The sequence below is a fragment of the Lytechinus pictus genome, chromosome 3 (genome assembly GCF_037042905.1).
Source record: "Lytechinus pictus isolate F3 Inbred chromosome 3, Lp3.0, whole genome shotgun sequence".
Taxonomy (NCBI): domain Eukaryota; kingdom Metazoa; phylum Echinodermata; class Echinoidea; order Temnopleuroida; family Toxopneustidae; genus Lytechinus; species Lytechinus pictus.
Genome location: NC_087247.1, coordinates 20,969,786 through 21,037,500, shown reverse-complemented (window position 1 = coordinate 21,037,500; position 67,715 = coordinate 20,969,786). Strand labels below are relative to the sequence as shown.

Here is a 67,715-nt window from a genome sequence, read left to right as displayed (position 1 = left end):
AGAAAGAATGTTGCACCAAAAACTCTTTCAAGTGGTGTGTAATTATTAAATCACGGGCTATATGTACAGGGGTATGTAATTGCGTGCATGATACTACCATCTTTTACTTGAGGGACTATCACAATGATGGTTATATTGTAATGGATTTGTTGTAACGTAAACTAATGGATTATAGTTAGTATCCAAATGCGAGCGAGCGAAGCGAGCGAGCAAATTTTCCATAGTTGGAAGAAACAGAAACAGAATGATTGTCAAATCGTCTTTCAGGGGAGTGTAATAATTGGAGAAATTGCGGCGGTGAGCGTTGTTAGCGAGCCTTAAAAAGGTTGCTTCAGTCGTTTAAAATAATATGCATTAAATACAGAGGATGATAAGGGTATATTATCAATAACGTAAACTTTAGAAGGATATGAACAAGAAATATATAAAAAGAGCAAATAGGGATTGAAATAGTCGAGTTTTGTTCAATGAACACTCATTTGCTCACTGGTCAAAGGTGATATAAGAATGAAAACGAAAATAGGATCATGATTATCAGAAATAAGGGTGCCATATGAAACGATCAAAGGTCATCACAGGCCACAATATAAACTTCCAAAAACGTGGAAATATCAAATAATGAATATGAAAATGAAAGATTTCGAATCATCTTTAATATGATATTGGGAGATGATGCAACATTCCAAATTTTGAGCAATTTCATTTATGGAATATTTATTACGCTGTTGTGTTAATTAATGTGCTTTAAAGTCCCCTTTAAATTGATAAAAATTGTGAAAATGAATGTTTCGTTAACAGCATTAATTTGATAAATGTCTTCAGTAACTCATTGTATCTTTTTGAAGAATACGGTAGGCCAAATATTTTTCGTACAAAATCCCCGCTTCCAACCAAGATACCAGATGACCCCTCCCATATTCACGAAAGTGTATTTAAAGGGTGTTTTAAATTGTTTATGATAAAGTTATAATCATATTTGGAATTCATTGGAATCAAATATTCATAAATGGACTTATTATAACTAAACTCCCAAGATGCAGTGGATATAACCTCTGCAATAATCTAAACGTAGGGATTTGTCCAGCCAAATTCTTGTAAGGATAGGTTGAACGCGGGAGCGGAGCCACAGTGCGAGAAAGTTTGCATTCCTAGAATGCAAATTAGGCCAATTTAAGCACTTTGACAGTGCATTTAAAGATGAATCCACACATTAACAGGAATATTAATCATTTGATGATTTTTTTTTCTATCTTGAATAGTGGGGAGGGGGATGATTATACATGCCATCCCCCTCTCCGAAAAGTGGGGGATGTATACCCCCGGGAATTTACGCCCGTGCCCCTTTCAATTAAATTTAATAATGCCCCCGATCGGTAAAGTAATGGATTTTTAAACAATAGTATATAGCTTAAGTTAACAGAGAGCTGACCTAAAGGTGTAGAAATTATTCCTTAATACAATACATGTTTGCTTTAAGTGTAACCACCAAGACATTATCGTTGTATAAAGGAGTTTATAACGCAATTGTACGTTGGTTTTTTGTATGATGAGTCGAGAGAACCATTACTATGAGAGAAATTTGCCGCTTTCGATAAAAAAGAAATTAACATCACGCTCGGGTTTGAACTTTATGTAGTTCGTTTGTTTGTTTTTTGTCTCAAAACGGCGCCGCTTTTCCGACGGCGGTGGTGGCGGCGCCAAAATAAAATCTTAACCGAAGGTTAGGTTTTTGAAATGTTATCATAACTTAAAGAGTATAAAGGCCGAGTTCATGAAACTTGGCTATAAGGATAATCAAATATAACTGAACATCCTGCATGAGTTTCAAATCACATGACCAAGGTCAAAGGTCAGATAGGGTCAATGAACTTTGGCCAAGTTAGGGGTATTTGTTGAATTACCATCATTACTTTGAAAGTTTATGAATCTCATTCATAAAACTTGACCATAAGAGTAATCAAGTATCACTGAACATCCTGTGCGAGTTTCAGGTCACATGACCAAGGTCAAAGGTCATTTAAGGTCAATGAACTTTGGCCATTTTGGGGGTGTTTGTTGAATTACCATCTTAACTCTGAAAACGTATTGGTCTAGTTCATAAAACTTTGACATAAGAGTAATCAAGTATCACTGGACATCCTGTGCGAGTTTCAGGTCACATGACCAAGGTCAACGGTCATTAAGGTCAATGAAATTTGGCCATGTTGGAGGTAATTATTAAATTGCTGTCGTAACTTTTAAAGTTTATGGAAATAGTTTATGAATTGTGGACATAGGGATAATCAAGTATCACTGACAATTATTGGGTCACATGATCATGATGATCAAGGTAAAATGTCTTTTAGTGTCACTGAACGTAGTATTTTATCATTATATGGATGGTGTTTTGTGAATAATCATTTTATAGTAGTTTTCAAAGTCAGCTCTGCTGCTATATAGAATCGCGTAATGTAGGTGAGACTGCCAGAGGCGCTCCACTTGTTTATATCTATACTTTCCTTCCTTCCAATGTTGGTTCAGAGAAGTGGTCTATAACGTTCTCCAGAAGTGTATTTCCTTTAAAGTTACGTTAATGAAGAGTGGAGATTCGAATTTCAATGCATTAAACAATATGCAAGCAGCGGCGTTTATTGGGTGAATCACTCCTACGAACTAACTTTACTATAGGCCTATTCTCTCATTAAAAATTTATTAATCTTGGGAAAATTCATTTTTTCCTCAGTGAAAACAAGAACAAATTAAATTCGACGCGTGTCTATTTTTAGGGGAAGATCCATCCTATCATAAGTTTATTTTGGTAAAAGCACCTACATAGGTACGAATAATTAAGATGTGATTGTAATTAGATTATGCAATAATATTGGAGTCATGATTATTCAAATTAACGTATTGGTCTATTTTTTCTTTTTAATCATGTGAGTTACATGCAGGAGATGACCGGCAAGAGTAAGAACACCTGTAATCTTACTGCACTGTGTAATCTTACGTGAATTTGTGTAAAAATGCATATAAAATTGTTTTTTTGTGTAAGTAACCTTACAAATATATTGTAATAAAACTGTTTTCCTCTTTTTTTTTAATAGACCTGTTTAGTAAAATAAAAATCGTAGAAAATCTTTCCTGTTATAACAATTTACAGAATGATTTGGTTATTTCTTTCTGTAAAATCTGTTGTTGTTTTTTTTCAATTTTTCTTCGGTAAAATCTTCTTTTTTTTAAACGGTGTAGCATGCATCAAGCATTTTAAGATTTGACTAGACTATAATCGAATCTAATGCGATTAGTAAACAAATTTAGATTTTAATCGTTAGGTGGAGATAACACACTGCTGTGCTACGTTTGATGTTCCATAAAAAAGTAATTGCACTCTAATAACACTGAGTAAAGTTTTACCCAAGATTGGGTAGAAAGGGAACATGCATGTTTGCTGGGTATCTTTTTACCCCTTATTGGGCTATTTCAACGCAACATAGTGTACAATTAACAAAATGGGTACCTTCTTACCCAACCAACCATTTACTCAATATTGGAAAAACTTTTTTTTTAGTGTGTTCATGATGATAAAATCAGCTTCCATAGTTAGAGCTGACGTTTCTCTTCATTAATGATAATGTAATGCAGTTGCAAATTTCCGAAATATCCCCCCCCCCCTATATTAATGACTTTCTACTCCAATAAAATATGCGAAGAGAAAATATCACTGTAATGATTTCAAATAGAGTCGTCTCTATCAAAACGCCTATAAGTTCATTCATTTGCTTCTCTTTACCACTTACACAACCCCTTTCTTATTACATCTATTAGTTCTCTTTAACCAAGCACGAAAGGCATGTCATGATCAATTTTATCGTCCACTCATTTTGACAACTGATATCTGACAACTTTAACTCTCCTGCATTTTTGATACAATAATTGCCTTGCAGCACGTTTTGCAATGATCAAATAGAAACGTTCAGGGTTCTTAAAGGGTTTCCTGTGATATTCATAAAATGTTTGCTCTTGCATCGGCATTGAAGTTGGGCGACTCTAATTTTCAAATTATGACATTGAATAAGCAAGATAAGTTTAAGAGTGTAAATAAACGATCTCGTAGTGTATACTTTATCGGTATTAAGCCAGGGAGAGTGGTTCGTATTGACAGGAAAGGTGTAAATATTAAATATCTGAATGAATTCGTAAGGAATTTGCCCATTGCAGATACCTTCACCTCGGTCGTTTATATTGACAGGATAGCAATATCTTTGTTGGCGGCCAAGGTTTTTTTTTAAATAAAGCTGTAATTTAGATCGCGATGACCGAAGGGGGACTCAATATTACGTCTCGCTTAACCGGAAGACACATTTTCAAGAGGTGAAAACGCTGAATTATAACCATGCACCAATATAGACTATAATCTCGAAAGAAAAAAAAAATCAATGGTCAGGACGTCCAGAATAAGAGAATTTTTTTTTCCTCATGACACTTTTCTTTTGTTTTGTCTTATTGCGATATTGATTATTATCGAAGCTGACGTTCAAACAATGTTTACGAGGTCACATTGTCTCTTGCATGCTAAATCGCTAAAATGCTTATTAATGATATTATACTCTTGGTGCTGCTGTGAATTCGAGATTAAGCGTCAAGTGATACTTCTTTTTTTCGCTAGATATTGTTCACGTTATGCTCTGTCAAATGCTCGTCTTCATTTGACAGGGATAGACCATTTCGTAGTTACTTCATGGGCAATTTTGGTCAAATGACCTTTCACTTATTTCATTATGATAGGCAGATTTCAAAGCAAGTTATTGAGTAAGCATGCCTTGCAAAGCAGAATGCAGAAATTGAATAGACCAGGTGACTAGAATAGCACACCAATGAACACTCTATGAAGGTATGTGTTGCAATTCTACTTTAAATGCATTAGCATGCTGTTATAACAATGTATACTTAGCCAAACGTGAAATACCAGTCGCTAGTGGACGTATCGTTGTTTTTTTGTGGATCTAATCAAAAACACAATTAAAAAGAATTAAGAATTATGAATAATCAAGACATCAAAGTTGATGCTTATCTCATTAAATATATAAGACCACCATATCAATCTAGTACCAATGACCTTCTTCTGATCACTCGCAGAATCTTCTTATCATGCGCAGAATGGAATTATGAACTTGCATATTAGAAGCAATTTGCTTGGCGTAAACTCGGCTTAAAAAAGGAAGTCCTTTATCTGAGCGATCGTTTTGCAGGCACGCGCTTTCCCCTTGATTGACATTTTGCCATGACAACGCAATTCGCGAGTCCAAAGGAGACGATGTACCTCGCGATTACCGGAGATGATCTCACGACCCCAATGTGCACCTCGTGTTTTGATAAGGAATTTCATGCGGTGTTCGCTCCAGACGATTGTCTAGTGTGGCACAAGAGAAACGCTGTAACGTATTTTAGGTCAGAATTATCAAAACTTTTCAGCTGCCGCTTCGGGCAAGCATCAATTTTTTAATTTCGATAGATACCCATCCTGTTCATGGTTACAAAAAGTGCTTAGATTGTCAATTTTTAGGTCGAAATATCAAAAAAAATTATAGCTCACGCTTCGCCCTCGCATTAAATGATTGGTAAGATGCCCTTCCTATTCATGATTACCAATTGTTCTTAGAATTCTAAATTTTGGGTCAGAATATTCAACTTTTCAGCTTTCGCTTCCCACTCCCATCAGATAGATACGCATCCTGCTCATGCATGCTTACAAAACTGCTCAGAATGTTCAATTTTCAGTTTTAAGCCCATAAAATACCCCCAAAATATCTCTCGCTTCGCGTTCGCATTATAATTCTTCCTTAACTTGTTTATGTTGTTTAAAGTGCTTAAAAATATGGTCGCATTTATTCTTTAAAAAAATGGTATTACATCATAATTATATTCATGGATTTTTTTTAATGAAGTGGTCTTCGATTGCCTTTTTTATGTTATTATAAAGATCATTCGACATACATTTAAGGCACCTATGTTTGCCTGGCGGAGAGGGGGTGTCATTTTTCGAAAAGTACACAGGGGCGTCAAAATTATGTCGGCCCCAAAAAATCTTGGATACGCGCCTATTATTCCATCCCTAATTCTAGAGGTACATGTGTCGCTAGGCTACAAGGATCAATACAAGTCTCGTCAAAAAGATATCTACTTAGTCTTTGCAAATAATATTGTAGCATAAATCAAGCTGAAAAAGAGAGTAAGAAATATCAAGAGGAAATTTAATTTAACTACTTACTTTGTCTCTGTATACGAACTTCCTGATGACATTGAAGATATATGCAAGAACGATTGCAAAGGTCCCAAAGCACACGAGAATGATTAGTGCTGATTGTAGACTTAACCTTGAGTGCATGCTCTGGGATGTGCTATTCCTTGGCAATAAAGTTATATAATCGGAACAAACGGCCATGGTTAACGATGGAAACACGGACAGCAATCCGCCGACCCTTGCAATGTCCCAAAAGTAATTGTGAAAGTTTTTGCGATGTGCCCAAATCACCATGACATTGATGTTTATGCACGTTTGCCTGATTTGAACGGTTTTGTTTTATTCAAGCTGTATCTTCAGTAGATCTGAACCTTTCGCAGTAACAAAATAGTTTTAATGCGGTTTAATCTTGCTTTGTTTCATGTTAAAGTCGTTTGACCAAGAGAGCAGACATAGCTTTTTCCTGTTTGCGTTCATGTGCTGGCCACAAGTATTTTGCGATAGTCTATGAAGGGGCCTGGATCTAACTTTGGAGAAGAAATTATCACTTTTCACGGCATTAGGCTAACATAATCATGACTGTATGATTATTCTGAATGGTACAAAACAGTTTTCCCCAGGCATTATAAAAACCGATGTAGATTCTCCTAAGAAATTCCGTACAAAGTGAGATCTGTGGATAAGGAGAGTTTGCAACATCCAAGAAAGTTAGAGCTGATATATGATTATTTTTGCCGTTCGCAGGTCTACTGACATGAGTAAATGTCAGCCGAATGCCCGAATAGACGGTAGTTACCCTCTAGATTCGCAGAGAAGAAGCGAAGTAACTTGGTATATGACGTATACTAATTCCGTTGTCGTAGCAACCAGTCAGCCATCTCGTCGCTCATTGGACAGGTGTGAGATTGTCAGTGCAGCAAGGCTCCTGTAGTCGAGCTACCATTGTAGCTTTCTCTCAATAATGTAATACCTTTCACACACAACCACAAACGTGTGCGTTGGGTTACGTTAAAATTAGTTATGCAATTAAAAAGTTCCCATGAGGATCAATTAATCAAGTCAATGACTATATTCATGCATAGTGATTGCCCATACCATGTTGATTATTAATGATCACTTATTAATGCATACAGGGTGAGAATAATCAAACTGTGTTCCCATTCCTGCCCCAGATCCGGTACCCCCCCCCCTCTCTCTCTCTCTCTCTCTTACCGTATGAATGGCAAGGATTTAAAATAATCGAATTCTGGATTAGTTTCAATCCTAAATAACTATTTTTCAATATCGAGAAATTTGAATTTAAATCCTCAAGTCACAGTAAATAATCTTCATTTTCACGGGTAATTATGTTTTTATGATGGGGCTCTACTTGAACTATAGTGTCATGGCAATTCTATACATGTGAGCTTAATTGCGCTTGCAGAAAACAATGTAAGTTAATTACATTCAATTCAATTTATTTCGTCCATTCCAACAGAAAATTTCCTCTTGGGAATTCAAAAGATGTTAAACATGTATAAGTTAGCTTTTGTAAGTAAAAGATACATGAGTAAAAACACACATATGTTTAAAAATGATAATACACCTAAACACCCAGTTTTACTTTTTTATAATTATATTGAAGGGCCAAAGTCACTTTTTTCTTTGGGGGGAGTATTTAAAAAATGGAAAAAAAAGACTGGAACATTGGTTTCGAGAGAAATTTGTTAAGAGTGAAAGTAAATAAACCGAGATCATTTAATTTCAAAATACTGTTACCCGTGAAATAAAAACTTAACTTATGCTTACCAATTAAAGTTGGCCAAACACACAGTGGGTATATATCAACTATCACTGAGGACAACCCCCCCCAAAAAAAAAAAAAAATAATAATAATAACTTGAAATATGTATAGCCACATAAACCCGAGGTATAAGTCAATCAAATCTACTATGGCTAATTATATACTCTGACTTTTATTATAATTATTCTTATTATGACAACATAGCTTCCACTTCTGCAACATAACATAATGTTATAACTCAAGTGCTGTTGTCCTCTCACAGTTTGGTGACTGTATGATTATTCTGAATGGTACAAAACAGTTTTCCCCAGGCATTATAAAAACCGATGTAGAGTCTCCTAAGAAATTCCGTACAAAGTGAGATCTGTGGATGAGGAGAGTTTGCAACATCCAAGAAAGTTAGAGCTGATATATGATTATTTTTGCCGTTCGCAGGTCTACTGACATGAGTAAATGTCAGCCGAATGTCCGAATAGACGGTAGTTACCCTCTAGATTCGCAGAGAAGAAGCGTAGTAACTTGGTATATGACGTATACTAATTCCGTTGTCGTAGCAACCAGTCAGCCATCTCGTCGCTCATTGGACAGGTGTGAAATTGTCAGTGCAGCTCTGACTGGTCCTTCTTACAACATGAATGAATACTTGTGTCATCGAACAAGGCTCCTGTAGTCGAGCTACCATTGTATTATTCTTCTCTCAATAATGTAATACCTTTTTCATCCTTTTTAGACACACACACACACACAAACGTGTGCGTTGGGTTACGTTAAAATGAGTTATCTTACATAAAGCTTCACAGCATGCCCATTAAATGCAATTAAAAAGTTCCCATGAGGATCAATTAATCAAGTCAATGACTATATTCATGCATAGTGATTACCCATACCATGTTGATTTTTAATGATCACTTATTAATGCATACAGGGTGAGAATAATCAAACTGTGTTCCCATTCCTGCCCCAGATCCGGTACCCCCCCCCCCCTCTCTCTCTCTCTCTCTCTCTCTCTCTCTCTTACCGTATGAATGGCAAGGATTTAAAATAATCGAATTCTGGATTAGTTTCAATCCTAAATAACTGTTTTTCAATATCGAGAAATTTGAATTTAAATCCTCAAGTCACAGTAAATAATCTTCATTTTCACGGGTAATTATGTTTTTATGATGGGGCTCTACTTGAACTATAGTGTCATGGCAATTCTATACATGTGAGCTTAATTGCACTTGCAGAAAACAATGTAAGTTAATTACATTCAATTCAATTTATTTCGTCCATTCCAACAGAAAATTTCCTCTTGGGAATTCAAAAGATGTTAAACATGTATAAGTTAGCTTTTGTAAGTAAAAGATACACGAGTAAAAACACACATATATTTAAAAATGATAATACACCTAAATACCCAGTTTTACTTTTTTATAATTATATTGAAGGGCCAAAGTCACTTTTTTCTTTCGGGGGGTATTTAAAAAATGAAAAAAAAAAGACTGGAACATTGGTTTCGAGAGGAATTTGTTAAGAGTGAAAGCAAATACCCGTGAAAAGAAACTAAAAGGGGAATGAAACCTTTGGAACAAGTGGGCTTGTGTAGAAAGAGAAAAATTAAAGAATACGATCAAAGAAAATTTGAGAAAAATCGGACAAATCATAAGAAATTTATGAGCATTTGAATATTGCGATCACTAATGCTATGGAGATCCTCCCACTGGCAATGCGACAAAGATGTGTGATGTCACATGTGAACAACTTTCCCTGTGAGGGACTATAAAATACCCCTAAAATGTCCCTTTTCCTCTTTCTTATAGTGATACAAACTCTTTATCCATAATGTATTCTTTAAAAATCCATACTACATGCCCTTTTATAGAAAGAATACATGATCTATTGATAGATGTGATAAAAGAGGCAGTTTAAGTGAAATATATAGAAAAGTAATGGGAAAGTGACATCACACATCTTTGTCGCATTGCCAACTGGAGAATGTTCATTATGATAATGATCTAAACTTCAAATGCTCATAACTTTCTTATTATTTATTCAATTTTTCTCAATTTTTTGTTGATCTGTTTTCTTGTTTCAAAGGTTTCATTTTCCTTTAATTGGAGGATAAGTGAAGACGCAAATTGTACCTTCATTTCCCGTTTTTGTTTGCCATTTTGTCATCTTTTAATCTATTTTCCTTTCTTAATATTGTCATGCTAATGTATTAGTATTTAGGAATGATTTATTCTTTCTCACATTCTTCTTTCCTTCCTTTTCCCGCTTTCCTTCCATTTTCCCTTCTTATTTTTTTAGTTTTCTTTCCCTTTTCCTTTTTTTCTCCCTTTTCTCCTTTTCCTGTTTTGTTTCTAAAGGGGAATCCAACCCAAATAAAAACTTGTTTAGAGGAAAAGGAAAAATCAGACAAGTTGATAGGTAAAAGTTTGAACAATATCGGAAAAACAATAAGAAAGTTATGAATTTTTAAAAGCTGTAAAAATTGGTAATTACTATACCCATGGGGACTTCAAATTGGCCGCATATGTGAAGTCATAGTGATGTAAGGCAAGGGCTACTCTTCCATGAACCCCAATGCATAAAATGGCTAAAATGTCATTTTTTTAAAAGTTATACTTCAAATTACATTTTTCTTTCATGAGAACATAAAAAAATATACTACCTGGGTTATATTTAGATTACTGCCCCAGGGGAATGGGTACTTAGGAGAAAACCACAAATCCCTAATAATTAGTACATGGCCTTTGGGAAAGTTGTCCTTGCCCCTTGTCATAATTTACTTACCCAGTTGCCAATTTGAAATCTACATAGTCTTAGGGATCTCAAATTTAAAGCAGTCATAACTTTCTTATCGCTTGTCCGATTTCTTTCAAATTTTCACCATTCTGTTTTCTTTATTTTTTTCCTTTTCAACACAACATTTATGACCAAGGTTGGGTTCCCCTTTAAATCTTTAATGGTGAAACCTAACGGGGGGGGGCAGCCTGCGCCCCCGGCCTGTTACGCCACTGGATATCCGGTGTCCTGAGGTTTTTTTTTTCAATTATTCTTCACTTTTCTCCCTCCTTTGATTTTTTTTTTCATTTCATTCCAATTCTTCTTCCACCTTATTTGTGTCTTTAGTTGGGTGAGTTTGAGACATAGAGATGTATACTAATTATTAGTATACATCTCTATGGTTTGAGACCACAACGCGTACGATGTACATGATGGCGCCAATCATAAAAATATACCAGTTCCATATTTGGGCTGCGGAAACCTTAGGGTTTCAACTTTCACTGAAAAAATAAATTCATTTCAAAGTAATGAGGATTTTTTTTCATTTGTTTTACACTGTGGTAAATAAAATATCAAGAGACGTTTGGAATAAATGGATATTTGGGGGTTCGTCTTTCGTGATAATAATATCATCCAATTTTCAAGGAATCTCAAAAGTAGGACTTAACAGCTCTGTTCATAAATCCTAACTTGAGGCAACGAAGATAATGTCCCTCATCTTGATCAATCAATTTCTCATTACAAGGACCAAACCTTTACCTATTTTTATAGAATTGAAAAAGCAATCTCCAAGAACCATTATCTGGTCGCGAACTATAAATAAAATCAAAATGCAGTATTTGTAATACTGAAAAAAAAAGGACAGGCAAGCATGATTATGAAAACATTAGCGCCATTAATTGTGTGTTGCTTATTTTATGTAATAGCGCCACCTTGTGGTCGCTTTGGCTTGTTGAAGTGTTTTTACTGTTTTGCGTGCTTTGTAAGCACTTCGGTAGCATCTCCTACCTGCTGCGGGTCGTGTTGAATAAAGAGTTCAAATTGTACGCCTTGTCTGTGGACTTGTTTGTTCTTTCGTGGTGGCAGCTTTGGAAACGGATCCTAGCCTTTTCACTGCCCAAACGGTCTTCGTGCTTTCCTAGCAGTCAGGCATCCAGCTCTAGCTTGTTGGGGTAAGTGTACTAACTTTCACTCACAAACACGGCTCGGCATAACGGTACGGTAGATCTATCATAGTCCCATCTATCCAGTTACGTGTCACTAAAACTATGGCTACCCCCACAGCACCCAAACAATGGTGTCTCACCAAAAACGAATCCGTTACATCTTTTGAGAATTGGAAGCAGAATTTGATTTACATCCTCACTCTCGATCCCAATTTTGCCATATTCTTAGGTGCCGATTTCACGTGGCATAAGAAAACAAAACATGACCCACTACGTGGTATGTCTAGTGACCCACTTTCCGAGCCGTCAGAGACCAGGCGGTCTGCCCAACAGAAAGCGAGCATGTTGGAGCTAATGCTTGGGCAAATTGCGAATTACTGCCCGATAATATCGCGCAATTCTATCATTCGTGATTCTAGTTCACTAGTTGACATTTGGGGCAAAATCAGGCTACATTATGGCTTTCAAAGCAGTGGTGCCCACTTCCTTGATTTTTGCAATATCAAGCTAGAGGCGGATGAACGCCCGGAGGATTTGTATCAAAGAATCCTTGCCTTCGTTGATGATAATCTCCTTAAGGTTAATGGTGGTATATCTCACCATGGTGAAGTGATTTCTGAAGATGAAGAGTTGACTCCTACACTTGAGAATTTCATAGTCCTCCAATGGTTACAATTGATCCATGCTGATCTCCCTCATCTGGTTAAGCAGAGGTATGGCACTGAGCTACGCGCTCGATCTCTCTCATCTCTCAAGCCAGAGATTTCTCAAGCTCTCAACAGCCTGCTCGATGAGATTCACTCCTCCGAAAACTCTCGTGCTATGCGTGCTAATGCCTCTTTCCCTCAGCGGAAGGGACGCATGAGCAAGTTTCCCACTCAGGCTCAACCACGCCGCACTACGAAGCCACAGTATTCCGATAAAACACGTCCTCACAAATACTGCCCTCTTTGCCGTGAGGCTCGCCGGCCCGATACTCATTACCTTAGCGAGTGTACATATTTGCCAGAACAAGATCGTCGCTTCATAGCCAAAGCCCGACAAGTCGCCAATATCTTTGAAGACGAGAACTTTGACGACAACAGTGATTCCGGGGAGCCTGAACGAGCTCCATCAGCTGTCAGCCCCACAGATGAGAATCCTCAGCATTCTCAAACTTCTGCCATGCGAGTACAGATTCGCCAGTCTCCGTATTTTGATGCCTTTTTGGGGCACCATACCACCCGTATTACGGTGGACAGTGGTGCCACAGGTAACATGATTCGTGCCGCAACTGTGCAAGCTCTTGGCGGTGAAATAAAACCTAGTTCGCAGTCTGCACATCAGGCGGATGGTGTGTCTCCCTTGGAAGTAGTAGGAGAAACATGCCTCACCTTCTCACGTGAATCTCAGCAACTTGTTTTTGAGGGTCTTGTTGTTCATGAGTTGGATGTTGAAGTTCTCGCTGGGACTCCCTTTATGGAACTCAATGATGTCTCTGTTCGGCCTGCCAAACGCCAAATATGCATCGGCGATGACTTAGTGATTACTTATGGCTCTAAGCCCTTGTCTAAAAAGAAGTCACATGCTGTTCGTCGGGCACATGTCCTTCGTGCCCCTCCGCAGTCCACCGTCCTATGGCCTGGTGATTTTGTTGAATTGACACTTCCTGTTGATTTGTTATCCCATGAGACTGTTGCCCTCGAACCCCGTGTTGTCAGTTCGAAAGTTCCTTCCAGCGCTCGCCAGTCATGGCCTGATCCCTGTATCATATCAAGTGTAGCAGGCAAAGTTCGTATCCCAAATCTCTCGGATGAGCCTCGTCTTCTCCGCAAGAACGAGCATTTTTGTCAAGTTAGGCCTGTGTATGTTAATGAGTCAACTAAATCTGGCCCACATGTACCTGAGCCGGTCAAGCCACGGCCCTCCGTGCCTAGAGTTAGTAAACACTCCGATGCTATCTCATTAGATCCGGATAGCATCCTCTCTCCTAGCTTACGACAGGACTTTGCCATGCTCCATTCTGAGTTTGATGACGTGTTCGATCCTGCGTTCAAGGGTTACAATGGTTCTGCTGGTCCATTTGAAGCGGTGGTGAACATGGGTCCGGTCCAGCCTCCTCAGCGGAAGGGCCGCTTGCCCATGTATGCCCGCCCATCCCTCGTTGAACTTCAAAACAAATTTGATGAGTTGGAACAAGTCGGTGTGTTTGCCCGCCCAGAGGATGTGGGCATTACTGTAGAGTACCTCAATCCTTCTTTCTTGGTAAAGAAACCCAATGGTGGTTTTAGACTCGTAACAGCCTTTGCCGATGTTGGACGTTACTCCAAACCACAACCATCCCTTTTACCTGACGTTGACTCAACCCTTCGCTATATTGGTCAATGGCGGTACCTTATTACCTCGGACCTTATCAGTGCCTTTTATCAGATCCCCCTTGCAAAGGCCTCAATGAAATATTGTGGCGTGGCAACTCCATTTCGCGGAGTAAGGGTATACACTAGGTCAGCAATGGGAATGCCTGGATCAGAAACAGCCCTTGAGGAGCTGATGTGCCGTGTCCTTGGTGATTTGTTACATGAAGGTGTGGTTGTCAAATTGGCCGATGACTTGTTCTGTGGGGGGAATACCCCCAATGAGCTCTTGGATAATTGGACTCGTGTCTTACATGCTCTCCGTTCTGCTGGACTTCGCCTTTCCCCTAAGAAGACAGTCGTTTGCCCCAAATCAACTGGCGTTCTTGGTTGGATCTGGTCTCAGGGCACTCTTTGCTCTAGCCCACACCGTGTCGCGGCCCTGGCCTCTTGTGACCTACCCAAGACTGTCAAGGGTTTGAGATCATTCATTGGTGCCTACAAGATGATTTCACGAGTTGTTCCTCATTGTGCTGTGTTGCTCAGCCCCTTAGATGCTGTTGTTGCTGGTCGTTCTTCTTCTGACCGCATTGACTGGTCTGATGACTTACGCGATGCCTTCCAAGCTTGTCGAGATGCCCTTTCCTCTCCTCGTACCATTACACTCCCCCATCCATCTGATCAGATTTGGATCGTCACGGATGGCGCTGTCCGGAACCATGGAATTGGCTCTACGATGTACGTTACCAGGGCTGGCAAGCCTCATCTGGCTGGATTTTACAGTGCAAAACTGCGCGGGCGGCAGATCACATGGTTACCCTGTGAAGTCGAAGCCCTGTCTATCTCGGCTGCTTGCACTCATTTCGGCCCATATATGGTTCAATCCCGTCACCGCTCATGTATTCTCACAGATAGCAAACCCTGTGTCCAAGCCTTTGAGAAGTTGTGTCGTGGTGTGTTCTCTGCAAGTCCTCGGGTGTATACCTTCCTCTCCAATGTCAGTAGGTATCAGTGTTCCATCCAGCACCTGGCTGGTGCTGTTAACATCCCATCTGACTTTGCTAGTCGTAATGCTGCTCCTTGTGCTGATCCCTCGTGTCAGATTTGCTTGTTCATCAACACAACCGAAGATTCCGTCGTCCATCGGATCACACCGAGTGAAGTCCTTGCTGGCCGAGAGAAACTCCCCTTCACGTCACGGTCTGCCTGGCACAGCATCCAGGCTGAATGTTCTGATCTTCGACGCACACATGCCCACCTCCATCAGGGGACGCGTCCATCCAAGAAGTTGACTGACATCAAGGATGTCAAGCGGTATCTTCGCGTTGCCACAATAGCACGTGATGGTCTCCTTGTGGTGCGTAGAGAAGTTCCCCTCCTTTCCCCACGTGAATGCATTATCGTGCCTCGAAACGTCCTTGCTGGTATCCTCACATCCATTCACCTCCAACTTGATCACCCAACACAGAGTCAGCTCAAATCCGTTGTCAACAGGCACTTCTTCGCCCTGGATATGGATCACGCCATCAAGCAGGTCACTGATCGATGCCACCAGTGTGCTTCTCTCCGCACTGCTCCCTCTACAATGGCTGCTCAGTCCTCTGGTGATCCCCCTGAAGTAGTCGGTGTTAACTTCGCAGCAGATGTTCTTAAGCGGGCAAAGCAGTTGATCCTTGTGCTCCGTGAATCTGTATCCGCATACACTGCTACTTGCCTCATTGCTGATGAGCGCCGGGATACTCTTCGTGAAGCTCTGATTCGTCTATGTGTTGAGCTTCATCCACTCGATGGCCCCCATGCTGTCGTTCGGACTGATCCTGCCCCTGGGTTTTCCTCCTTACGTGATGACCACCAGCTTGCTTCGCTTGGCATATCCATCGAGCTCGGCCACCCCAAGAATGCCAATAAGAACCCGGTTGCTGAGAAGGCCATACGCGAGCTTCAGGACGAGCTGCTCCGCCATGCTCCTCGCGGCGAGCCCCTCTCTCCTTTGACATTGTCTCTGGCCACGGCCCGCCTAAACAGCCGTCTTCGTTCGCGAGGCCTGTCAGCGCGTGAGATATGGACTCAACGCGACCAGTTCTCCCATGCTCAGATTCCCATTTCTGACAAAGAACTCATCGCCAGCCAGCATCACCAGCGTATGGCTAACCACCCCCACAGTGAACGTGCAAAGGCCCCGTCCGGCCTCCTTCCGGGTGATGTTGGTATTGAAGTCGGCGACCTTGTCTATCTTCGTGGTGATCGCACCAAGTCTCAGGCGCGCCCTCGCTACCTTGTCGGCTCTGTTGACGGTGCATGGTGCAATATCAGGAAGTTTGTTGGCTCCCAGCTCCGTGACTCATCTTATCGTGTGAAAACATCAGACTGTCTGAAGGTGCCTGGTTTCCCTGCCCGGCCTCAATCGGACCCCATGGATCCCCAACAGAGCGACGATGATGAGGTTATCACTGCTTCTCCACCTGATGCCACCCAGCCGGATCCCCCTCCCCCGGTCCCTCCTGTTTTGTCGACCCCTTTGTGTGACGGCGCTTTCCCCTCGCCACCCAATAGCCCCCCTGTGCTGCAACGCCCCCAGCGTCGTCGACGCATGCCAGCTCGTTTTGAGGACTTTATTTGTGACTAATCGACCCCCCTCCCCCTCCCTTTGCCCCGTTTATATGTGACGTCTACTTTTCTGGACTTACGCTCAAGATGTGACAGATGGTTGTCGCGGTATTTTCCAGTATGACGGTTATCGATGCCTTTCCGTCATTCATACTTAATTTTTGCTTGTGTTTTAGACACACATGTTGTGTGAAGCATTCCCTTCTTCACCTGCTTTATAGGTGGTGTACCTATCTGGTGGTTGTCATGGACAAACCGTTTTTCACTTGTGTCTTACAAGCTTTAATTTTTGGTTTATCTGAGTCACTGCAATCTCTGTTATATCATACCCCCCAGAGGGAGTGAAGAAGGGAAAGTGATCACGCCATTAATTGTGTGTTGCTTATTTTATGTAATAGCGCCACCTTGTGGTCGCTTTGGCTTGTTGAAGTGTTTTTACTGTTTTGCGTGCTTTAATTGTAAGCACTTCGGTATTGTGTATTCGTGTTGAATAAAGAGTTCAAATTGTACGCCTTGTCTGTCGACTTGTTTGTTCTTTCGTAGTGTAAATAACCACAAAGAGGCCCCTGCCCCGGCCTTGAGAGTCGAGACATCTCGAGTGTGGCGCAAGTGGTCTCTTGAGTGCTGGACCGCGCGGAACGCGCGGAAAAGAGAGGAGCCTTTTCAGTTACAAACTTCAGAAATCATTCCAAGACCCCTGCTATATTTGTTTTTTTTTATTTAATGTACTCGACCCTACCAATAAAAAGTGATCTTGGGACAAAAATTAGCCAAAGCTTTTGTTGAAACTTCTTTCAAGAATAACATAAGAGCACGATTTTAAACCGCAATAAGCTCATCCAAAATACAACATGTCTTCCGCGGCCATACATTCACTTGGATGAAAGAAGCTACAGTTAGCTTCTACTTGATGACCTATATTTATGTCGAACAGGCGCGGATGTAGGATTTTGTAGGGAAGGGGGCCCAAATCTTACCTGATTTTGGCGCCCCTGTGTACTTTTCGGAAAATGGCGCCCCTCCCTCCCTGCCAGGAAAACACAAGTGCCTTAAACATGTTAAATGCATGTTAAATTATCTTATTACATTGTCACACGAAAAAAAGTCAATTGAAGACCACTTTATCATGTTTATGTTTAATGATGTGTTCATGAAGAAAACTCAGTCGGTAGAGCGGGGTTTCGGATTCCGGTGACCCCGGGTTCTATTCCCACTTGGTGCGCTAATACACTTTGGTGAGGTATAAGTACTCATTACCAGGTCCCTCGGAGAGGACCTTAAACCGTCGGTCCTCTGTTTGCTTGCTTGCTTACAAGCAGTTATGCTTTCTGAGCAATCAGGTAAAAAAAATCATCATCATTATGTAATATTACTTTAAAAAAGAACAGTAAATGCGAGGGCAAAGCGCGAGCGACTTTTTGTTTTCTGTTTTAAGCATGTGGGGTTTCAATTTCGTTTAACTTCTCCTCAGAGTAGGCCCTACTACAATTATGTGAGCGAGCGGGAGCTGTAATTTCTTTACTAGTGGTCTTAGAATATCCTTTAATAATATGATAACCTCTTGGAAATAAACGCAATCTCGAAGGCAATCGACTCAATCTCCTCATCAGTTGCGTAGCTGGGATTTATTCAGCAGGGGCGCACGGGGGGGGGGGGCTTCTTGAACTTTTGTAGGGGACACCCAGATAAATTACTTTGGTTGGGGGGTACAGACTGACGTTAAAAAAAATTGAGAAAAACACAATGAGGTATCTCACAAGGTCTAAATAACTACTGCGAACGCGAAGCGCGATCTGATTTTTAAAAATATTTCATGCATTTTATCTCGAAAACTTAAGCAGTTGCTATAATGAACACGATGTATATCTAATTAAAACTAATTGCCAGCGCGAAGCGCGAGCTGAATATTGTTAGAATGAAATGAAATTGTCAGGTTAGAATATCCAAAATTTTCTGTTGACAGTAACAGTTTGCAGTGACTCATGAAGAGGATAATGCAAGCGCGAGCTGAAAATTTTAATATACTGATCTGAAAAGCGACATGTTAATGACGGTTTTCCGGTGACTCGTGAAAATTATATATACGTCACCAATCATATAACGCGAGCGTGAAGTGCGAGCAGTAATAGACTTAAGCAATTTTTGTAAAAATGTACATAATAGGTATCTAACCAAACAATATTGATGCGAGGGCGAATTTCATTTTTTCGACTATAAACTGGAATTTTTTTTCGTAATCATTATTAAGAGGATAGGTATTTCATCATATTTTTTAGGTATGAACAGAATAGATATCTAACTAAACAACTGATGCGAACGCAAACGATTAAATTGAAGCCTGAAATCATTATTTTTTTTACGACCTGAAAAGCTGACATTCTGAGCACTTTGGACAGGATTGAACACCTCCAATTCAGCGCCCCCCCCCCCCCGAGCTTGAACATTAATCAGGCGCCCCCCTAGTTTGAGCATCAATTTGGCACCCCTCCCCCTAGTTCGAACATCAATTTGGCACCCCTCCCCCTAGTTCGAACATCCAATTCGGCGCACCCTAGTTTGAACATTAATTTGGTGACCCCCCCCCCCTTCGTTCGAACATCAATTTCTGCGCTCCCTAGTTCGAACATCAATTCGGCGCCCTCTGGTCCGTACATCAATTCGGTGCTAACCTAGTTCGAACACTAGTTCGGCGCCCCCAAGTTCGAACATTAATTCCGCATCCCCCGAGTTTGAACATCAATTTGGTGCCCCCCTAGTTCAAACATCAAATCGCCCCCCCCCCCTCCGAACATCAATTTGACACCACCTAGTTTGAATATCAATTTGGCGCTCCCCCCCCCTACTTCTAGCATCTATTCGGCGTCCCCCTTCTCTTTTTTTTCCTTTTCATTCCCCTTTCTTCCTCTCTTTGTTTTTCTTCTCTTCTTTCCCCCCTCTTCCTCTCTCTTTTTCTTCTTTCTTTCCCCCTCCCTCCTTTTTTTCCTTTTCTTTCCCTCTTCCTCTCTCTTATTTTTTTTTTTTTGTTTTGGGGGGGGGCAAGGACCCCTCCGCCCCCATTGATCCGAGCCTGATGTAGAGACTTCTGACGGTTTCAAATAACTTCTCATTTACATAACAGTACAATAAAAAGAGGAGGCCAAATACACACTTCAATTCACAAGTTTCATAATTTATCTATTTTACATCATACATATAATTGTTATATCATCCACCATATACATAGCATCCAATATTAAATGTCATCTAAATAAAAATCATGGTATTGATCATGAAACCCATCAAGTACCAACATTGAATGATAAGATCTTATAATGAAGAAGAAAACAGAAAAAGCTTGAAAGATACATTGAACAAAAAATATATATGTAATGAAATCAAACAGGTACAATTATGAATTAAGGAGTATTAGGGGGCAGCAAAGGGTGCTCTCCATCTGCTTTTGAGAGAAGCTCCCCATCCCCTTTCTCTTTTCCTACAAACTGGTTCAGAGCATTTACTTCACATTACTCTGCTCTCTCTCTCTCTCTATGACGAAACACCACAGACCTTGCCCTTTGAAATGCTTTTTTTTTAGTTAAAAGAATTGTATACATGTGTATATATACACATATCTTTGTATTTTACATCAAACAGTAACTAAGAAAAAAAAAAGGAAAAGAAAGGGAAAATGGAGAAGGAAGTTTGCTTATTCAACTATTTTTTTATAATTAGTACAATTTTCCTATACTTTAAACTATAAAGAGCTTTTTCCATTTCCATTCTTTGAATAAATTTAGTTGCCATGCTAACATATTGACAGTCTGTCTTGTTTCCGTTATTGCATGTACATGTAAATACCAAGGCAGGATCACATTGAACCATGCTTGTAGTTGTAAGGACTAAACATATAAAAGGGAGGCATGATAGCTCAGTTGGTAAAGCAGAAGTTTCGGATTCAAGTGATCTAGGTTCGATTATCACTTTGTGTGCGAGTGCCCTCATTAACAGGTCCCTCAGAGAGGACTAAGCCTTTAGTGATCGAGTTGCATTCAAGCGTTCTTACCAATCAGGTAAAAAATCACAACCAAATCAATATTAATCTAATTTGATAACACAACTATGAATTTTGAGCAAAAGAAAATATGCTGCTTTAATACATAAAATCAAAGCTGTATCAAAAAGCATGGATAAACTAAAATATGATATTGTGAAGAGACTAAACACTTAATCCTTGAGAAAACAAAATTAGTACTGTATCTAGAATAAAATCAAGTTACACCAATGAACTAACACTAAAACGCACCTTCACAGTGAATCAATTTTCATGCACGTGAGTAAATGATTCAGCAAATGAAAAATAATTGGTCCAGGCAAATAGTACCTTCCCTGATTGGCCAATAATGTACATGTACATGTACAGTGTGTTGCTGTGAACAGTGTGAAGAGAACACACAATACATGTTCAGTATGTAAACAAACTAATCAAAATAAGTCAAAGGCCTGTAAAAAAAGGCTGTAACATTTACATTGCTATCATAAACAATTTCATACATGCCTACTTAGCACAAATTAAAAGCATTCCCTAAAGCAGAAAATACAAGTACAGAGTATCAATAACTTTGAAAGTTCTTACTTCAACTGACCAAAAAAGCAATAGATTAACAAGGTAAACAGTAAACCCTGGGGTGTGGGTCTTCTACATGCCCTACATGACATTCTACAAGAACATAAAGACAGTTATCATTCATGACCATTATACATTCAATAGGAATGAAATTAAAATAATTCACAGCATTTGGTTTAAAGTGGGCAAGAATGTAGGAATAGTAATTTATTCATAAATAAAAATACACATGCATGCACATTTAGTATTTGAATATAGTTAATAATAATCACACAATATTCATGAATCATCTCATTTAATTATCCATGTTCATATATTAATGAATGGTACCAGTACACCCCAATTTATGCATACAGGTACACAAATCTAGACTATGACAACACAAACATGACTAGTAGTAAAACCTAAATGATGCTGCAAGCACTTCTCAAGGCAGAGAGGCGCACTTAGCAAGGTAATTTGGCTATGTTTGCAAGTTAATTGTTTTGTTCTCTCTAGATACACAATTACAGTCAAACTAAATCACATCAATTGCATAATCATGTTTTCTATAGTCACTGTCAAACCTCTTTTTATTATGGTCTGAAATTCAAAACTACACATTTCATTTTTTTAATCAACATGTACATGTCACAGTAACAGTATTTTGTGCATAATGACTCTCAAGTCCCATTTTATAAGTTAACAAGGTAAATCTATGGAGGTATAAAGGGACCCATGGATGATAAATACATATTTAGTGTAATTACAGTACATGTAGAAATGAACATAGACACAAAATGACATACATGATTTCTAACAATTTGTTTGAAATTATAACTTTTTGAAATATTTCCAAATTGCATTAGTTTGCAATTCATAAGCAAATGAATTACTGATTTTATTAATTTCTAAATCATACATGTACTGCTTTTCAAATTCAATTCAGAATCAATATTTTGTCAATCAATACTGCTTGCATTTTCCCTCATTTTACTATACAATTCAATTTCAATTCAATTCAAAGCAATACAAAGCAATGTACAGAATAGATTGTTCGGAACTCCCAAGTACATCAAGCTTTTGAGTCAGTGAACATGACAAATTGTATCTGAAGCTCAAGAGGAGATTCCTTGAGGAGGGGGCCAAGTTGGGGTATATGAGAATAGCATAATTCATGAATTATACTTTTCTGCATACAGTATGTCAAATGGGAAATTAATCAAATACTACATTAAGGATGCAATGCATTGTCAGGGTCTGCATTCTCATCTAGGTTACGCTTCATTATTTTTATGCTTCAAATTTCTCTAAATGTAGATATCAAAGTAAAACTACATACATCATGTTGGAATGCCATAGCATTTCCATTTTCCAGTAACCATTAAAAAAAAATCCATGACAAATTCTCATAATATCCAAATTATCAACATCATTTCTTTAATAGAACAAAGTAGATTCCAAGATCAGCAACAACATATCAACATTCAATTTTTATTTTAATTGATGTAAATCCACAAAAAATGAAAGACTAAAGTTTGGACACTGAATATAAAAACAAATCTGGCAGCAACAGAGGTGTGTTTAGCTACATACCAACCCCCACCCCCCCTGCCTGTAAAGAATAAAAATATCCCAGGCTGTTAAACATCTTCCATCCATTCTTTTCTTTGGGCATTTGTTTGTTCATTTCATATATTCACATTGCTATCAAATGTTCATTTTTTTTTCATTTAAAGGACAAGTCCACCCCAACAAAAACTTGACTCAAATAAAAAGAGAAAAATTCAACAAGCATAACACTGAAAATTTCATCAAAATCAGATGTAAAATAAGAAAGTTATGATATTTTGAAGTTTTGCTTCATTTCACAAAAGAGTTATATGCACATCCGGTCGGTATGCAAATGAGGGAACTGATGACATCACTCACTCACTATTTCTTTTGTATTTTATTATATGAAATATGAAATATTTTGATTTTCTCGTCATTGTCATGTGAAATGAAGTTTCATTCCTCCTTGAATACGTGGAATTCCATTATTTTAACATTTTGTGGTTCAGGCAAGGCGGTCCTAATCATCAAATTCGTAAGAATTGAAATATTGTATAATTCAAACAATAAAAAACAAAAGAGATAGTGAGTGAGTGACATCATCGACTCTCTAAGTTGGATGTAACTGGCTCGTTCATATAACTATTTTGTTAAAAATAAGCGAAACTTTTAAATGTCATAACTTTCTTATTTTACATCCGATTTTGATGAAATTTCAGCATTGTGCTTGTCTGATTTTTCTCTATTGATTCAAATCAACATTTTGTTGGGGTGGACTTGACCTTTAACAACACACTGTACATAACCTCATTCCCGCTGTCATGCGATCCTTCACGAAAGCCACGGTGGACCTTTTGTAACTGACTGCGAACATTTTTTAACCATTCAAAATGTTTCTACCATCAATACGATTGCCACGACTGATCTGATACAATCTGATAAGATCACTACGATTACTGCACGATTATTTACGCCTTTTGACAGTGGAAATTAAGTATTAAATAAAAAATAATAAAAATCTAGAAACTTGCAACTGGCAAATATAAATACATGTAAATGCCTTGCCAAGGGATGCCAGTGCTCAAGTGAATATAAAAAACAACAAATAAAAAGAAAACAAAATGCTCAAGATGTTTCCTATTTCTAATATAAATTTCAAAATAAAAAGAAGTCAACTGCTGCTGTATTCATGAAGGGAAAAAAGGAAAACTACCCCCAGCACTGACATACAAGTAATTTGAGAAAAATTGGAAACTACTTGCATGATCAACAAGGCAAAAACAAATTAAAAACTCAACATATTACGTTTTAAATTCTACATTAAAAAAAAGATTATTGGATAGCTTATGGCAAGGAAAATATAATCTCCTGCCAAACAGTGGCATAAAATTCAACTTTTGATTTTCAACCAAAATACACCCCATGACACAACTCAGGCATGTATTAAATTTCATGACATCTGGTTTATCCTAAACATGTGAAACAAGCCAAATGTTGCCCAGGACATATACTTTAGCACAGGCTTTCTTTTCAGCTACAAAAAATATCTTACAAGTTAATGGAAAGTTATAAATAAGAAAAGATGATAAAACTTCAAGAAAAGGATTTACACAAAATGATATCTTTCTTCCCATTGTAATCCTATGAACAAAAACAAAAAAGATAGATTGCACTGACTTGACACAGATGTAATACAACTATTGGCAGTAAGCCATTAGATTTGTAAGATCAAAGTGTAGATTGAAGGCCTTATTTTCAGTCTAACACTTTTTAAAAATTGACCAACAGATCTTGATATGTACATGGGAAATAAACCTTTTCAATGGCTATTTAGCATATTGTGACCAGAAGTTTGCATTGGTACTTTATTATGTTTCATGTTATCTTCTGCGAGATTCCATTTTTTTCTGTTTCTTGTCCCTCCTTGCCTTCTCCCTGCCATGGATACTTGTTGCAAGCTTGTAGACAACAAAACCTGAAGGGCAAAACAATGGAAAAATATATTGTACATGTAAATAATTTGCACTACTGATAGTAATACTAGCTAGTAGTCCAGGAAAAGTAATATCCAGTTTTATCCACATGTAGATTGACTGATAGCCAGGTACGAGACTCTTTTCCGAAATTATTCTCAACAAGAACGTGGCCATGGACTTTACTCCCTGACAATAGGTGGTTTCAGACCGCCTCGAAGTTCGCCAGTTCCAGGTATTCTCTGATCGGGAAATTTACCCCGATCAGAAAATACCAGGTATTTTGGCGGTCTGAAAGCAAACTACGCGTAATATCCCCGAAAGAAAATACCCGATAAATAGTAGGTACTTGGCGAAATTACGAGAACTTTCGCGGGGATTTTTCCAAGGTCGTGGGTATTTTGGCGGTCTGAAAGCAAATTACGGGAACTTTTAGCCCAGCGTGTCGTTGGGTGCGGCGCCGTGCATGGGTTGCTGCTGGGCTAGTGATTTTGAATTTCGCGCCTTGCTGCTTATCAGACCATACTGCGCATGCTCGTAACTTCAGGAACTTATCCCGAAGGGTATGTTTCAGGGCGGTGTGAATGCAGGAATAATTAATGGGTATTTTTCAGCCTAAAAAAGTTCTCGTAATTTAACGGGGAATCTTGTGATCGAGGCGGTTTGAAACCACCTAATATAGGTCTATATACTATTGCATCGGGAAGTCATACATTTTTTTTAATTTTTGGTCTACATAAAGTGGCCAACTAATCTTCTCAACAATTTTCTGATATAAGAAGTGCACAACTGAAAGGTCATGTTTATCTCCCAATTGTGGTCATCATGACATCAATGATGCAGGGTTGGTTAACCCAAGTTCATCTAGAAAGATCTAACACTTGAGAACATTAAACAGTATCAGTTTTAGTCAAACCCTGTCGCCATATCTATTGATTGTATACTCAAGACTCAAAGTTGATCCCATAAAAATATCTAAATATCTTACCAATTAGTCCTATGATTATGATGGCTGGAACGATGAACACACGATTATCGAAACCTTCTTCCATTGGAGAATTTGGATCTTTAAATTCAACCATGATGATTACACTTAACTAAGGAGCAGCAGACCTCTAGTTCATGCAGTTAAAAGAAGATTCATGTGTTGTGTCAACAACTTGTGAAGTTTTAAGTTTTACAGTTTCACAGACACACTGACTCTGCCTGTGTTCTGTACTTGTTCTGTTTGATTATTCGACGAGAGACTTAAAAGGTGCTTAATAACAACGTAAACTTGCCTAAAATTTTCGGGCTAAAGGAAAGCCCTAAACCTGGCTTGCCTTGGCCTCAGCAGCTCAGCAAATTCTCAGAGATCGGGCTTAGCCTTGCCCTTAGCTAGCTATAATAAAATGTAGCTACGATAATACCGTTAGATCTCGATCCCGCCTCCCGGCCCTACCTCCTTCTAAATCTGTTCTATCATCTAGGTAGGCCTACTCTCTACTGAGTCGGACTCTGAGCTACGACAGTCACGTCAGCAGTTGTCCAAATGAGCATATGGTGCACTTCCTTGGCCAGAGTTCTGGCGGAACTGCCACGTACACGTCCGATACTGAGGCTGGAGTTGAAAAGAGTCGAGATGTAAATCCTTTCGTGTGGCTTCTGACAAAAATAAGATCAAAATATTAATCACTGTGTGTACTTTACGTACGAGGTTATAAGGTAGTTTTCATTTTGATAGCAATACGTGAATACTTCAGCTTCGTCTCTGATTCTGAAAACTAACGATATGTTGGTCTACGGTTTCCCGATCAAGTGCATAGTGCAGGTATAGTAGCCTATTTAGCGCAATTCCCAATCATACATTATTTAGGGCCAATCGACCGGAAGCTTCGAAGGGACGAGCATGTAAAATTTGGAAGCTGCTAATAAATTCAAAATAATAAGTTCTTTTAATGCGCACTTTCTAATGAATGATTATACTCAAGGCGCTACATATTAAATAAACAAAACATTGGAAATATTCACAATTAAAATCATCAAACATAAGGCATGATTTCATGTGACGAAAAGACATGGACTTCACTAATATGATTGTGAAAATAGGTAATATTTGACACTTGATTGGAAGTGTTCATATTCCTAATAGTACTTGGCAGTCTATTCCACATAACTGGGACACCAATCACTGGCGTACCAGTGATTATACCTTATTATATTATATTGGTCGATGGATCCCTGAAACTTACCCTACCAAAAAAATACAAAGGGGAAGGGAGGAAAATGAAAGAAGCAATATACGGTATATATAACTTTGTTAGTCTGTTTATCGTTAGCACCCTGTATATATATATATATATAGGGTTCTCTTCATCCATTTCTTTCACACAATATTTAAATAAGAGTTGCCAAAGCTGTTATTGTACATGTATAACTTCACACATTTGTATATACTCTATCCCATACGTGAGGCATGGCGGCTTAATTGTCATTGTTAAAAACCCACCTTCACCCGACAAAGGAAATTATAATTGGTAGGGGCCTATAGAGTCGAAAATCTGTCTATCTGACGGTCAATCGGATCGGGGTCGCCCTATAGCCACTAACCCGTCTCTGTGGTCTAGTGGTTAAGGCACCGGCATTCAAAGCTGGGGGTCCGGGTTCGATTCCCGGCAGAGACATTTTTTCGGCATCACCAATTTTTCCAAAGGGTAGATAGCTCAGGGGAACCTTGATTTAAGCTACGCCTACCATTGTTCTCTTCATCCATTTCTTTCACACAATATATATATATATATATATACACTCCCCTCCAAAAGTTTGGGAACACCTGCATTCAGTGTGTGCTTTTATATACTTGGTAGACTTTATTGATATTGAGGCTCATACATGTAGCACAGTTGAATTTTTGTTTTAAAGTAAAGATTATACAGCAGTGTAAATTTTGTTATTGATTCAAACAAATTTATACTCTCTTAAATGGCTGGCTACCAGTCAAGATGGCATTTTCTCAAAATGCTAACTTCTTTTATTACATGCAGGTATTGCAGTTATTCAGAGCTTTTACACTAATACATGTGCAACTTCATTCATTTTTCCTTTTCCTAGTCAGAAGTCAGACACACAAATAAAATCAAACAATACTCAGTGTTCCACTGATATGGAAAACTCGATGGGATTGAGATCTGGGTACTGGGGTGGCCAATCCATGATTTCCAGGATTTGTTTCTCTTTCTTTTTCTTCAAGTAGTCTTTGCATAGTCTTGCCATGTGTTTTGGGTCATTGTCCTGCTGGAAAACAAATCCTCCGATCAGGCGTTTCCCTGAAGGGATGGCCTTCCGCTGTAGGATTGAATGATAGCCGTGCTGGCTGAGGATACCCTCTACTCTGTGCAAGCTGCCTACCTTTCCTGCACCAAAGCAACCCCAAACCATGCAATGGGGTAGCATCTTTTCTCCCTTTCGCCGTCTCACATAGGTACGTTGCTTGCTGCCAAACACCTCGAACTTTGATTCGTCAGACCAAAGAACCTTTTGCCACTGCTCCAAAGACCAGTCTTCATGCTTCCTAGCCCAAACAAGCCTTTTCTTCTGGTTCTTTTCTTTGAGGAGTGGTTTCCTTGAAGCCACACTACCATCAGCCCTGCTCCACAGAGACATTTCCTGGCTATTTCTAACACGGAGTAGCCTTCTTTTCTCAAAACTACAATTAACTGACGTGTTTCCAAAGAAAGCTGTCTTGTCTTAGCCATTTTAATTTTGTGACTGACTTCTGACTAAGAAAACTGAATAGGCAAAATGGGTGAAGGTGCACTGGTATAAGTGTAAAAAACTCTGAATAAATTTCGAATTCATGAATTTCAAATTGCACTGATGTCTACTCCACTTCCATACATTTTCTTTAAAGAAGGATTAGGCATTTGTCAAGTTCAGATGTTTTCCAGGATAAAGATGCAGATTTCCATAAATTAACTGTCTTATGAACAATACTGAGCAACAAATTATGAGGACATCTGCTGTAACATTCACAAAATAGTGGGAATAATTTCAGAATAGAACCCCAAACAGAACAATTTAAAAGAAGTTAGCATTTTTTAGAGAATGCCATCTTGACTGGTAGCCTGCCCTCTTTGGCAGCTGCACGTCTCTTGAGAGGTTTGAATTCGTTTGAATCAATGATAAAATGTACACTGGTGTATAGCCTGCACTTAAAAACATAAATACAGCTGTACTATGAGGCTTAACCTCAGTAAAGTCTACCAAAGTTCGAAAAACACACACTGAAGGCAGGTGTTCCCAAACTTTTGGAGGGGAGTGTATATGTGTGTGTGTGTGTGTGTGTCGCATTTTCCCCACCCCCCTCAATACAGTCTCAAATATAAAGCTTCCATGACAATTGTTCAATATAAACTCCACTATATCGAAAACCATGTGGATCTATCATCCCGGTTTATCAAACACTAGGCCGGCCGGGCCTATGATCTAACGCTAAACTTTATCTCAAACTCAAAGGGCATTTATAAGCGGATCCAGTGGGTGAGGACCCCCCCCCCCCCCCTACTGGCGGAGCAAAAAAAAGAAAGGAAAAAGGAAAAGAAGGGAAAAGAAAGGAGAGAAGAAAGAAGAGGGGAAAAGAGGAGGAAGACGTGAATAAAATAAGATGAGGGGAAGACTTGGAAAACAATCTTTCATGCTACTACAAAAACTTTCGCTCGCACTCGCATTGCATGTAATGAAGTCAATATACAAAACATATTTCAGTTCGGATAGTCCCGTTTCTAGGCTAGGTCAAAATAATAATCATAAAAATATCAGCTCGCGCGCTTCGCGCTCAATCGCATCATTTACTAAGTGCAGTCCATATCCACTACAGAATTTTCCTACACAGAGCTTGAAATAGTGCTTAAATTAATCCTTTTTCATATCGGAATATCTGCTCGCGCTTGCGCCCGCATTATTGATTTTCATGATAAAAATGTATTTAGAATGTGCCCCCCCCCCCCTTCGGATCCGCGCCTGAGTTAGTTGGTTATTCAAGACATGCTTAAATTAGGCCCTATCCAGTTTCAGATCAGTACATTAAAGGTCAAGTTCACCCCAGGAAAATGCTGACTTGAATAAACAGAAAAATCAAAATAGCATATAGTGCTGAAAATTTCATCGAAATCGGATGTAAAGTAAGAAAGTTATGACCTTAAAAGTTTCGCTTAATTTTCACACAAAAAAATGATATGCACAACTAGGTGAGTCAGTCGATGATGTCCATCACTCACTATTTCTTTTGTCTTTTATTGTTTGAATAATACAATATTTCATTTTTTATAGATTTGACCAACTTGACTGCACCATAATTATAAAAAAACAATGCTAATTCCACATGTTCAGGGAGGAATTAATCTTCGTATCACTTGACAATGAGGAGAAAATTAGAATATTTCATTATAATGAAATACAAAAGAAATAGTGAGTGGATGACGTCATAGTCTCCTCATTTGCATACCAGCAAGGATGTGCATAATTTTATAACTGTTTTGTGAAATTAAGCGAAACTTTAAAATGTCATAACTTTCTTATTTTACATCCGATTTTGATAAAATTTTCAGTGTTATGCTTGTTGGATTTTTCTCTTTTTATTTAAATCAACTTTTTGTTGGGGTGGACTTGTCCTTTATTGTAGCGGGAAGATACCCATTTTCCATCCTTTTCATGCTTTACACAACATGAATCAGAGTGTCTCGTTAAATCTCAATTAATATTTCGGCTCGCGCGTCGCGCTCGCATTAATTATTTATTAAAAAAAACTATCTTTTTCAAGTGTTCATGGTTAAAAAAAGTACTTCGAACGTCCATTTTTTGTAGGTCGGAATGTAAAAAAAATTCAGCTATATAGCGCTTCGCGCTCGCATTATTTTTGGTGAAATACGTATCGTTTGCATGGCTGTAACTACAAACAGTGCTTCAGAGGTCCCTTTTCAAGATTTCTGCTCGCATGCAATTCACACTCGTAATTTTATCCTATATAGTTACGCAGCCATTAGTCTTGATCAAGATCACAAATATTGCTCAGAATGTTCAATTTCACAGGACAAATACATGACAACTTTATAAAAATGTCAGCTCGCACTCGCACTATTAAAATAGGGCTTGAGATTATTATAGGCTTATATTTATGTTATTTCACAAGAACTTATACCTAAAAAGCGACTGTTATGATCACTGGCGTAAACCCGTGTTGATGGGTGGGGGGGATGACTGAAATATTTTGGCTTTTTTTTTGCAGTCATGTTTTTAGATATGCAAGGAATTGTCATTGATATGTCCACAGTGTTGTACCGTGGGTCACGGCATTGGGGAGGGGGCACCAGCAAAATGTTTGAATCACTGAGTGAGCGCGCTCAGTTGCCAGTTATACTGACCTAATAGAGACATTTTCTGGACAATGTCATTAAACGGATATGCATCTCACTGATCAAATAATGCGAGCGCTAAGCGCGAGCTGATTTTTTTTTATATTCACACCTAAAAAGAGACATTATAATCAAATTTGTGTAATCATGATAGGTACCTGTCTCGCTAAACAATACGAGCGCGAAGCGCGAGCTGAAGTTTTCGTATATTTTGACCCCAAACGGCGAGATTTTGAGGAATATATTTTAGGAATCCATTAAGAGTATGCATATCTCACCATAGTCATCTAATGCGAGTGCCAAGCGCTTGCTGCATGGTTTATAAGAATTACATCTGAACACATGAAACACTTTTTGTAGTCATTGCAATCATGATTATCATACGCATCTCACTAATCAAATATTGCGAGGGCGAAGCGCGAGCTGAAAATTTAGATAATTCAGACCTGAAGTGGGGCATTCTAAGGTTTCTTTGTAGGAATTAACTAGGACCATACGTAATTCAATATCCAAATGATGCGAGCACGAAGCTGAAAATTTTTGATATTCAGATCAGAAGAAGGGACATTTTAAGGACTGATTTTAGGAATTCATGAAGAGCAGACATATATATCTCACCAATCCACTAATGCGAACGTAATCACGGACAGGAAATGTTTCATATATAAGAAGACCTTAACATGGGGCAATGACTTTTTGAGTCATGAAAAAGAAGCATATGTCACTACATAAAACAATGATAACTCAAGTGCTAGGAAATATATTTAGTTTATATTGACTTGAAAACGGGATGTTTCAGTACAACAGGATTATATATCTCGCTAACAGACAATACAAGCACCAGGAACAATGAAGACGTAGGCCCTGGGCAAATTATGTTTCACGAAGTTATGATAAAAATGTTTCTTATGTAATGTAACATAACATAATTATAATGAATAATATTTTCTTCTTTCCCACTATACGCTTCTCTTCCTTTCTCCCTCTTTTCTCCTTTTCCCCTTTTCCGCGTTTTTTTTTTGGTCAGCCGATTGGGAGGGCACGTGCCCCCATGCCCCCCCCCCCGTAGTTACGCCACTGTATGTCCATATGGCAAATACCCCTCCAATATTATTATCTTTTTTACCCCATGATGGTTTAATGGTTTTATTAGAGATTACATTAAAAAAGAATTGACATTCCATCTTAATCCCTTCCCAAAGACCCCAACATTGATGAATTGGAAGAAACGGGAGTTTCTCTTCAATGTTATGATAAGGACATAAGTATTTCGTTGGAAATGGTGAACTGGCTCTTTATTTGCATTTTATGATTCAATAATATTGTTTTATTTGTTAAGCGGTATTTCAGGAAGAATTTTCACCAATAAAACAATTATCTCTTGTGATGTGTTTTTTTTAATTTCTTTCGTAAAAAGTGGGGGGGGGGAGTTTGTACAGGCCATTCCCCCTCCTCAAAAAGTGGGGGGATATATCCCCCCATCCCCCCCCCCCCCCGGGATTTACGCCAGTGGTTAGGACTACCCCTTCAAAAGAAAGTAACAAAAATCAACTTTGAGCGGCCGATCGGGGGAAATGTGAGTGAATTTTTTTCGCCCCCCCCCTATGGGCAAAAGCTGGATCCGCCCCTGAAAGGGGTGTGCAAGAAAATATTTGTAATCGATTGCAATTTTCAGATGCAAATTTACATGTGATATAGATCAATGTTAACTTATGTACTGCAAATCAATTTATGTTTGATGAGGAAAAATGCAGACCATCAATCAATTGCAAATTTGCATGCATACACTTTCAATTCAAGATCTGAAAATGACTTGCAATCCCTTGCAATTAATTGCAAGTTTCTTGCAACACCCTCTAAGAGTCTCTTACCCCCTCTAACCCCATCGGCCTACATCTTTAATAGACGAAATAAAGCCCGGGACTAAATTGTTCCAGGAGCAAATATAAATTTTGGGGGTGACGACTGACAAGTTCCCCTTACATCCAAAGTCAAATTTTAGGTATGGTGGGAAATATAATTGCGTCTCTAAATTGAAAGCAGGCAGCTCGCAGGTTGTCTGAAAAGGTGAGTGTTTTGGGTTTGTCGGTCCGGTTGTTTCGGTTCCAGTTGTTTTAAATAAGTCAATTTATGTTTAAATTTATGTGGAATGAAAGTAGTCTTTACAAGAGTTAAATCTTGATCGCCACAACCTTTATTGGAGATATTTTCACTTAGATTTGTAGTAGGCCTAGTAATTGTAGTATTAGATAAGGCCAGTCCTTCGTATTTATATCCATGTATCGCTTTGTTTCGTCCCATATCACCAAACTGGAGTGGGGCCGGGGAGGCGGAGGCGGAGGTGGTTGAGTAGTCTATAAAGGCCTCTGACAAGACAATTTAAAGTCCGGGGTACGATCCCCGGCAACGGCACCTACGCCTGTGAGCATAGAAAGTGCTAATAATTGATCATCATCATGATCAGGCCCAGGGGCCTGTTTCATGAAATGGTCTTAAGAAGTTAAGACTTATTTAAGTTAAACTTAAAGTTTAGACTTGGTAGAACCGCTCTAGCCTACTATTACTAGTACTATGTCTACGGCTTCGACGTAATCTGAATGAGATACCGCACTGTGTATCGCTCTACTCACTATTACTCACTAAGTCCACTTAGGCACTAGACCAAAAGCTTCAGTCTCTGTATTTTGGTTGTTCCGCTGAACTGCGTTGGCTCCACTCACCATACATAGACTGAAGAGGAGGGGGGCCCCTGGCCCTACCTACAGCCAACGTATAGTGAACTAGCGTTTTATAGATCGCGATTTAAAACTGTTTTTTAGGCAAAATTGACATTTTCATGGTTTCCATTATCAGGGTAATATAAATAACTTAAGTAATTGCATACCTTGGGCTGGAGTTATTGAAAAAAATCCTCTGGATGATTGAGAAATCTGTCATCTAAGACATTTTCACCTGACCTGACGGTTTTTCTTGCAAGTTGCCATCTTGAATGACGTCATTATCGTTATTAACTTTTTCATGTCTCGATTTATCGCGATTATAACTAGTATCGTTTATCTTCGTGTAGTGTATCGTATCGTATTAGATCAATTAGATTTAGGAGGTGCCGTGGCCGAGTGGTCTAAGGCGCCTGGCTATACATGAAAAAGTCCGGGGTACGATCCCCGGCCGCGGCTCCTATGCCCGTCAGCAAAGCATTTAATCTTCAATGCTCTTTTATCCTGCTTTCAAATAAATGTAAATGCTATATGCATTATTGGTAACTAGGTGTGCACTTGTTTAAAAAAAAAAAAAAAAAAAAAAAAAAAGATTGATTGACGATATGATTTACTACACACAACAAAATAATGCACCTGGTTTCTTAATGGCAATAGATTTTGAAAAAGCGTTTGATTCGGTCTCGCACATCTTTTTGCAAAACGTTTTACGTTCTTTTGGCTTCGGGTCCTCATTTTGCAGCTGGATCAAAACATTATACAAAAATGCCCTGAGTTGCGTATTTAATGGGGGTATATCGACAGGATACTTTAGTGTTGAAAGAGGTGTGAGACATGGGGATCCCCTCTCTCCTTATTTGTTTATACTTTGTATCGAGGTCCTTTCTAATACCATTCGTAAAGATAAATCCATCCACGGAATCAGCTTTGGTAATGTAGAAGTCAAACAAGCGCTCTATGCGGATGATATGACACTTTTTGTGAGGGACTCCCAATCTATTGATAGAATCGGAAAAATATTTGGAGATTTTGCTAAGATTTCAGGCTTAAAAATGAATAAAGAAAACACATTTATATTAGCGTTGGGTCCTCTTTCTACAAAAGATATTAAAGTTCCATTTGGTAAATTAGTTGAAACTATCAAAATATTAGGAATAACTTTATCATTAGATGTAGAAATTCAGGAAAATGTTAATTACAAATAGATTCTAAGTAAAATTAAAAAAAATATTTATATGGTGGAAGCAAAGAGACTTTCTGAAAATGGGTTTAGATGGAAATGAAATAGATAAAGTTTATAAAGTTTTTGGAAAATATTCCAGCAACATGGAAACACCTATTGAAGAAAAAAGACAATTGTGAAGACACTGGTCTAAATCTAGAATTTATATTTAATGGTAAGATTAACAGTTTACCAAACGTGACATCTAATAAAATATACAAGGCACTTTTAAGTATTAAATTGGAAAAATCGTATGCGTTTGATAATATAAGACATATAATTTCTCCGAAAAAGATATATGTGCTATATTTTCAAGACCCAGAAAATGTACTCTAAGCAGTACGTAGGCTTAGAGAGTTTCAATTTAAAATGCTTTATGAGTTAATATACACGAAGAAATATTTACATTTATTCAAAATTTTCTCAGATAGTGAATGTTCATTTTGTGGGAATACTGAAGAAACTTACGAGCATCTGTTTTTCTCATGTGAAAAGACGAGAGACTTATGGATAGATTGCGGTAACTTATTCAATATGTATGAAATAAAAAATGCCAGGTGGGTGGATATACACATTGGTGTTAAGCATGCTAATATAGGGAAGGAACAAATAATTAATCACATTATTCTTTTAATAAAATATCTGATCTTTGTTTACAGCAGGACTAAAAAGACCACCAAGTCCCAACGAAATTAGAGAGAAGATATTAGAAAATGAACGTGAAGAGAAAATTTTAGCAGTAACAAGGGGTAAATTATCAAACCATATAAGGAAATGGGAACATTTCCTTACAAGAGTATAGAGGCGACAGAGCTCACGAGATTATGTTTGTTCATTATGGTGTTTTCTTATTTCAGACGGAACGCGGCATCATATGCAAGGGTGTACGAAAAATGTTTGAGGGTGTGAAGTGTGGGGGTTTGTGGAGGGAAGGGGGGGGGGCAAGGAGGGGGCAGGTGCAACGCATATACTTTTATAAGTTTTTTCTCTGATATTTGTTTGTTAAACTCATCTGGTAGTGGTACGATGCAGTCTGAGAATATTATTTCATGATGTGCATAATGTATACTAGTTTAAGAAATTTATTTGAATTATTATTTACAATTGTTACTTTGTTAACTGCATTGTATGAAATTTGATTTGAGAGAAAAACAATAAAACATCTTTAAAAAAAAGTATATTGCCATGTAGGTGTGCTGATTGCTGGTGGTAATTTTATTTGATTCATTAATTCATTTTAGTAATTATGTCTGACTACTGGTGTTGTAATTGTGACCGTAATTTGACTAATCATCCTAATAAAAGAAGAACTTTGAATGCAAAAATGGATCACCGTGATTACACCACTGCTGACGCTGTCGAATCATTAGGAATTAAAGTGACACCCGATCAAAAATAATAAATCCAAATTAAAGAAAATTAGTAGAATCAATGTTTACTTGGGGAGGAAGGTGAAGGTGACCAGCTATGCTTCGCCATTTCTTCGAAAGAAACGAAGACGACTGACAAGCCCACAAGCACAGACACCCCTTCAAAAAAAAGATGTGACGACACAAACACAGCCAGAAAAACGGCGGGTAAGTTTCTCTTTAAATCACACATTTCGAGACTTGATTGTCCATAGACACATTAAACTACATTTTACCTAGCCCAAAATGAAGAGATAAGACAATAATCTGTCAAATGATAAAAATAGAAAATCAAATTAACCACAAGAAAAAAAAATCAACTTGACCAGTTGGACCAGTAACTCTGGAAATTGGAGTATTGGTTTATCGGTCTGGTAATACTGTTCTAGTTACAAATAATACTGCTCCAGTCATTGGTATTGAATAGGCCTATAGTAACTGGGATTTTAAACTGGTCTTAATTATACTGGAGTCTGTTACTGATGTTTTGGCTTAGTGGTTGGTATCCAACTGAGTGAACTCAATTGGTCTTACTGGTAGTCCCTATTGGTCTTATCGGCTGTTCATTTGGTCTTCCTGGCGTAACAGGCGCCGGGGGGGGGGGGGGGGGGGAGCTGCCCCGGCCCTGGCGGATTTCACCGAGAAAAGGGCGAAAAGAGAAAAAGGTAAAATGAAGAAAAGAAAACGAGGAAAGAGGCCGGGGTGGGAGGAATGGGAAAGGTGAAAAAGCAAAGGAAAATGACAACAATAAAGAAAGAAAGAATTAGAACATGCGAGAAAGTATAGGCCTTAACATGTCTTTAGCAGGAGACTCAGTGGCATGGACAAGAATGGTGGACAATGAGAGAAATCGACAAAAAGAGATACGAAATGAAGGTATATAGAGACAAAGGTTGAATTTGAAAATCAGAATATGAAGAAAAGGAACAAGAAAAAAGTCAATAACACGACAAAGCTGCCGCGGATTGAAAAAAACGAAGGGAAAGAAAGTGTATGAAAGTGAGGTAAAACACGTGCTCAACAGTGGCGTAACTACGGGGGGGGGGGGGGGGGCATGGGGGGCACGTGCCCCCCCCCCCCCATCGGCTGGCCAAAAAAAAGAAGGGGGAAAAGTAGAAAAAGAAGGAGAAAAAAAGGAGAGGCGTAGTAGAGGAAGAAGAAACTAGTGTATATTCTATTATATTAAGTTATATATTTATATATATATATATATATATTATATTATAATATATTATATTACATAAATATTTTTTTCATAACTCTAATTATGAAACATATTTTGCTAAGGGCCTATGACATTGTGTTCATCATTCCTGGTGCTCGTAATTTCTGTTTGATGAAATATATAATCATGTTGTACTAAAAAATTCCGTTTTCAAGTCAATATACACCATGTACATGTATTTCCTTGCACTTCGAGTTATTGTTTTATGTAGTGACATGCTTCTCACTCATGACTACTTAAAAGAAACTGCCCCTTTTTTAAAGTCTGAATATAAAATATTCACAGTTAGTGCTTACGTTCGCATCAATGGACTGGTGAGATATGTCTGCTCTTCATGAATTCCTGAAAACAGTCCTTAAAATTTTCCCTTTACTGGTCTGAAAACTCTATCAGAAATTTTCAGCTCGCGCTTCGCGCTCGCATAATTTAGTAAGTGAAATACGTATGGCCTTAGTGAATTTTTACAAACAAGCCTAAGAATGCCCCTCTTCAGGTCTGAATTTCAAAAATCTCAGCTCGCGCTTCGCGCTCGCATTATTTAATCAGTGAGATACATATCTGTTTAATGAAACAGTCCTTAAAATGCTTCTATTACGTCAGTACCTGGCAATTGAGCGCGCTTCGCCAGCCCAGTAAATGACTCAAAATTTTTGCTGGTGCCCCCCCCCCCCCAATGCCGTGACCCACGGTACGCCACTGGTACTCGACATCATCAGAGAATGACTGGAACTGGTCATGACCAATTGGGAATTCAATTTCAAACAAGAAATTTTATCAACCCGACCAGTTTACTATAACATTTATCTGAAAAATATTATTCTTTTATCTCTTAACCATAGTGATAATATATATAATGAAAATAATGACAATGATGATGATGATGATAATAATGAAATAATAATAATCATAATAACGATGATAATGAAATATTACTACTACAAATATTAATACTTACAACGATAATATTTAAAAACCACAATGATTTTAGCGATAATGATAATTATATAATAATAGTAAATAATAGTGATGATAATTTTATCTTTAAAAACCAGCAAGCGCTACGCGCTCGCGTTATATGATTACCGAGGTAGAGTGTACGTATCCTTTTCATGAATTCAAATAAGGAGCAGATCGTATAATATCGAAAGCAATATCGATATCACATTCGTGATTGTTGACGCCCTCTCCGTTCGTTTGTAAATATTTCATAGTTTGGCTGCCATATTGACCTTTTTTATCGTGTTCAACCCAATTAAACATCGGTAAAGTATAATTTTTCATGCCTTTTCATCTATATCGTTTAAAGTATTTTGTTAACAAAATATCCAGTTTTAAAAGTTTGTTGGTTATACATCCTTAGATTGTAAATTCGATGTGTAAAATTACATCAAACTTTGGACTGTGAATTGACAAAAGGGTGGGAATGAGAACACATGCGAGCCCACACGTATACCCTACCGTCGGTTAATGGGGATTATAGTAAAATGTCAGAAATTGTTGAATAAATCCCCAGAAACGACGGTTATTCCTGTCTACTTAGGCACTAGCTCACTGCAACCATCCTGCCTGTGGGGAATCTACAGGCATGACAGGTAGGACTAGTATAGTATATGCAAATGGTGTACAGAGCACACACTTTAAAAAATCATTAAAATATCACTTTTGTGACCAAAATTACTAATTTCCATACAGTTGCAATTTATTTGTCATTAAACTATAACTTGGGAATAAATTTTGTATTCACCAGAGCGCTCAAAAACTTGAATTTTGGGCTTATTTTTGTTTACGCCCTCTATTGGTGGAAAGTAATATGGCAAGAAAATTTTCATTTTTCAATCTTTATTTTTAATTAAGAAAAAAATTATTTAAAGAATCAAATTTACTTAAGAGCAAAGTTGTATGATGAAAAGGTGAAATGGAAACTGTCAGTGTAAAAAAATCAAGCATTTGTTCCAAAATAAAGAGAAAATAAGCCAAACATTGTCACCCTTATTATGCCACACATGGAGATATAACAGAGAACAAGGTTATATCATAACCTTGTTCATTGAATGAGTTGTTTTTCAACCAAACTTCAAAGCAATCTCTCTGACTCCTCATGTTTTATCATTAGATAAACAACATGAAAACTAGGGAGGCATGTTTTGGATAAGATCATAGATCTCAACATGAGGAGTTCAAGTCCCGCTCATGCCGAAACGCGTCTAAAAAAATATCTGATGCTATAGCGTTGTGTGTTAGCGTGCCTCACCACTGTATTCAGTGCAGGTGTGAATGCAGTTGGAAAAACACAAAGAAAGCAAATGTTGGTCCCGTGTATGCACATTAAAGCCAATACACTATTCGTCAAAGAGTAGGGTTTTCACCTGGTGTATTGCACCTGTCGGTCCCAGCAAAATTCAGGTCAAGTACCTGATGTGTTTATGCATGCCCAGGAGGGCCCTGCATGGTATACATCCAGATCCAGAAAACATATTTTTGAAATAGAAATTACATGTATATATGGTAAAGAAAGCGCGTTTATGATGTTCAGCAAAAGAAAAAAACAATACAAAACTAAGATATTGCTAAACATGCTAAATTATGTATTTATTTTTATTTCATTATCATTATTTTTTTTTCCTGAGATTGATTTTAATCAATGAAAATTTTTGGATTTGTGCTAATTTGAGATGACAAATGAAACACAAAAATAACCGGTAGCAAAAGATTAGGCCTATAGCTTACGAATCCATCACAATCATTGCAAATGAAGAGTTCATTGTACCTATAAAAGAAAAGGTTATGGAAAGTCCATACGAAAAGGTGCATTTTAAATTGTAGGCTAGGCCCTATGTTAAAGCAATTATGTACGTCTCAACTCCTTTGAAATGTTGAACATACATTTTTTTTAATATTCTTGTAGCTTAATATGTTATTGTATAAACTTCCATAAAGTTATCATTTAAATATGACCAACGTTTTTTATCACTCATTTTTAGCATTGTTTCTGTGAATAGTATTTTTTTTCCTTTACGGATTTATTTCACACAATTTTTACAGACTACATGTATAGGCACCGCTTTTCCGACGACGGCGGCGTCAGCATCAAATCTTAACCTAAGTTTAAGTTTTTGAAATGACATCATAACTTATAAAGTATATGGACCTAGTTCATGAAACTTGGATATAAGGTTAATCAAGTATTACTGAATATCCTGTCTGAGTTTCAGGTCACATGACCAAGGTCAAAGGTCATTTAGGGTCAATGAACTTAGACCATGTTGGGAGAATTATTTTCAAAATCTTAACCGAAGGTTAAGTTTTTTATATGACATCATAACTTAAAAAGTATATGGACCTAGTTTATGAAACTTGGGCATTAGGTTAATCAAGTATTAGTGAACATCCTGCTCGAGTTTCAGGTCACATGACCAAGGTCAAAGGTCATTTAGGGTCAATGAACTTTGGCCAAGTTGGGGGTATTTGTTGATTTACCATCATAACTTTGAAAATTTATGGATCTAGTTCATGAAACTTGGACATTAGATTAATCAAGTACCACTGAATATCCTGTGCTAGTTTCAGGTCACATGACCATGGTCAATGGTCATTTAATGTCAATGAACTTTGGCCGTGTTGGGGGTATAAATTGTTAAATTACCATCCTAACTCTGAAAGTTTAAGGATCTAGTATTCTAGTTCATAAAACTTGGACATGAGAGTAATCAAGTATCAGTGAACATCCTGTACGAGTTTCAGGTCATATGACCATGGTCAAAGGTCAGTTAAGGTCAATGAACTTTGGCCGAATTGGATGTATTTGTTGAATTACCATCCTAACTCTGAAAGTTTATGGATCTAGTTCATAAAACTTGGGATATAATCCCGGGGGGGCCACTTCCATTGACGAGTGGATACCATGCGCGACCACGAGGTCTTGAAAAGCACCCTAAACACGTATTTTCCATATTCTGAAAATGGACCCCTTAACAAGTATTGGCGTGTGAAACCCTACCCTTAACAAGTATTGGAAACATATACTATTGGCAAGTACTCCCAGAACTGAGCCCCTAAACAAGTACAGCAATGTATTTTCCATATTCTGAAAATGCACCCCTTAACACGTATTGGAAACAAAACGATACTCTTAGCAAGTATCCCTGAAATGAACTCCTAAACAAGTACAGAGATATTTTATTATGTCACGGGTCCGTCGGTCGTCGATCGGTTTTACCTTTAGACACCATTATTTTGGTTTAGTACGGCCCCAGTCCACACCTCGCGCAAATCGGACTCTAAACACGTAGTGTTGGGGCAAAAAGGACATCCTTTATATAAAACACTTTGATTTTGTTTTATCATCCCCGCATATTTGACCCTAAACACGTATATTTCCGAGCGAAATAGATACCCTTTTTTTAATATTTGTGTGTTTTTGACACCCTTATCACGTTACGTACGTAACGTGCCCTATCTTGAAAAAGACATCCTTTTTACGTGTTTTTTTGGTCGCGCATGGTATCCACTCGTCAATGTAAGTGGCCCCCCCGGGGATATAATCTTGAGTAATCAATTATTACTGAACATCCCCTGTGAGTTTCAGGTCATAAAAACCAAGGTCAAAGGTCAGTTAAGGTCAATAAACTTTGGCCATATTGGGGTATTTGTTGAATTGCCATCATAACTTTGAAAGTTTATAGATAGAGTGAATGAAATGTGGACATGGGTGTAGTTGACAAGTCTTTATATAAGTCACCGTTCAAATGTCATTTATGGTCAATTAACTTGGTATTATGTCATTATATGAATGGTGTTTTTGTGAATGATTATTTTATAGTAGTTTTCAAAGTTAGCACTGCTGCTATATTAAATCGCGTAATGCAGGCGAGACTGCCAGAGGCGTTCCACTTGTTATTGCAAAGCACTTCTTTACCCACTTGACATGTTGGCAGCAATTTTCATATTTTGCTTGTCTTTGGTTACTTTTCATTCAAAGGTATGTTTATACTCTAAACACTCACATTAGTGTTTCTTGCATTATATCTGACAAAGAAATAATTTTGATTTTTCACACGCAACATCTCATATAATTTCCTTTTTAGTCTCAAACAATCAGACATATTGATTTTGTTTACTCCATTCAAACCCTATATTTTTACCTCAACAAATAACATTAAAGCATTATTTGCAAAATTATCACAGTATCCTATAAAAATTCAGAGTATTAAACTAATATAATATAGAAATTACTTCGTTACTTCAATTTTTATGTCAGACAAGGGTCTCTTTCATTGAAATATCAATAATATCAATGAAATGTGTCTCTAAAATATCAAACGACGTCGTGAACTTGGAAGACAAAATTGCCTTCGTTGGAAATTGCCTATCTCGGAAGAATGGTCCTAGGACGTTCCTACGGATCGCTCATCTCGTCATAAAACAGGCCCCTAATGCATTCTTTTTCTTGGTGTGGGCCTGGCCGGGCTGAAAAATGAAAATGATTTTAACAAGACATAGTCACAAGGGATCCGGATACTGGTTTTTGACAAGCAAAAGCAAAAAAAAAAGGTCATTTTGGTCATGAGAAATTTAGCAAGCAAAAAAAGGGATTTTGGTTACATTTCTGCAATAATTTACCAAACCAGATTTCCAGGGGGTGCTGCCTTTAGTAAAAAAAAATACACGCAGCATCCTCCAGGTAAATCTTGGAGGTTCTTCAGCACCCATACTTCCCAGGGCCATGTTTATTGCCTTGGTAACGCAAGTGTTCTCAGTCTCAGTCATGGCTCATCATCAATGCTGTTTATGGCTGATTATGATTATTTTTTTATCTATCATTTTTGTCATCAATAATTATCAGTGTAATGTTTCTAATTATGATTTATCATCTTATTATTAAACTGGGTTCCAAAAGAAACTTCTCAAACTTCACAAGCGCACTACAAATTCCACTCAGTTAAAATGAACAAAATTTTGACACTGGCTAGCTTCAATAATCTTTACTAAGCATATGTCAGTTAAATTAAGAGATTGGTTTAATCACAAATAGGCCATAGCACCTCAAATCAATTGGCTCCGGAATCCAAAAGAAAGACTACTGATAATGAGATGGGATTAAACAAACTTACCAATTTATTATTTAAAGTTCACAGTATGACCATCGGCATGTTTAATTGATTGCCTCAATAACTAAGAAATTACAGACGTTAAAATTAGCATTAAACACAATTTGTCGGTGTCCAGCTCATTATATTAAGCTATGCTGAATCAGGGGGGAATCAGTTCAACACCTATTCAACTCAGAAGCCATGTTTATTATTTCTATCTTTAGTCAAGTCAAGAAAAATGTTGATTTTAATCAATAGAGAAAAATCAAACTAGAATAATCCTGAAAATTTCATTAAAATCGGATGTAAAATAAGGTTATGCTATTTTAAAATTTTGCTTATTTTTCACAAAACAGTTATATGCACAACTCATAGACATGCAAATGAGAGAGTGAAATGATGTCCCTCACAATTTCATTTGTTTTTTACTGTTTGAATTATACAATATTTCAATTTTTACAGATTTGACAATAAGGACCAACTTGACTGAACCATAAAATATTAAAACATTGGTAATTCTACGATCCACATGTTCAAGGAGGAAGATAACTTTGTTTCAAAGAATTCATATTTCATATAAGAAATTGTGAGTGACGTCATCATTCCCCTCATTTGCATACCGACCAGGATGTCCATATACCGGTAACTGTTTTGTGAAATTAAGTGAAACTGAGAAATGTCATCATGTAACTTTGTTACTTTAATCCGATTTTCATAAAATTTTTTGTTTTATGCTTGTTGGATTTTTTTTCTTGATAATGTATCATAAGATTTTTTCTGAGTAAGTTGTCACAATTGATTTTCCATCCAGCTCATTAATATATATGATTGAGCAATTGTATATACCCACACGACATCTGTCTATTTTGGTAATTAATTTATCAAAAGTAAAATACATTCTTTTTAGTTGATAAATATGTTTCTTCATATTTCTGTTCTCATGAACAAAACAGTTGATGCCATACTTATAGAATCAAGCATGTCAAGGTCACTGTCAATTCCCCCTTCTTTTAGGATGGAGACTAAGTGTGAAGTGGAGACTCCAGATTTTTCTCATCTTAAGCCTGCTGACTTTGAACATGTGTATGAGCCAGCTGAAGATACATTTCTTTTATTAGATGGTCTCCAAAAAGAAGCAGCTTTTATTCGGCAATTGCAGTAAGTCACTCAGAGTGTAAGGTCTTCATAAAAAGTGAAAGACGTTTCTTTTGTATACAAAATGTTAAAAATAAAAAATTGTTTAAAGTTTATTATCAAACAAAAATAAAAAGATGTGTATTTCTCCTTCATATATTATGTAGTACATGAGAATCATCTGTTTTAGGTCAAATATGAATATGATGATGATGGTGATGATGATGATGATGTCGACGATTAACATACATTTTCAAAAATTGTACAGGTTAGTTTGGAATAATTTTCAAATAGTCTGTTTTCCTTGTCTCTTTTGACAGGCCATCCATCTGTGTGGAAGTTGGATGTGGCTCAGGTATTATCATTTCTGCTCTTTCAAAACTTATCAACCAGTCAGCATTATGCATGTAAGTGACAAAAATTGGGTGGGTTGGAACAAAACAGTTTTTAGGGGGGGTGAGATGACATTTAACCGACACAGGAATAGCAAAACTTGCAATCTCATTATTCCTAGTTTAGTTTTTAATTAGGTGTGCAGATTAAAAGAAAGAAAAAAAAATAAAAACACTGTAGTGTCTTCATTGTGTTTGTAGTGTTTTATTGGTTGTTAACTTGTTGACTTTTTTGTCATCTATTTTTCAATTTATTCAAATTGATATCAATTTGTTTATTAATTTTCATTTGTCTTTATAAATTATATCCAATTTAAATTAATGAAATAATTTTTATTTATTTGTATTAATTTATTATTCATTTATAATTTTACCAACTTTGTTTATCAATCTATCAATTAGTTCATTAAATTAATTATATTTTTAGATTGTTCATCATATATTTTAATTTGTTTTTTATTCCTTCATATTTGCTCTAATGATATTGCAAGGAACCTGAAATTTTGATATGTTCTTTTTAATACAGTGCTACAGATAGGAATCCGTATGCTACACACTGTACTAAAAGGACTGCCCAATTAAATTTATGTCAAGTTGAAGTCATGAACTGTGACCTTTTGACCCCCCTCGAACGAAGGCTTCAAGGGTCAGTGGACATTCTTATATTCAATCCTCCTTACGTGGTGACTCCTTCCAATGAGGTGTGTACAATTTATTTTTTCAATACTTATTTCTCTGTGGCTACTTTTATGTCATTATCTTCAAAGTTTGTAGATCTAGAAATCTTTTGTTTCAAACACGGATAATCCAGCAGCAATTTAAGACATGGTCATTTTTAACTGTTTATTTTGAATTTTTTGAATTTATTTATTAAATATCACTGTCAGGTACAATTACAAGGAATAGTACATCACATATAAACAAAACATTTGGTAATTGGAGCTAACATAATAGCAAGATGCTAATCGAGGTTAGCCCCAAATAATGTCATTATCATAGTTTAAACAATAATTTTAACTAAATCTCAATATTGTACATCAAATTCAGTACTAATTCTACTTATTACTGTTGCAGAAAATTTTGATCATTTTTAGTGAACATATTTACACTATTTACAAGAAAAAAATATCTTAATTATTCACAAAATCTTTATATAGAATTATTTGTTTTCAGGGAGTATCTTACCATACCAAATTAATTATAATCTTCCAGTAGCATTAATTTTAACGATTTGCTAAATATTACTTCTAAATATTACTTCTAATATTACTTGGCAGATGATTCCATAAAGTAGGACCAGAAAATGAAATTGATTGTTTTCACAAATTGTTATTATTTTACAAATTATTTGCTTCTATTTCTCTTATTTCTTTTCCAGCACCCCTCTCTTTCTCCCCCTCTCCCTCTTTCTCTCTCTACACTTTTACCAAGTAGGTACAGATGTCCCAGAAATGTATGAATGTCCTTTGACCTTAGGTTTCCCTTTTTCATATGGCTTACATAGTTTAATGTAAGTACAGTAAAAGCATAAAAACTCAAAATTTTCAAGGGTTTCCAATTGCCTGCATACGTCCTTGTTTTATAGATAGACAAAACACTATCTGATTTTTGTATGGCATTTGCTCTTTTAAAGCTTCATTTGTAATTGGTATTGACATACCTGTGGGATACATGAAGCTATCCTGGACTTACTTATAAAGATCAATGTTAATGTATTATTTTGTCATTTTCTATCCCTTAATCAGTGAGTACTCAGAATGTCAACTCAATTCAATTCAATTTATTCAAATTCCATTCAATAAAAACACAAGATACAATATCAGAGGAATACATAGTGAGTAACAAAGCAATTTAATATACATAAATACAAAATGAAATTTAGGACAATGCAAAAGACCAAAAGGTCTTGACGAGGCAGACCCCAAGTGCCATCATGGCAATGTATACATTGAGATAGGTTGAAATAATGACAAGAGAAAAAAAATGTACGGGGTTCCTAACCCTTCCCCCCCCCCTTCCCCCACCAGTAACTGGGAATCAGTGTAACAATAAATAATTTAAATACACTTTAAGAAAATTTATGAGTCATATGATGATATCATATTTTTTTTAAGCTTACGTTTAAAAGAATAAAGCAAAGAACACTCTTTTATTTTATTAGGCAATGAGTGCCAAACATCGGGTCCTCCCATGACTAAATGTTTAATTGCACAAATTGTGCTATTGATATTTTTTAGTTGCTTACAATTCTAATGACATCACAATTCAGCATTAAGTTCCAATGTTAGTGTCATGAATCCACTTCATGTTTTTTACTAATTTTCTTCCTTGGTGTGTGGTTCTTAGAAAAATCTGTGTAATAAACCATGAATCAATTCAATTAATCTGTTAAAAAAAATTTAACTGCAGATGAAAAGCAGTGGCATTGAAGCTTCGTGGGCAGGTGGAGCAGATGGACGTGAAGTTACAGATAGACTTCTTCCACTTGTACCGAACCTACTCTCACAGCAGGGAGTTATGTATCTTGTAGCCATCAGAGAGAACAAGCCAGGTATAACTCAAGGAGTTACCACCCTGATTTTGTGTTGAACTTGGTCTGGTAGTTTTGATTTGTTTGTTTGTTGTTTCTTATAACATATGATTTTAAGTCATTTAGCAACATAATTGATATACATTTATTAAGTAAATCACTTTAAAAATGCATTATTATTACTGTTTTGGATTTGATTGAGGAAAAATTTGCTTCGGATCAGGGGGTGTTTCATGAAAATTGTCAGCACTCTTAATTTTCAGTGCTAACAATTTCAGTGAAATCCTTGGTTTTGATTGGCTGAGTGTCACTGGCATCTGAATGTTACTATAGCAACTGTAAGTCAACTTGTCAGTAAATTCAAATTACTGTAATACAAAGTAGTGATATTCAGAAATTATCAAACAAAGTTTGGTAAATCCCCCCTTTTTCCCTCTCTCTCTTCCCATTTTCTGCTCAACCCAGTCCTAAAGATATTATACTCTTTCCTCTCAGTAGTATGTCTCTATCCAGCCTTACAACAGTAAACATACATTATTAAAAGGTGCCAATATTAATAATGACATTGTAAGAAAGTAAAGACTTTCTGCTTTATCAAGATGAAAATATAATTTAGATTAAAAATGAAAATAATTAGTCATGTATTATGAGGTCACCTACTTTTGTATTACATGGTTATTTCTGCTTTCGCATCACCATTTTAACTTCAAAAGTCTATATTTCACTAAAAAGTTTACTCCATATGATAGTAAAAGTATATATTTTCTGAAAGGAAATTGTACAAGGAAACAAAATATACACAGAAAAATGGCATTAGGTGTAAAGCAACATTATACATTGTCAAATATCCTTTTGCCTCCTCTGGCAATTTGTAAGTTGAAATTAAATTTTAGAATGTTTACTTGTCAACAGTTCATATTTCCAATTTGTCACAATCTTAACAAAGTTTAACTAATTTAATCATTCTTCAAATGAAACATGTAAGTCAAAGTTGATTACATGTATATATATACATACTTTATCAGAACGAACTTTCCTCACTCCCAAGAATAATTGTTGGAAAAATATTGTACACACTTTCTTTTCACATGACACAGTTTACTTCATTTTTTTTTTATTTCAGAGGAGTTGATGACTTGGATGTCTTCATTGGGCTTGGACTCATCTGTGGTCCTCACAAGAAGAGCTGGTCCTGAACATCTTTATATCCTCAAGTTTTACAGAGATTCGTCAGTGAGATGAGTTTGGTTTCTTTTCAGAGATTGTACAAGTTGAGAAATTCCAAGCCTCTACATCTCTGGCATTATCTGTCAGTGTCAGGTGTACCTCACAAGTATAGACTTTACAGAGTTCAGACCTTCTTGCATGCAAGGGCTTGTGCCTTGAGACAAGTCATCACTTTCCATCTTACATGGATGAACACAAGATAGGATGGAACCCAGGCATGCTTGAGAAGAGCGACTTCAGAGACATTCTTGTAAGAGTAAAGTTTAGATTTTCTATTGCGCACCAACATCAGTGGATACCTTGTGTATTGCATGGCATATGCCCTTTATAGCCTTCTAGAGTAAAAAAAAAAAACACACACACACACACCAAAAATTACTGTATTATCTCCTAGTAACAGAATGATTGCAAGGTTTTACCCTGAACCTTATCTATTGATCTCATTATTAGGGACCCAACTCTTGGGAAGATGTTCAAATGCTAGAAACAAAACAAGAAATAATAAATCTCTAGTTTTTAAACATTTATCTATGGTAATGAATAATATGTATGCCAATTTTCACCTCAAAAAATTATTTGACACACATGGTTGAATTCAAGGTCAAAGGTCGTAGTAAAGGTCTAAAGGTGAATGTATTCAAACTCGCTCTTCTTCCTTTCCAATGATGCCACTTACATAAAAATACCGCACATTTTTACAGAGAACGCCAAAAAAGGGCGTGAGAACCATAAGGCACACAGCGCTAAAAATTAAAATATCAGCTTTTATGTCAATTACCCTATATTGCAAATGTGACCAATTTTTTGGAGTTTGTACGATGAAATTAAAAATTTATTTGGGGTGATTTAACATGGAATGACCCCTCAAGGGAAAAGGTGTTGGAAAGAGAGAACCACAAATTCCTCATAATTACTGAACAAATGGAAAAAAATTTCCCTACCATCTTTCGCAATCTATGTATCAAATAGCCTGTCTGATATTTACAATCTTTAGTAGTGATATAGTTTGTCGAGCGGTCATAACCTTACGATTCCTTATCTGAGATCTTTCAAACTTTCAAAGTTCTGTTATTATTGTTCTTTCATGCAAATTACTTCATTACCCAGGTTTCATTCTCCCAAGCTGCCTATGTGCATCATTCACGTGAAGCCCACAGAGAGAAAAAAAGGCTGGCACATTTTTTATTAAAAACCAAAATTTAATATGTTTGCTGCTGCTCCTTAATTTGTTCTTGTTTTGCAATCGGTCATAATTGACTTTTTTTTGTTACACACTATATAAGCAAGATAAATAATCTTCATTGCTGCTTCATAGATAATTATGGTCTTGAAGTGTGAAAATCCTTTTACGTGGTATTTTTTTAATAAACATGAACTATCTGTAAAAAAAATGTATCAGTTTTATTGATTCTGTTGAATAACTTTTTTCTCCTCTCTAAATCCCAGGGGGGGGCACTCAGTATATAATGCGTAGTGGGTATGTGCCGCGGAGGGGACCCCCGTTTTTACACTCAAATTTCCGTTCCAAGGCATAGCATTTTTTCTTATTGAGAAAAACAAAGAAAGCCGCTCCAAAGCATAGCATTTTTTTTCATCAAGAAAAAAGAAAGAAATCCGCTCCAAAGCATCGCATATTTTTCGTTACGCCGTTCCAGCCGCACAGATCCGCTACAATGAGCTACAATTTCGGTGAAAAGCGGCTGCAGAGCACTGTTCAAACATCGCCTCTGCGCGAGCGCACCAGGTGCCTGTGCCGCCGGGCTAGCTGCATGCACGTATGCCCGTTCCATAGGGATGCATACGTACTCACACGCAGGAGACCCGTTACAAGGACCCCTGTTTTCACAAACAATAGTAGTTCCGAAGCCCATTCCGAGGACCCTCCATTTTACCATAAGCCCGCTCCGGAGCCCTCGTTTTTTGTCTCGCCCGCGGCACATACCTACCACTTTTTTGGTTGAGTGCCCTTCTCCCCCACCCCCAGGGCTCTAATTATTTGGAGACGCAAAATTAAAGCACATTTTGCCCCCTTTGTGGATTACAAATCGATTATAAAATCTTAGAACTTTTGTAAAAGGAATCTTTTACAGGATAAAAATAGAGGTAGTTGAAGGAAAGCAGAGAGAAGGGGGGGGGGGATAAAGGTAAAGATATGAAAGGTGAGAGGGGCAAAATTCAAAATTTAGTATATAATTCTGTTGGACCATTAGATTAACCAAATATCATGAATCACATCTTGAGTTAAAGTGAACATTAAGATGTGATATAGTACATGTAGCTTTGTAATAAAACAGAAAATACTGGTTTGTTATTCCAGGTATCTTCTGTACCGTATTCCAAAATGTTGAATGAATTTGTGCTGGGAGTAGGAATACAAATAACTATAATACAGAAAATTTATTACAACAATAAATGCAGAATCATGCAAGGCAGTCTAACTGGTGGTCTGGAAGATTTTCTGAAAATTGAAAGATTTGAGATAAATGCAAATTTTCTGTGTTTGTCTAATCCATTCAGGACGTATCATATGTAACTTGCCTGGGTTTGTAGGAAATATGTTCGGCAACCAGGGGATATTGTTCAGAGGTGCAGCTGTACCTTGGGGTAAATATAGCCTAGGTCCAAGAAATATGGAAGAGAGGAGTAGAGATATTACAGCCAAGTGAATAAATAAGCAGAACAATTGCACTTCATTTCATAATTTTAATGCACATTCATTTTCATTTAAACATGAAATGAGTATTGAAACAAGCATGAAATATACATGTACAGGTACATCAAATTGAAAAAATGTTACCTGTCATGATGCCAAACTATTATAATAAGACATGGATAGTTTTAGCAGAAGTTTATCTAGCATTAGAATATCTGTCTTTATCACTATCAGATACTTTTATGTTTGCCAAAAAAGCCATTATATTTGCCAGCAATATGCGAGACATTGCATAGAATCCGGCTGCAAGGGGGTCAACCGTTACTGAAAAGTGGGGGAGGAGGCACCAAGCAAGGGAATGTGTAAGAGAGGGGCGGGCCCTGGTCTGTCCGTAGGGAATTTAAAGTTTTGCCATAAAAATAAGCCTTTTAATGCACTGCATAGCGATGACAACAAATGCCAACAAGGGCGGTTTAATTTTTGTTTACATTTGAGTATTTCTCAAACTCAAAGCACACAAAACAAGATATGCTTTTGAAATGATATGGTGTCAATTCCCCCAGTAAAATTAGGGGGACTTTTTCCCACTACCCCTTGTCTGTTGAAGCACTTGTCTTGAATTCTCCCAATTAAAAAGGGAGAGGAGAACATGCTTATATCATATGAAAGAACAAATTATTGGATCAATTCTGTTAGAGTTCAGATACTCTTGAAAATAATTGATTATTAATATAATCTGAAATACATCAAATATTAGAATAAGATAAACACCAGAATGACAACTTAAACTCAAAATGACCCCTACAAAATACCATACATATGGGACTATTATGCAAGTCTGGCACCCCTCTCTTTACAAAGGAAAGGAGGGGGGGGGGGTAAAGACAATAAACATATATATACCGTCTGTACCGGCACCACAGACATGCCAAGTCTCATGGATACAGATTCTTGCTCACGCATGTATCGCATCCAATCCCTATATATATTATACACAATGCCTGTGATCTCATGCCGAAGCATGGAAAATCTAATGCAAACATGTAGCTGGTCTTTAGACTTGGCATTTTTGGCACCATTCTCCAGGGAGAGCAATAAAAAATTTAAGTAAAAACATGATGTATTAAAAAAATAAACACATTTCTGCTTTGCCCCAAATCAAAGAGGAAATGATAATGAGGTACTCTGCGGCCACTACATAAACTTAGAGTTTTTAAGCCACGTTTTTCATGCAGGAATCCAGTTAGCATATTTTCATCCCTAAACCTAATCAGGAGTGAAAGCCGCTAAAAAGAAACAAATTGCCTTCATATTGGGATTCAAAGCATCTATGAATCTTTCATGGTTACTTTCCTGTGTAGCTTCCACTGTTTTATCTATGATGAATACAGTGATTATCGATGAAAAGCACTTGTGCTATTCCTGTGTGAAAGACAAAGCTCTGTCTTTTGGTGAGGTACCACATTGGCTTCAATAATACCATGGAGGTAGAAAGAAAAACAAATTCTAAGTTTTGTTAAGTTCTGTTCCTTTAAAGCACACATGCATAATGATGTAACATCCATACATGTATATTTTCATATACTATGAAAATATACATGTACATGTAGACGGCAACAGTGCATTGATCTACATGTAAAATGCACAATACCAAGAAGCATGTACAACATACATAAGTACATGAGCATAAAAATGCAATAAAGTATTTTGTACCTGTATGTACACCAATAACCCAGTGAACCAATACACATGTATATCCCTACAAAATTCCACAAGATACATGTATGCATAGCATTTCTCACAGCCCCATGATTTGAACACTAAAATGTACAAATGACCTCATAATATGTGCAATATCTGAAGGCAGTGAAACACAAGGTAAATGAGGAAATTAAAGGAATGTGGCAATTTGCTCCTTTACAGAGAATGTCTTGTTTACTGCAATGATGCAATCACAAGGATTCAATTCAATACACAATATTCAACAATGTGTAATTACATGTAGCAACATTGGACCATCTTTAATCTTAATAATAGCAAAACAAAAGTTGCCATACAAATTCTTCATATGAGACAAATAAATATACACTGTAGGCCTTGCACATGACTTGCTTACTCATCAGTTACCTGCACAATTAATATGAATATTGTATACAAATGGCTTGTACATGTACCACTACGTAACGAAGGCATCCAATAACATCATAGGGGCATTTTCACGGGAACTGACATTACACGGCACAATGTTTTCACACCTTTCATTGTGTGTATCTCTAAAACAACAAATGATGGGAGTTTGCTTTTGATAGAGTTAATAAAGTGAACCTTGCTGTATACTCTGATACTAAGTTTTCCTATGTAACCACATTTTTTTACGTATCAGCAAGCAAAAATGTGTCGGTAACTGACATTACGCAAAAGGACATGCAATTTCAGGGTGTTCAGTGAAATTGAAATATCTCATGTCCCTGAGTAGATAGAGTAATAATTTGAATATGTAAATATACCTCCCTTACTAGGTTAAGATGTGTCAAAATATTAAACAATTTGTTTTTGTCTTTTGGGGGCTATGATAATTTTTCCACAACCATGCTGGTAACTGACATTACGGTAACTGACATTACACTTAATTTGCCATAGAGATAACACATGGAAGTCAAATGTGTGGAATCATTGCATTGTATCTTCTGTGCAGGGCTTCACATGAAAGTGAGCTTGATGTGGAAGTATACCCGAGTTTCTAGGAACATTTCAATGAAAAAACTTTTTCTTTTTCTTAGTTCCTTTCTTTGATTTGAACATTTTTATCATAACTTGTCGGTAACTGACAATACACATTAACATTTACCAGTGCTATATGATTTTCAAAGGCATAATTTTCTTTGTACTTATATGTAAGGCTTTTTAAAATCATAAAGTTTCATAATACTTCACATTTTTAATTATCAAAAGATAAGAAATGTATGTTTTACTTACTCGGGGGGGGGGGGGGGGGGGGTCATAGCAGCTACATGTTTTGTTTTCCTATAGTAATTTAATATTGCATTGACTGTACACATGGATTTTTCTGACTATACACCCATAATATATTCATCAGTTTTATATTGACTTTTTAAACCTTTTCCTTCTCCAACCTCCCCCTCCCCTCAAAAAAGGCAAAATGAATAAGGGTCTCCTCCCCTAGGCTACACGTACCTCTCCCCTGAATCTCATGCAGCCATGTAGTTTTATTGATTTCTATTCTGGTCAGTGCAAGCAGTGCTTATTCATATCTGTCGGATTTCAATTCTCTTCATAATTTGTTTAATCTTTTTCTTTGCTAATTTCTTTTTTAAGCTGTCAACAAAATATAAACTCCAGCTTCTAAACTGAAACTGAACTATTTGTAAATTAGAAAAAAAAAACAGTTTTAGTAGATCCATGCAACATTGATCAGAACTGTCAAATATCACTTTTCATCTATACTTGTACACCAAAAACAAAATTGTATCACACATCCACACTACTAAAAGGTGTATAAAAACCAGGAATTTACTTTTAGCGAGGCAATGCTCAAAAGAATCCTAGAAACTAAAAAAAGGACCCTGGAAATCCCCTTCATCACAATGTTAAGCTTAAAAAATGTTGCAGATTTAGGCAATAGGTTGGGAAAAGTACCCCCTACCCCCCCCAAAAAAAAAAAACCAAACAAAAAATTGTCTGATACAAACAATTAGGTACTTGGTTAGTGCATGTACAAAACAATTTCATAGTAATTTTTTTTTGCACGATGGGAATGCAACTTCCTTCATAATTTCAAATAGTATTCCTTGTGAACTATACCTTTTAAAAGTGAATAGCAAACTCCTTCTGGTGTGACTTTTAAAGTGAAAGACTTAAATAACAAGTATACAATATTTCTTCACCATAAAATTGACCACATATTTGCATTTCAATATTGGTAACCAACGTTTTATCATGGTAACTGACATTACATCTCGGTAACTGACATTACATTTTCCACTTGGTAACTGACATTACATATATTTAATGGTACCCTATGGCTTCATTGTTAATTGGTAATCTTTAATTTTGGTGTAGAAGGGAGGGGTGTTACCTAGAGAGGAAATCTACCAAGTTTCATATAATATATCCTCTTTTCCAGGAAATGAGAAAAAAAAGTTCATGTTTTCGGTAACTGACATTACATACCATATCACATACTTCATCAATGTTTTTTTATCAGATGAATGAATTACTGGTGTTTCTTTCTGTGGGATTTTAAAAAGTGTTATAATAGCAAGCTAAATCACAGGCGAAAACATCATGATCAAACCTGTTCTTTAAAAATCTGTCAAAACAAAATATGTATCAATATACTATTTTCAACACTAATTTGTATCCATACTTTGGCAGCCATTTTGAAATAAAAAATGGCTGCCAGAGTCGGAAAAAAATGTTGTCTCAGAAACTTCAGGTCTTGTTTTATTAAAAAACATAAAGCATTTGACATGAATATCAACTTGATTTTTTTGCCTCTGTGTCCATCTGTGGTGAAAATGCCCATAGTCTATTGAGAGGGAAAGACGTACCGGTATGCTTTCATACTGACACACTTACAGGCACTTCTGTAACAATGTACAACTCATTCACAGATGCACACACAACAATAGACATCATGAAGTACTACATATAAGAATATATATCATTTATATATCATATTAAAGTCCTGTATATATAGTTGCTCACTCAAAGGCCACGCTTTTGCTACAGCTGAATACTGAATGATTCAACAACCTCCAAGATTCTTCTGGATGATAAATAATACAGACATTTTTTTTCCTTTTAAAGATGATCTAGCCCCACTGATAAAATGATTTCAGGGATTCTTTATCATTGAACCTCTGAGTCATACAAGGCGTCATAATTATCAAAAGAATATTTTGGAAAGTACTCAATGAATTCTCAGACAGTTCACAAGTTATGAAATGAAATTAAGAAATTATAGAATGTAAGTTTTATGCTATATGCTAGTAAACAATACGTTGAAAGCTCTCATTGACATTTTGAGTACATACATGTACACCTCTACAAAACCACTTGTAAATAAAAGCAAACAAAATATACAAAATCATCTTTTCTTGATAAACTTGAAGAATCATACATTATTGTAAACAATTTCATAATAAATAACATGTACACCTATAGGCATGTATTTCTTGTCCAGTTAACTCACACCATGGTCTAACCTCTTTGCTAGAATTATGGAAAGCCAAAAAAGGTCAAAATTGTGTTACATTGTATGTTTCTTATGTTTAATTTGGTCTTTTCTTATTTTTTATTAGTGAAGATAACCATCTCATTTATCATCCCCAGAGAGTTGTGAATGATTTGGTGTCAGAAGATCTAGCCGAGCTACTGTTAGAGATCTTTACCACTAGTATTGACTATTGACTAAACCACAACTTTTGCTGACCAGGGCCTTGTTGCATAACAGTTACTACTATGGAAGCTTTGCCATCCAATGGAAACTACCATGGTAACATTACCCAACAGCCAATCAAAATCAAGGATTTCATAAAAGATACCATTGGTGGCAAAGTTACTATAATATAAACTTTTATGCAATGGGGCACAGAATTTCAATTAAACCCAACCATACTAACTTCAGCTTACATAAATTTGATGCCATTTGAGTAACTTGCATGCAAATTTTTGTGGTGATCGCGCGATCGACGGCTGAGATCATAAGGGAATAACAGGTGTTGACCCTCTCCCATGATGGAGAGAGTATCAGTGATGGAAAGTATATTCCACATATATCTTAAATTACAAGGAAGTCATTGTCTCACTATCTTTGGTTGAAGAGTGTCTCTCTATGATCATGATAACGGGTCAGAGTTTAGCTGAGCTTAAACAATATAGCACTTATTTTCAGATCCTTTCACAACTGTGTGGTCGCAAAATTATCATCCACTCTGGACACTTATTGTATGCCTATAGAATAACAGCCAATAACAGAAATATTATCATGAAAATGCTTCATGTGAGTTCATAAAATATATTAGTGGTTATCAAACTGAGAACATTTTTATATTTATAAAATCCAAGTTAAAAAAAAATAAGCAAACCTATACACATTTATGTACATTGCAGCAATATACTAGAATCAATAAGAGTTGTGCAACATTAGTACCATCTTTAAAAAGGGGGGGGGGGGGAGCATCAAAAGGCAGTTACAGTGTTGTTATCATACAGTGCAGGTACGTAGAAGATAATGGATAAAACTAAAATAATACAATTTACTATAGATAAAGGAAGAGATCAAAGAGTAGTAATCAGGCCCTGAATTTCAATTTTGGGGGGTAGACTAATTTTCTTTCTGTAGGGCACACTTCCTTATTACAGCACAAATGGGGATTTTAAGGGGGCACCATAGCTTTCTAAGGCTAATAGGAGGGTGTTGAGGCCAGTGAATAGGACATCCATGGACATGATCTAATTGGCCTCTGATTAATAAAATCCCTGTAATACAGATTGTCAGAGAAAATCTGAGTTTACAAATTACAAGCATATGACGCAGACATAAAGAGATTTTACAGCTCAACTACTTCCAAATGTGATCAAGGTGCATGACACTGGACTACTGAACAAACACACTTTGACCTGAATCTAAATAATAATACAGCCAGCGGTCTTCACAATTAAATGGTTTGAAAAACTATAATTTGTCAACTATTCACTGGCCAACATCCATCTCAGGAATTGTACTATTAAAAAAAAAACATTTACTCTTTCCTTTTTTATTTTGCTTGGAGAATACATACAATGATTATTTCAGTTGAAAAATAACTTGTCAGCTGAATGTTTAGTGATTTGTAGGTAACAGACAGTAGTTTCATGTTGAGTAATTGCAATGCACCACTTAATGTAATAAACCTTGGGACAGTGCTTTTACAGCCCAGACTATTTCATAATTGCATACATGTAGCCGGGGAGGGGGGTAATTTTTGCCTCGGATCTCAAATGTTTGATTGCAATGAAACGTAATCTACAAATTGTTTTTTACTTCCTTTCAAAAAAAAAAATATATATATTTTTGATGAAAATTGTTGGGGACACTAATACCCTTTTTACACACGCTAAAATTTCCTTAACCCCGTACTATAGGTGGGGCTAAATTGCCATTTAGCCCCACCTATAGTACGGGGTTAAGCTTAGCCCACTTTCTTTTTACACAGCATTTTTGCAAAGTAGGCTAACCCCACCTTTAGTACGGGATTATTTGGCCCTGCAAAAAAGCAGGGTTATCCTAGCAATTGCGGTGCTAAGAGCGATAGTACGGGGTTAAGATCGCTAGTGTAAAACGAAAGTGGGCTAAGCTTAACCCTGTACTATAGGTGGGGCTAAATTTAGCCCCACCTATAGTACGGGGTACGAGTGAATGAGCTACCACTAGTCCGGGGTTAGCGAGTTTCGTGTGTGAAAAGCAAGCATTCCTTATCCGGGGTTAGCAATAACAATTTGGCATGTGTGAAAAGGAAAAAAAATAGTACGGGGTTAAGGATAGTACGGGGTTAGCGATAGTCCGGGGCTAAGAAAATCCTGTGTAAAAAGGGTATAAGTACTCTAATCATAAACAACAAGTAATTAATTGTCTATAATTTGCAAAGTAAAGATACTGAAACAGATTTTTTTACTTTTGGGTAAAAAAAGGTATTTGTATTGCATTTGTACATGAAATTATTTTTCTAGTTAGGGGTCTGACATGCAATTACAAAATGCTGTTTCTTTTTAACTTGTATTCACAATTTAGCCTTACTTGAAAAAAAACCGAGAGAACATAACCCCCCCCCTTTTCTCACTGTTAAATTCAGGGGTTATCTAATCTTTAAATTCATCCATTTCTAAATGTGCATTTGACAGGTTTCCATTTGGTATTCACCTTCTTAAAGCATAAATACAATGTGGATATCATCTGGCCAGATTACAAATCATGTCCCAATCTAAATCAGGTAAAAATATTACAAACCCCCAAGGTTTTGTATATATACAAAACTATGTTGCACAGACATACATACTTAGAATATATCTACGTGTACTATAAAAATTAATCTCTTGTAAACTAAAATATATTCTGCATGTAATTCACTGTCATAATTGTGAAGACAGGTCCCTGAAGAAGTTGTCGTTTTTGTACTTTAGTGCATCGGGCTGTGACAGTTTCATATCAGCATCTGCAATGTCCTGCTTGATAGCTGCTATCAACGAATCTACAAGGCAAAAAGAGGAAATGGCAAATATAACTGGGTTATGTCATATTTTCAATGTTGTAACAAATGATCATCCTTCTGTTCTTCACATTATTCAAATGTCTTATTAAAACATTCTGATTTCTGTTTATAGAAACTTATTCCATACATATGAAGCATACAGTACCTGAATCTCTTGATATTCCATACATATAAAGCATACCTGAATCTCCTTTATCCCTCATGTTCTTATCTTCACACCAGTAACAATTTCGTAGCAAATTCAAGTTCTGAAACAGCTTTACTTGCCCATTGTGTTGATCTTAATTTACAAATGCCACCATCCTGGTGATAGTTAATTGGTACATGCTAAAGAACAAGTTTCCTCAAATTCCATTGAATCTATTTGGCCTCATACACATATTTTCATAAATATCACTGACCACCACATGGCAGTAATTTTTTTAATTCTAGCATCTACATGTACTATAGTCCCAACTTAAAGTTATAGTCCATCGTATAGTTTGAGAAAATTGAGAATACAACAGAACCTGCATGTACAGTGTTGTCCAATGCAAAATTGTATGATGTAAGATCTTTACAGAATTTTGAAAATGTCAGCAATATGAATAATCAATAACTTCATACCTTATGTAAATAAAACATTTATAGTAGACCTGTACATAATGTACTCCTCAAGCTACTGTAGAAACTGACTTACCAAGACATGGGTAATTCTTTTCAGGTCTCATAAAACCGAGGATGCCAACTTTCAGGATTGAGTCGTAAAAGTCATCTTTAAAGGTGTGCATTATATGTGTTTCCTGTCAAGAAAATAAAGCAGTGTGTATAAAAGTACATATTTGGGTGTTTTTCCCTTTCTTTATAAATACATGTACATATTTCAGGTATTCCAGAAATACAGAAATAACAGTATACACTGTAGCAGATTTTGATTAATGTGCATTTAATTTTTTCTATGCACCATGATTAATATACTTATTGAGAATGATTATTAAATTTGATGAAGTAAAAATAAGTCAACCTTTTCAAGACAACACTAAAATCTACCATTCCACTTTTTCTGGGCCACCTGATACACATGTAGTTGTAACCTTTTGCTACTTCTCTGAAACCTGGATTAGTCAATGTCTAAGAAAATGACTAGGGTCAAAAGGAATTGCCTGGACATACATGCAGGATACAATTTAAATCCTGGATAAATCATTGCAGTTCAGGGGCCCGTTTCATAAAGGACTTACAACTGTTGTAACTTTGCCATTATGACAACTACCATGGTAACAGGGCTCAGCAGCCAATCAGATTCAAGGTTTCCATGGTAGTTGCCATAATGGCAAAGTTGCAACAGTTGTACAATGTAAGTCCTTTATAAAACGGGCACCTGATATTAACTTCATACATGTATCTAACAGGCAATTTCAAGTTGTGCCTATAATATCATAGAATTTAAGTACACATGGAATCATTAAAGAAGCAAAATGGTGAGTAATTCACCAACTATACTGACAAGATCTGTAATCAAGGACAATACATGTACATTTTTTAAAGGGGGGGGGGGCTGGTTTAAATTTGACAAGCAAATAACAAAAACAAAAAAGGGTGGTTGATACAAAATTAAGGTGATTTTGTTCTAGGAAAAATTTGACAGGCAAAAATAAAAAGAAAAAAAAAGGGTTTTGATACAAAATACAGCTGATTTTGAGATCTTATTTCTGCTATTTACATGTAGCATACCTACTGGATTTCCAGGGGGTGCTGCCTACGATGAATAATACACAGAGCAGCGCTGCCCCCCCCCCCCCCACCGCTAAATCTTGGGGTACTTTAGTACCCTGCTTCCCAGGGCCATGGTACAATATTAAGCCAAATCCTTATCAAAATTAGTCAAGAAAATCTCTGTCTGGCCCATATCAGTATAAACACACAAGATCTTCAAACTCTGATCCTGGATAATCAATCTCAAAGTCAAATATATGTACCTGCAAAAAAAAACTACCATATGACTGTAGTACATTACAGGGCATGTAGAGTGCATGCTGTTCAGCAGTGTACATGTATGAATATTGTGCCCTCGAAAAGCAGAGTTGTTTTATATAAGCTCTTTTAAGGAACAAAGTGAACACCTGAATGTACCTGGTACATGATACTTAGTCATACTTTACTCATTTTTTCCATTAATGCACCATGAAATGGTAATGATAGTGATATAGAAAATTAGAACTATCACTGAAAATTTTATTACGCCATCCTTAAAATAATTGAGGAAAGCCTGGGAAGCTACAAAGTTTTCTAAAGATGAAGTTTTTATTTTCTATGAATAAAAGAAATTACCTTCTTAAATATTATACCTAAATAATGTGGGTACCATGTGAACTAGAAAAAAAAAATTCTACAGTGACAACAAAATTGTTTTATTATGATCATGTTACATTGTAATAATTGGGCCTCTATAAAAATTATTTGGCTTATTTGTGGATGTCAGTCTTAAGCTACTTTTCTGGGGGGAAGGGAGGGGGGTCTTCTGCCATGGTTTAGATATTTAATTGTGAAGTCCGGTGACAAAATATTACACTCAAATTTTGTTTCTCTGGGCTCACAGAACATTGTTGTATTGTTGTTGTCTACATTCAACACTCAGCATGAAGGAAAGCTTTTTGTGATGGGGTTCACTCAATTTTGGGGGTTCACTCAATTTTGAGCGTTCAAGTTTGTGAACCCACCAGAAAATGAACATATTTGAAGTGTTCAAGTTTTGCCATGGTTTAGATATTTAATTGTGAAGTCCGGTGACAAAATATTACACTCAATAAAGTTTGTTTCTCTGGGCTCACAGAACATTGTTGTATTGGTGTTGTCTACATTCAACACTCGGCATGAAGAAGTGCTTTTGGTGTTGGGGACTTGGGGTTCACTCAATTCTGAGCACAACTGTATATCATCCTCTCCATCACACATATTCACTCACCATAGATTTCTTTTCATTTTTGTAATATGGATTCCAACCGATACTCATCACCATCTTGTGCACCTCTCCGTCATCTACACAAGCCCAGCCATAGTAGACCCCAGTGGTTAAAGCAGCAGGCAGTTTCTCTACAACATCTTCAGGAAAATTAGCTGAAGGAATTAAAAAAAAAAAAACATATATTGTAATACCATTTTTTAATTCAAAGACAACAGCTTTATTTTTAAGGGGTACACTGGGCTGAAACCTGAAAATAATTATAGAGTAACATTCACAGAGCGAAATGCTGAATTTTTTTTATCCACATCTGATAACAAATCAAACACAGCATTTTAAAGTTTAAAGGTCAAGTCCACCCCAGAAAAGTTTTGATTTGAATCAATAGAGAAAAATCAAAGAAGCATACACTGTAATGCTGAAAACTTCATCAAAATTGGATGAAAAATAAGAAAGTTATGACATTTTAAAGTTTTGCTTATTTTCACAAAATAATGATATGCACAATTTAGTCAACAATATTTCAATTTTTACAGATTTGACATAAGGACCAACTTGGCTGAACCATAAAATGTTAAACAATGGTAATTCCACATGTTCAGGGCAAAATAAAACTTTGTTTCACAGGAGAATGAGGAGAAAATTAGAATATTTCATATAATAAAATACAAAAGAAATACATGTAGTGAGTGATGTCATCAGTTCCCTCATTTGCATACCGACTGGGATCTATATTTAACTATTTTGTAAAATCAAGCGAAACTTAATAAAATACAAAAGAAATAGTGAGTGATGTCATCAGTTCCCTCATTTGCATACCAACTGGGATCTGCATTTAACTATTTTGTAAAATCAAGCGAAACTTACAAATATCATAACTTTCTTATTTTACATCCAATTTTGATGAAATTTTCAGTGTTGTGCTTGTTGGGTTTTTCTCTTTTTATCTAAATCAACTTTTTCTTGAGATGGACTTGTCCTTTAACAACATTTTGCGAAAGCAGTTAAAAACGCACACTGCCATGAATACGCATTCGCAATGTGTGGGCTGATGATGTCATGTCCACACTCTCCTTTTACTTTTACTTGAAATCATAATTATTTCATATTTTCATACGTATGATACACTCTTACAAATAAGATTGCTTACCTTGAAGTTTGAAACTTTGATTAGAATTTTTGGTCAAAAGAAGAAGGCTGTCAACTACATTTAAAGGTCAAGTCCACCCCAGAGAAATGTTGATTTGAATTAGTAGAGAAATGTCAAACAAGCATATGACATGTCAGGCTGAAATTTCATCAAAATTTTGGATGTGAAATACATGTAAGAAAGTTATGACATTTCAAAGTCTTGCTTACCTGTATTTTTCACAAAACAAGTTACACGTACATGTACAGTGTACATACGTACAAAAAAAATAATAACTCAGTGAATGAGAATGACTGCAAATGAGAGTCGATGATGTCCCTCACTCACTATTTCCTTTGTTTTTATTGTTTGAATTTAACAATACATGTAGTTTAATTTTTTTCAGATTTAAAGGGTAATCCAACCCAAATAAAAACTTGTTTTTAGAGGAAAAAGAAAAATCAGACTAAGTTGAAAGGTGAAAGTTTGAACAATATTGGATAAACAATAAGAAAGTTATGAATTTTTAAAAGTTGTATATTGGTAATTACTTCACACATGGAGACTTCAAATTGGCTGCATACGTCATGTCATACATGTAGTGATGTTAGGCAAGGACAACTTTTCAAGGTACCTCAATACATAAAATGGCTAAAATTTCATTTTATTCAAAAGTTTTACTTTAAATTATATTTTTCTTTTATGAGGACATAAAACAAGTACATGGCCTGTGGGAAAGTTGTCCTTGCCACTTTTCATAATTTACTTACCCAGTTGCCAATTTGAAATCAACATAGTCTTTATAGATATCTCAATTTTAAAACAGCCATACATGTAACTTTCTTATTGCTTGTCCGATTTCTTGCAAACATTCACCATTCTGTCATTTTTTTATTCATTCCAACACAACATTTTGTGACCAAGGCTGGACTCCCCTTTAACAATAAAGACCAACTTGACTGAACCATAAAATGTAATACTACATGTAATTACACATGTTCAGGGAGAAATACATGTAAAAGTTTGATTCTCATGACTGAGGGGAAAATAAGAATAAACATATAACAAAAGAAATAGTGAGTGGATGAAGTTAGCTATCCGTACCCTCATTTGCATACACTGTACCAACCAGCATGTGCATAATACATGTACCAGGTAAATGTTTTGTGAAATTAAACAAACTCTAAATTTGTCATATATCTCTCTTAATATGTACATAAGATTTTCAGTGTTATACTTTTTTTTTATTCAAATCAACATTTTTGTTTGGGTTGGCTTGTCCTTTAAATTCTGTACAGTCCCATAAAAATCTTCTAAATGTACACACACACACACACAAAGAAAATTGTGAACATTGCAATCTTTTTTTTTTTATGTGGAGTCCACATTGTTAAAAAAAAAATTGCAACACAATTTTCTTTGTGTAAGTGTCCTTATGTAGAAGATTTGTGGACCAAATTGCAAATGCCATACGGTCAGGAAAATTATCTCTGAAGTTGCAGCAATCATTATCTTTGTCTTACACATTATCAGTACTGGTAGTCATCAAATTTTCATGTACTGTAGGTGGGCAAAATTTGGAAAAAAGTATTATTTCATAAAATAAATTTTCAGAATGGGGATACATGTAATGTACATATGACATTAAGTATCAGCTTGGCCACTGCATATACTGTATGCAATGACTATAAAACAGTTCTATAATGACTATAAAACAGTTCTGTATCTTCATGATACATATGTATCATGAAGATGCATAGAACTGTTTTATAGTCAAAATAATGCAAAACTTTAAAATGTCATACACTACATGTACATTTAACTTTGTTATTCCTGTCCGATTTTGATGAAAATTCTCAGTGTTTTGTTTATCTGATTTTACTGTTTAAATCATATCATCTTAAGCCTGAAGTATGTACTGTACCCCTTGAAAGTGAAAGAGCTGAGCAGACATGTACATGTACATGCACTGTAACAAACTACATGTACATGTATATCTACAGAACTTTTAATGGGGCTGGGTGCAATTTAGCCCCTGAAATATCAATTCAATTTATTTATTAGGTAGAAAATCAAATGAGTACCGTAGATATATATTATACATTGTAAAATGTGAGGATCAAATGCCATAGGAAAGCCAGAAGCTTGAAAAGCAGGGGATCCATGACAGATAAATTACAGTGATAAAAATACAGCAAATAAATTACAGTAAGAATAAAAAATATAGGAAATAACAATTGAAATAAAACATGAAACAAGTTACAATATTTAAAAAAAATTGCACTGAAAACTACAAAAGGAGCCCTGAAAATTCTTAAGAGAATATTGATTTCACATCACAAAGGCTATTCATGATTAATTGAGAACCGATTCATGCCTAAAAATTTCAGCAATTATCCACTGGCCTGGATGGTAAAAGTGGCAATGCCTCACAGCAATAACATCCACCAGACCAAGTGGCCGATAAGTTTCAATCCCAGAGTTGTACAAGGCTCAGACATGCCCCCCTCTTCATATTCATTGAGTAAAAAGTAATGGCTGATCACTTGCAAAGACTCAAACAGTTTGAAAATAACCAAAAAGTAGGTCTGCACACAAAAAGAAAACAACACAGCACCAAATATGGTTTTCATTGTCTGGCTGTGCAATCAGCCCATTGATTATACAATCATTTTCCATGACAAAGGCCAAAAAACAGTGTAATACATCCATCAGGGAAGTTTCCTCACTGATGCTGTCCTTAAAAAAACCCAACTTTTAGTCAGACTGTATTCAAACTCTATTATTTACAACAGTTGTGGTTTACAGATAGCCAATTGTGACACAAATAACAGAAGAGGTTCAATACATCAGCTCTTGTGACACCCAGATTATTCTTGCCTTGGGATTGAAGACAGTTGTCTTCACCAATTTAAAGAATGTGAAAAGATCACAGTAAACAAACCAGTCCATGCAAGAAACATACAATGTAAACACAACTTTGACATTTTCATCTTCTCATAATTTTAGCATATGGCCTACAGCTACATGTAATTGTTGATCTCTGCCACTGATTGGAGGAAGACTAAGTTAAAGGACAAGTCCACCCCAACAAAAAGTTGATTTGAATAAAAAGAGAAAAATACAACAAGCATAACACTGAAAATTTCATGAAAATCAGATGTAAAATAAGTTACAGTATGACATTTTATAATTTTGCTTAATTTCACAAAACAGTTACATGTATATGCACATTCTGGTCGGTATGCAAATGAGGAGACTGATGTCATCCACTCACTATTTCTTTCGTACATGTGTACAGTACATGTATCTTATCATATGAAATATTCTAATTTTCTCCTTATTGTCACATGAAACAATGATTAATTGTAATTCCTCCCTGAACATGTGGAATT

General features: G+C 36.5%; 2 protein-coding genes and 1 long non-coding RNA gene across 6 annotated transcripts in view; 1 reads left to right on the top strand and 2 right to left on the bottom strand.

Annotated features, from left to right (window-relative positions):
- Positions 1-23,808: 23,808 nt before the first annotated feature.
- On the bottom strand, positions 23,809-26,808 carry LOC129257648 (uncharacterized). Its single transcript, XR_008584180.2, has 2 exons — positions 25,979-26,808; positions 23,809-24,992 (listed from the first exon to the last, which is right to left on the bottom strand). It is a non-coding gene; the product is annotated as an uncharacterized LOC129257648 (long non-coding RNA).
- A 6,601-nt stretch (positions 26,809-33,409) lies between these two features.
- On the top strand, positions 33,410-50,713 carry LOC129257650 (methyltransferase N6AMT1-like). Of its 4 annotated transcripts, none has more exons than XM_064096618.1 (7): positions 33,410-33,446; positions 36,809-36,895; positions 45,056-45,199; positions 45,496-45,582; positions 46,094-46,268; positions 47,977-48,118; positions 49,221-50,713. In XM_064096618.1, the coding sequence occupies exons 3-7, from the start codon at positions 45,057-45,059 to the stop codon at positions 49,337-49,339; spliced, it is 666 nt and encodes a 221-aa protein (XP_063952688.1). In that variant the 5' UTR covers positions 33,410-33,446; positions 36,809-36,895; position 45,056; the 3' UTR covers positions 49,340-50,713. The 4 variants fall into 4 exon arrangements, with proteins under 4 accessions (XP_063952688.1, XP_063952685.1, XP_063952686.1 ...); XM_064096615.1 differs by having other exon boundaries at positions 36,766-36,895; XM_064096616.1 differs by having other exon boundaries at positions 33,414-33,446; positions 36,770-36,895.
- A 9,306-nt stretch (positions 50,714-60,019) lies between these two features.
- LOC129257651 (riboflavin kinase-like) overlaps positions 60,020-67,715 on the bottom strand; it is an 11,956-nt gene continuing 4,260 nt past the window's right edge. Inside the window, exons 2-4 of the mRNA XM_054896022.2 lie at positions 63,195-63,346; positions 60,930-61,032; positions 60,020-60,229 (exon numbers count right to left, since the gene is read on the bottom strand). Coding sequence (XP_054751997.1) covers positions 60,111-60,229; positions 60,930-61,032; positions 63,195-63,346 — 374 coding nt within the window. The 3' untranslated portion in view covers positions 60,020-60,110. The remainder of the gene's footprint in view (positions 60,230-60,929; positions 61,033-63,194; positions 63,347-67,715) is intronic.

Coding starts and splice junctions, on each gene's coding strand:
- LOC129257650 (XM_064096614.1), top strand. Junction 45,583..46,093: donor AACCAGTCAGCATTATGCAT/GTAAGTGACAAA, acceptor TTTTTAATACAG/TGCTACAGATAGGAATCCGT. Junction 48,119..49,220: donor CATCAGAGAGAACAAGCCAG/GTATAACTCAAG, acceptor TTTTTATTTCAG/AGGAGTTGATGACTTGGATG.